At 29.9% G+C, this 72,089-nt stretch overlaps 3 protein-coding genes, 2 long non-coding RNA genes and 2 other non-coding genes across 7 annotated transcripts; 4 read left to right on the top strand and 3 right to left on the bottom strand.

The window, feature by feature from the left end:
• Window positions 1-1,526: 1,526 nt before the first annotated feature.
• LOC149518203 (uncharacterized) lies at window positions 1,527-2,994 on the bottom strand. Its single transcript, XM_089764362.1, has 2 exons — window positions 2,763-2,994; window positions 1,527-2,570 (listed from the first exon to the last, which is right to left on the bottom strand). Exons 1-2 carry the CDS (start codon window positions 2,811-2,813, stop codon window positions 2,322-2,324), a joined length of 300 nt encoding a protein of 99 aa, XP_089620488.1. The 5' UTR covers window positions 2,814-2,994; the 3' UTR covers window positions 1,527-2,321.
• A 5,610-nt stretch (window positions 2,995-8,604) lies between these two features.
• LOC149518202 (U2 spliceosomal RNA) lies at window positions 8,605-8,800 on the top strand. Its single transcript, XR_016343873.1, has one exon. It is a non-coding gene; the product is annotated as a U2 spliceosomal RNA (small nuclear RNA).
• Window positions 8,801-13,042: 4,242 nt separating this feature from the next.
• On the bottom strand, window positions 13,043-15,930 carry LOC111277825 (uncharacterized). The gene is made up of 4 exons (XM_089763938.1): window positions 15,476-15,930; window positions 14,939-15,096; window positions 13,818-14,091; window positions 13,043-13,677 (listed from the first exon to the last, which is right to left on the bottom strand). The coding sequence occupies exons 3-4, from the start codon at window positions 13,866-13,868 to the stop codon at window positions 13,345-13,347; spliced, it is 384 nt and encodes a 127-aa protein (XP_089620064.1). The 5' UTR covers window positions 13,869-14,091; window positions 14,939-15,096; window positions 15,476-15,930; the 3' UTR covers window positions 13,043-13,344.
• LOC149518201 (uncharacterized) lies at window positions 15,096-15,585 on the top strand. Its single transcript, XR_016343668.1, has 2 exons — window positions 15,096-15,296; window positions 15,448-15,585. It is a non-coding gene; the product is annotated as an uncharacterized LOC149518201 (long non-coding RNA).
• Window positions 15,931-32,690: 16,760 nt separating the features above from the next.
• On the top strand, window positions 32,691-33,971 carry LOC111277078 (uncharacterized). The gene is made up of 2 exons (XR_002688655.2): window positions 32,691-33,459; window positions 33,549-33,971. It is a non-coding gene; the product is annotated as an uncharacterized LOC111277078 (long non-coding RNA).
• Window positions 33,240-33,435, top strand: LOC149518200 (U2 spliceosomal RNA). Its single transcript, XR_016343871.1, has one exon. It is a non-coding gene; the product is annotated as a U2 spliceosomal RNA (small nuclear RNA).
• Window positions 33,972-34,649: 678 nt separating the features above from the next.
• Window positions 34,650-36,823, bottom strand: LOC149518199 (uncharacterized). The gene is made up of 4 exons (XM_022863227.2): window positions 36,689-36,823; window positions 36,492-36,562; window positions 35,499-35,554; window positions 34,650-35,154 (listed from the first exon to the last, which is right to left on the bottom strand). Exons 1-4 carry the CDS (start codon window positions 36,728-36,730, stop codon window positions 34,895-34,897), a joined length of 429 nt encoding a protein of 142 aa, XP_022718962.1. The 5' UTR covers window positions 36,731-36,823; the 3' UTR covers window positions 34,650-34,894.
• Window positions 36,824-72,089: the final 35,266 nt, after the last annotated feature.

Below are 72,089 nucleotides of genomic sequence, written 5' to 3'. Positions count from 1 at the left end.
AAGTCGTTGATTCCATTAATCAGTTCATTCCTTCTCACGTTCAGCAACCTAGATTCTGTGTCATTCTCTGCGACACCTCTTATGGTTGCCATTAGTAACTCAGCCATGACTCTTTTCTCATCTATCTTATTTGCCTATCCAGTTTCCATCATCTTAACCCGAAACGTTTCTTCTGCTTTCTGCAATTGGGCAGACAAAAGAATATTCAAAACCGTAAAATAAACATCTTATTTTATAAAGGTATATATATATATATATCATCTATCAATAATTAATCACATCATATATACATGGATGGTGGATTTGTACAGTTTTTTAAGAACAACTGATCTAGTGCTACGGTCAACAAGTGACAATTTTGGTGAGACAGAAGAAATAATATGATTTTTTTTAAGGAAAACATTCAGTTCGTAAGATGAGTCTAAATGATGATATTTTTTAACTGTTTGTTGTTGAAGCGCTCCAATGCATTGAGAAGCTGAAAGCCCCTACTTTCCATCCTGAGAATGTGAAAGAAGCTATTGCTCTTGCTTTGGAAAACAGTCCATGCACCTTACGTGGACGCATTCATAAAACTTCTCGAGTTGTTCACTGCTAGGGACATAGGAACTGATTCTGTTCTATACGGCTCATTATTGGATGATGATATTGGTCTACCAAAAGCACCAAATAGTTTTGGTGAAGTTCGGAACGTGGGTGTGGGCTGGAGGTTTGGACTTTTACAGTCGTCTTTAATTTATTTTATGTTTTCCAAAAAACTCTTTAATTTAATGTTGGAGACCTTTTGAAATTTCTGATCACTTAAGTCAATTCCAATCTTTGTATATTATTTTCTAGTTCAAGCTAGTAACAGGTCTCTAGTGATGACTAGGAGTTGGATTGGGACTTGGGATTGAGTTCAGCCATATGAAATTTTGCAACAAATTGCTTTCAGCTTGTTGCCCAAAAGAATCTCATCCCGTTTAAATTCACCAGGGATCAATTAAAATTGATGTTCCAGCTAGCTTATTACACAATCAAACATTATCCCATTGCCCACAAACAGCAACCTGCTATTACCGATAACTATTAATCCCTCTTGCACACACGACACAACAACAGTAAAACCCATTAGCAATTTTATATCCACATTTCATTGGTTTTTACCACAATCGGTTTAATTATATGTTTCCGACCACACACGGAACGATCACACTTTATTTTTGCTCCTTTTTGATGGTCCATAGGCAATCAGCTAGGCATTGGCGAGACTCCACAGCCACAACTATATTTCAACCAAAGAAAAGAGTATGTATGCTTGAAAACATTGTAAAGGACCTTTGACTAGGTCCATGACTCTGCTAAAGGAAACCATATGAGGGTAGGTGCGAAGATATATCCTCAATTTTTCCGGCAAAAGAAAAAATTGCAAAAAAGAAAAAAAGAAAAAATGCTTTTTTTTCGCCCTAACTTTTCCAGCAATCCAGCCCATTATCATCAACTCTATCAACTAATGATCAAGGATTGATAGGAGGTAAAAAACCAGATGCAATGAACCCAAAAGTTACATAAAGTGACAGACATAATTTTGGCACCATTATCCTCTTAATTTGCTAATCTCTTAGCATTAGAAACACTTATCCTCATGATTTGCCAACAAAACTAGAGTAATTAAAAAAGTTAATTAGGTATGCCCGGTGCCAACCCATGTGAAATCACTGCAAGAGAAAAGTTAAGTAGATTGCCAACTGACTAACATAATAATACATTTTATTTTTTTTGCAAGATTAACAATACATGAGGTAGCCCTATTCCATTATTACATAAGGAGCTCTTGATTATGATTTTCTTATCTATCAAAAACAAGAAAAATTTTCAAAATTAAATATAGCATTAATGCCACAAATGATATCTGAATTATAATAAAATGTTTAAAATGAGACCTAAACTTTAAAAATTTTAATGTTATATTTAAATTATGAATCTGTCAATTAATGTGGTAATTAATTTTAATATTGCTAGCTTCAAATATGATGAACAAATAATTTTTTAAATACCACATTAATTAATAAATTTATAATTTAATTCTTACATTAAAAATTTAAAGTTTAAGTTTTAAATTAAATATTTTATTATAATTCAATGATCATTTATGATACTATTATTATTTTTTTCCTGTGGAGTGAAAAAAAAAACCATCCATAAAACTTAATTGAGCTCCATGGCCACCTTCAGAGGAATGGAAATCACCATCACGTTATTCACGGCGGTCGTCGGCGTTGGCGCCACCTTCCCAGAAAGGTAGAGCTTGTTTGACTAGTAACATTCCTTCCATCAAGATCCTAATCGTTGATTCTTTCAAAAGCGTTCCTCATCAAAGGGTCGTTTTCAACCCCAACGAGACAATCGTAAACCCACTGATCGCTGAGGATATTGTCTACAAACAAGAGCTCGTTCTCAACCCTCATCTTCCAAATCTGCCGCTCGATCTCTGCAGCTGCACTTTGCATAGCTCTCAGTGATTGTCTCCGGCGCCTATTAACCCTTCGCTTCCTTCCCAATCTAAGTCTCATAGCTCTCAGGTAACGACCCTGTTTGAAAAACCAGCAAATTCAGCTTTTAGTATTTAATACAATTAGTTTCACTACCTCTCTAGGATTGAATCAATACTTTTTTATATTAAAAATTGAAGAAGAGATAGATTCTGATAAAAATCTATCACTCTAAAGACGGAACAAAAAAAAAAACTACTCAAACAGAAATTCAAGAGAGAGAAACCTAACCATGATTTGAGAGCTGAGCCGCGAAAAATGGCGAAAAAAGAATCCTGCCATGGATTCAGCGAAAAAACCAAAAAGAAAAATGGAATTTTGATGTTTTTTTTGGAGGATTAAAGCTAAAGGGGAAAAGGGTCACAGTTTTATCTTGTTTTCGAGATTGTCTTAAGGTACTCACAAAGTTTTCTTTTCGCCGGACGCTATACTTAAAAGGCCTTCCAATTTTTCTCCTTAGCGAAGAAGGATCAATTTCATTGGTTTAAAAAAATAATAATAAAAAATTATCAGAGCAAGTAGTAATTTCAATAAAAATAATAATAAAACCTATTGTTGATTTATTAAACTCAATATAAAAAAAATACTCCATGAAATATCAGTATAATAATATTCAGTATAATAATATTCAAATTGAACATCATTTAATATAAATATCTCGACTTAAAATTAGTTTAATCAGTTAGGTTCGTTCTCTTCGATGAAGAGATTTTGAGTTCGAGTCTTATCGATAATTACTTGTTTGGGTTATCTTGAATGTACGATCTACAGTTATTTATCTTAAATTATCATGTACGACACATCTTATCATCATATAAGAAATTTAGCAATCTATTTATTTTCAAATTTTTCCTAAAAAAAAAATCTTGACACATTAATATATGATATCAAAATAATATAAAAAATATGTAAAATATTATTATTTAAATTTAAAAAATAATATATAAATTTAATAAAAAAATCTTTCTTATTTAAAATATTAACATAAATTATAATAATAATTTTTTATTATATATATTTAATATAAAATAAATATAATAGAAAATAAAGATAACATTATATTTTATATATTCAATACAATATAAATACATAAATTTAAAAATTTTAATCCGTAAAAGTATCAATTATAAAAAAAAAAAAAAGAATTTAGAAGTGGAGTAGCAAAACAATGTATATGGATCAATGATATTTTGATCTCTTTCGAGAGACGTGCGAAAGTTAACAGAAGTCGAGCAACTATTTGCGATGATCGGTCTATCAGATAATGTTGCAACATAAGAAAAGTAAGCAAATTAATTGTGATGTGGGCTTAGGAGTACAATCCTAATGGACCACACTCTTACGTTGCCAAACCCATTTATATATTAAAAAAAAAAAAAGGACCTTGAAACCCAAAGTCAATTCAAAAAAACTTAGTCAATTTAATTATACTTTATTTTAATTTATTAAAATAAAATTTCTAAAGTGAATCTGAATCAAACTTGAAATTAAAAGAGTAAAAGTTCAAATAACATGTGAAAAACGTAATTATAAATTATAAATATAGAGGTAATTAATATTAAAAAATGGGAAATGTTAATGGTGCCTAATAAAACTAGTTAATATTTAAAGAAAGAAAAAATACGTAACTAATGCGTTATTTTTTTTAATTTAATGAGAATAGTGTATTAAATGCAAAAATAGTTTTTTAAATAATATCTTAATTATCCTTAACAAATGCTTATAGGTAATTTTAATGGACAATACTTATATAAAATTTTTTAAGTAAAGTTTTTAAAATTTTTTATAAAAAATGTGCCAATAAAAACGTGCATAAAAAATTTAAATCAACAAATTAATAAAATTTAATTAGAAAATTAATAATATCTAAAACAATTATTAAAAATATCATTTATAATTCAAATTTGATTACTATTTATTTAAAAGTAAAAATTTTATTAAAATTTTTAATAAAATAGTTATGTACAAATATATAAAAAAAATTTAAATTTTACATATTTGATATATGTCATAAAAATTTTTTAATACATCAATTTTGATTTCTTTTATTTTAATAATTTTTAATAAAAATTTTAACAAATTTCAATAAAAAAACTTTATATAAATCTTTTTCTTTAATCGAAACTTTAAAAATTAAAAAATAAAATTAAATATGCTTATTGTTAGAGTCGAAGATAAATTTAGCTTTGACTAAAAAGTCAAGCAAATTTTAGATTCAATTAAATAATTAGAGATATTTATAGGTCAAGTTGGGTCAAATTTTTCATGTTTAATGTTAATAGTTTATATGCTTACCGAACTTCAATATTGTTCAAAGTTTTGAATCTTAAAATTTTCATAAATTCAATTTAAATTAAAAAAATAAATTTTAAATCTACTCATTAAATTTAATTTATATAATAAAAAAATTAAAAAATTATTTAAAAAATATAAAAATAAAAATTTACATATATATATATTTATATAATTATAATATTTTAATTATATATAATTTATTTGGATTGGACTGATTTCAATCTTTAATTTTTGTGTAAAGCTTGATTCAAAATTAAAATTAACCTAAAAATTATATATAAATTAATTTAACAGATTTTAATTTTTATCTAAATTTTCTTAAAATTTAAACCAATCTTTAAATTTAAAAAAATAATATGATCTTTGAGCGGATCTGTCAACAATGAATAAACCTCCTTTGGGAGCGGTTGTAGAGGCAGAGAAGTTTCGTGGCTAGACTCCTAAAGGAACCTAAGTTGAACTTGAAAAAGTCCAAATCAAATAAATCAAGAATAAATTAATTCATTTAAATTATAGCACACCTCGATGTGAGTGAAGATATTTTATTATTAAAAAAATAAAAAGAAAAAAAATGCAATTATCTAAATATTAAAGAAGAAAAAAAGATTGAAGTGCACAAACACTTGTTAAACATTGTAAAAAAAAAAAGGCACCTTACTGGTAGTTTAAAAACATTTAAAATTAATTCATACTTTTATAAAAAAAAAATTTTTAAATAGCTTAAAAATTAATTCATAATTTTGAAGTAGAATTGACTTATTATTGAGTGGTGACAATTGACAAACACACCCATCATTCCCGGGCCACTTTTTCAATCGCTCGCTCATCGCACGATTGCCAACGCAAATCCACCGAAAACGTGCGAGTCTGCCAGACCTCGTGACGACGCAGTGCGATTTTGCCAATCATCAACAACTATTTGATAAATGATCAATTCATTAAAAGCTGTAAACAATATTTCACAAAAAAAAAAAAGCTAAAATAAAATCTTTCAATCCTCTAAAAATCATAAAGTAGAGGAAACTCCAAACAAAATTTTTTTACTGGTCAAGCTATTTGGTGCAAATGATGATTTTACAATCCTTTCAAAAGCACAAACTATAGGATACATAGTCATAGCAGATTTTGTTAATTACTAGGCAGGGGAGCTAACCTGATTCCAGACGGTGCTGTAATTCAGGTAAACTTGCCTGCCCAGATATTTACAATATATATTTTTTTAGGTTTGATAAATAGATCAAAAAGTTCAGAAACGATTGGTTTAATTTTTCTGAAAGAAATTTCAGATTTTTGCCATTTTCGTCCAATTCCTGCCATCAAATCCTGTGAACTTACAGGTAAGATCAAATTATTCTACATACTTGAAACCGGAAAAAGCCTCCGGGCAACCAGCAACAATCCGAATAGTAACGGTAACAAAATTGGAATCAGCTTTGCCATATTGATATATATATATATATATATATATATATATATATATAACCTGCAAAACAACAATTTATTGACATATTGACAATACTAAGTTGGCCTTCAGCTATTGATAAAATTAAAAGAGATAGTCAAACTAAAAGTTATAGAGAGAAATCCCACCACTTCTTTTTTATTTTCTCGTTTGATACCTAAATATATCAATTTCTTTCTCACTTGGATCAAAGTGAGAAAGAAATTGAAACAATTAAGTGTCAAAATTGAAAGCAGGATATAACGAAAATAAAGAAGCAAGAGGGAGGTAGCGAGGAGGAAGGCGTTAGGAAGGAGAAGTGGGATATGTGAAACTATCAGGGAAATGTGCATTTATAGAGTAATTGATTTAGTTGAGCGTTCTTCTGGACTAAGCAAGAACATATGGTTTGATACCCCTGACAATAAGTTATCAAGTTGGGTCTTGACTTTTGATCTTTTAAGTTTTAACATAGGATTCTTTTATCCAACAAAAAAGTTTTTTGTACTAGGCCCTTTCTATTTGGGCTGATCCACAACAGTTGTTCTAGGTTCCAATCCCTAAATCATTTCAAAATTTAAAATTATAACAATCACTAAATAATATTCGGGTCCTCAGCTTAATTGTGGGGAAGAATGAACTGTTCTGCACAGGTATTCCAGGGGCATTGCAGGAGATAGTGCAGGTGACAGGATTCAAGCTTGAAACATTCCCTGTAAGATACCTTGGGGTTCCATTAGTTACATGTAAGATCTCCATGAAGGATTGTACTCCACTGATAGTGAAGATAACAGCAAGGATACGCAGTTGGTCAGCAAAAAATTTATCATGTGCAGGTAGACTACAGATGATACAATCGGTCATATTCCGTATACAAAACTACTAGTGCAGACATTTTATGTTGCCACGTAGGGTGATTCAAAAGGTAATTCAGCTATGTTCAAGGTACTTTTGGAAAGGGCAGCGAGACTCAACTAAGGGGGAAGGGTTAAATGGCAGACCCTATCCAGGCCTAAGTCAGAAGGACTCGGGCTACAGGATTTGTTCATTTGGAATCAAGCTTGTCTGATTAAGCGTTGACAATGTAAATAAAGATTTATGTGAGAAACAGGGTTTAAGAAGGGATACATTTGTATGGAAGCAAGAGTGGTTGATTGGAATTATGAGTGTACGTTGATAGCAGTGAATTACGGCTCATTGGGTAATAAAATTACAAATTATCCAATAAAAAAAATTTTGTTTGGTTGTTTCCCATATTTGATTAATTCGATGGATGTCAATTTTCTTTATTTGTTCTCATTTTTTTCTCTTTCTTATTATAATGATCATCACTTGAAACTAAATTTTCTTGCCAAGGCGATTCCTATACTGACAAAACCATGTGCATTGTACAAGTTAAGAGTTGTACTGGCATCTATTTTTGCACACTCTGTTAAAGTGTCTGAATCGATGAAGCTTGAAAGGAGATTGATATCTCCCATCCTCAAATGCTAAAAATGGTTGTTTCAAAAACAAGGCCTGGAGAGCCAATTTTCCAGCCGCTCTCTTGATGCACTTGAAGTCGTGTATTAATTTGCACATCATGAAAAGTTTTGGCGAACTGGATTTTAATGTCTGGATTCCGGAATATTGCGATTCTGCTCAGCTTTGGTGCACCATTCTGCCACTCCTAGGCATATTCCAGTGCATAAAATAATGATTTTTATCTGATCTTTTACAACCGGCAGACCTTGTATATCCTATGCAAACATGAATTCTCCTAAACCCGAAATATATTTCCTGTTTGTTGTTCCAAACAAGTCAACCATGTCAAGCCTATTACAATGTGTAAGAAAAGAACATGTTCAAGTTTCAAAGCAGTTACAGGTTACCTGTTTCTCCCACCCATTTAAAAATGGAATTTGAATCTTTAACTCTGTTTTGCACCAACTATATTGAATCTGCACCGAAGACAGTTCTCTTACATGACCACTATTTCTTTATTACTATCATGATTGAGAATGGAGTTTCCATGCTAAAAGAAAACGCTCAAACTTCATAGTGGAGCATACATACTAACCCCAGATGTAACTATTGAAAGAAAACGCTCAAACTTCATAGTGGAGCATACATACTAACCACAGATGCAACTATGGCACTTAATTTGATTCATAACAAGTCATAAGTGGTCCTGAAATAGCCTATTTAGGAAGGGTTCTCTCTTTATCCGAGAGCAGTGCCAAGTACTGCATAATCAGGGCATTATAGACGGCTTACCTAAATCCCACATTATAAAGTGGAAAGTGAGAAGGGGTGAGAATCTGCTCATAAAAGAAGCGGATTTGAAAGTGTTAAAACATACCTTTCTCGGCCTTTTGGCTAAGATCAAGTGTAGTAACTGTTCCTATCAGTTTAATATCTGATACGTCTGCTATTGGCTCACATGATATTAAGTTAATTTTTTGTAGGGGAGAGTTCATCACAGTAGCTTGCTACTGGGGCTCATAAGCGTCGCCCAAGCGTTGCACTATAGCTTGGGTCTGGCACACCCAACCAATTCAAGTCTAATTATTTTGAAGCCTGAATTTATTTGAAGAACTAGATTTGAGATTCGATCTCAGATTTCTATCATTCATGCAGTGTTGTTACAGGAAGTTCTGATCATAACTGCTGGGTGTTTGGATCAAAACTAACCATAAATCCTGATGTTTTTGCCTAGGCTTCTTTTCAGCTGGATAAGAATGTGGTTACCAATCTACAGTCCCTGTTCTGGTGGAAAAGCAATGAGAGCGTTGTTTCAACAGACTTGATGTCATCGGTGGTAATTTGTTTCATATAATGGCCTGAAAGGTTTTATCTTTATAGCATATTAGTTCTGGTTGAAGTGTGATGTAGAGGTTCTATATGTACGTCTTCTTTTTAAGACTGTATACTGTTTTTGAGTTTGATTATGACTGCAGTTGTGAAAATGTACGTCTGTTTTTCAGTCACCAGGATGCTATGCAACATTTATGATAAAGAGCTCCTAATTGATGTGTGAACATTTTTTATCAATAGACACAAAATTAGTTATCCAATTTCACTAAAACATCAAAAAAAAAAAAAATGATTCCAACAATTCCAGTACTTGTGGCAAGAACAAACAGTAACACTTCCAATATGTTGGGAAGACAGACTGGAGAGTATATGTAGGTGATGAAAGATATTTATAGCAATTGACAAAGTTAATGAGAAAGTAGCAAAATCATATGCCAGGAACAAAGATTTACACAGCCAAAGCTTGTTCTCCCAGCACTAAAACATGTTTTTCCCTTTGTTGTTTCCTCTTGAACTTGCTCATATTTTCATTTGACATGATTGGACAGAGAATCTTTGGATGGCTATAGTCTATAGAAATAATGAAGGCATAAGATCACCATATTGAAAATGAGTAAAGATAATCCAAATTATGCATTGAAAATCAATAGAAGGATATCAGAGAAAGCTGATGTCTGAGATGTCAACAGGTTCCTTGCATGTCTAAATTGTGATGGCTTGTGATTAAAATGTTCCTTCCTCATTGGAAAATGTTAGACAAGGTTAAGATTTTGTCTTAAGGTAGTGAAACTCAAAAGTGTTTCCTTTAATTTTACTTTATATACGAATATGCTGCAAGAACAGTTTTCTACATTTTCATTATTTCTTGACTAACAACGATGGTCTAAAAGGGAGATTTCAGGACATAAAAGAAAAGCTTAAACTCAAGAATGGATCGTTGAGACCAACCCCAGATGAAATTATCAGAGCCAATTCCCAGCTCTTATATATGGCCATTCTTTCATGTGCAATCGAGTTTATTCGGTAGTCTTAAACCTTTTCTTGTGTCATGCAGCTATTTGAATTGATTGGTTTCTAGTTTCTTCTGAAAAAATTAATATATTTATTCTAACGAGAGAAAAAAAAATCATACATAATTGAATGAGATTCTTGACTTTTTCTACCTATCTGCAATATTCTTGATCTCTTCTGAGATAATTATAAACACAAAATTAAAAATAATAATCCGCATATAAAAGTAATTAAGGATGAAAATAACCAGGAAAACAAAGCTAATTCTGAATAAATTTTCCTAATTAAGCAAGCACCATTTGCTTCATCCGCGATTTAGCTTTGAACGACTTCTGAATATATCTTCAATGCATAAGTTTTCCTAATTACCAAACATCATTATATTGCTTTTTATAATAAATTTGGACTCAATGGATCTTAACACTTAATTTTGAAGGATCCAATTGATATATTTTATTTTATTTTTTAATACAACTGATTATATCACATATATACATGCAAATAATATACTAATATATGCAAACAACTTTAATTTTGAATGGACTAATTTAAATTTATTTAATATATACACTAAGAGTTGCTTAAAGTTTGGGAGGGAGCCTTAAGAGTTGTGAAAACTTTGGGGCCAAGGTCCCCTCATGCTTGCATGATGGTCGGCCCTTGATTCCGGACAGATTAAAAGTATATAAAAAGATGTTCATGTATTAAATTTTGGCATAATTGATTTTTTTATTATATTCAAAATTCTAATACAAAAGAAATTTGGAAAGGCAAACTTATTTTTTTATATTATCTTCTTTTTGACTTTTTGGAATAATTATTGCATTTTTTGGCTGTGTAAATCAAGTAGGTTTATGTCATGGGGACCCATTATCAGACGTTGAATGCTGAATGCAGGAACAATCTGGAACCTTATTAAACAATTAGGGCCTTAGAAGTTACAAATAAGACATTTCAAACAGAAGCTAGATCAGAAGGAAGATTTTTAATAGATTTCCAACGTGATTGTCATCAATTTCTACTCGGCTTTCATCCCTGTAGTTTTATATATTGCTGAGAAAACATTCAGATCTACATGTTTTTCATCCCTGGCTTGATATATTTGATTTAACTATAAAGCAATACTAGTAGTTTTATTTATTCGAATTCTATCGGGCCAAAAGATAGGTTGGCATCCCTGGCTTGGCCTTAAGTTTGACCAAAGCTAGCAAAGCTCCTAGTGAAAGTGTCACGAATTAAAAAGGGAGTCTTGAATCTCTCATCGAACATAATAGGAAGGTCACTGAAATATATAAGTGTCCACACCACTTTTACCTTGTGAGGTACCTTTTGTAGGATAAAACCGTGAGGTCGGAGGGTCAGAGTGGATAATACCTCACAGGGGTGTAAACAGTGACGGTTAGGCTAATCTGGGATGTCGGAAGGGTGAATGCTCGGGTTTCGGAGTCGCGCAGGTTCGGAGCTTAAGTCTCGATCCGTGACAAGTGGTATCAGAGCCAGCTCTAAACCGTTCGATCCACGCCAAGCACATCAAAGGAGGTAGGCAAGGTGATCAGCCTCCGTGACGAGGACGTCACAAGGTTGGGTGAGGGAGAATATCACGGACCTAAGGGGGAGTCCTGAATCCCACATCGAACATAATAAGAAGGTCACTGAAATATATAAGGGTTCACACCACTTCCGCCTATTGAGACGTTTTTTGTAGGATAAAATCGTGAGGTCGGAGTCCAAAGCGGACAATACCTCACAAAAGTGTGAACCGTGACGATTAAACTGATCTGAAATATAAAAAAAATGAATGTTCAGATCTTAAAATCGCACGAATTTAAAACTTAAGTTTCGATCCCGACAAAAAAACCAGGGTCACAGCTAGTACCAGCACAGCACCAACCCCGAAAATTTTTCTTGGCGGACAAAGCTTAGTTTATCCACCTGCAGAAAATAAAACAAAATACTAATTTTCACTTACTTTTTCATTTAGTAAGTGAATAAAGATATGTGCCTAAACTCAACTAAATAACGAAGTCTGCTATGGTGAAACTAAACTACAATCGCTATCAAAACAAGGACAAGCCTAAACTACAACAAACAGAGAGAGAGAGAGAGAGAGAGAGAGAGAGAGTTCTTGCTTTATACTTCATTTAAGCAAAGACTTGATGCATTTGACTTATAGTTGGGGAAGTTATTTGGGCGCCTCTTTTAGACTAAGAGCAATCATTTGTTTTTACCCGTTTGGCAAGAGTGGTGTTTGGACCAGGAACAAAAAGTATCATAAAACTATCTGTATGCATTTTTTTTGGGTTTCATCAGGGTTGTAAACGTACTTCAAAGAAGTTTAATGAAACATAACTGATCCCTCTCTCTCTTTCTAAATGTTATTCTTATTTTTTTAAATATTTTTTAAGTGCTCCTGTAATTTGTATAGACCAAATTCTTCATTGAAAGCTCTAAAATTAATTTTTAAAAAATCATATATAAAAAATGTGTTCAAACTTTTCTATTGTTCACTTTTACCGATCAATTCGATATTTTCGCAACTAATTTGGTGACACAATTCCAGATTCCTCTTTCATTTTTCTCTGTTTCTATTATCCCTTGATGTCTGCTACTTTCTTTCTCTTCTTATTCGGATTCCCTTTTTCTATTTTTCTTTTCTAATCTTTTTCTTTCTTCCTTTCCAAATCTCTTTAAACAAAATGGAAGACTTGCTTTTTTTTCCCCCCTCTCTTTTTTTTTGGAATCTTTGACTAAATTCGACACACACAAAAACTTATTATTCAAAACCATTTAAAATTATTCAAAACCAATCATATCCATTTAACACTCAGACACATGTCAAGGACAATTTCATTAATTCGATAAATTATTTTAAAATTCAGTATTATTTTGTCCAAATTTCATCAATCATAAAAATAATTAATAAATATATCTAATTAAATAATATCAAGTGTCATAAATATGAAAATAGTTATAAACCAAAAAACGAGGCTACCATTTTATAATAATTAAAATAAGAAAATACAGAAAAAAAAAGTAGCGGAAAGAGGAAAGGAAAAAAAAACTTTAAATACCCAAAACAAATCAAAACATACCGTTTATTTAAGCTTAAAAAAATCTTAAAAGGACAACGTGGCACACTTGAGGGAGGGGCAGCGACAACTTTATATGGTCGTCGGATAGATTGTTTGAACAGAACTGAAACTTGAAGTGGTAGTTTGTTTCATATGATGTCTGACAACCACCTCTAGAGGAATGGAAACCACCGTCACGCTATTCACGGCGGTCGGCGTTGGCCCCGCCGTCCCGGAGAGGTTGAGTTTGGTCACGATTAGTAATGTTCCTTCCATCAAGATCCTGAGCATTGATTCTTTCAAAAGCGTTCCTCATCAAAGGGTCGTTTTCAACCTCAACGAGACAATCGTAAACCCATTGATCGCTGAGGATATTGGCTTCAAACAAGAGCTCGTTCTCACCCCTGATCCTCCAATTCTGCTGCTCGATCTCTGCAGCTGCACGTTGCATAGCTCTCAGTGACCGTCTCAGACGCTTATTAACCCTTCGCTTCCTTGCCAATCTAGCTCTCAGAGCTCTCAGGTAACGACCCTGTTTGAACAAGCAGCAAATTCAGCTTTTAGTATTTAATACAATTGAAAAAGGGGTCGCAATCGCAGCAATTCTGATAAAAACCCACCACTCTAAAGGGAAAAAGAAACTAATCGAACACCAAGAGACAGAAACCTAACCATGATTTGAGAGCTCCTCGGCGAAAAATGGCGAAAAAAGAATCCCGTCATTTTAGGGATTGTGAACTCTTTTTGGAGAATTACTTGATTAGATTAAAGCTAAAAGGGGAAAGCGTCACAGAGTTTTATCTTTTTTTGCAGCTTGGCTTCAGAGAAAGTGTACGCCCTTTTGTATATCCACCTTTCTTTTTGCCGCACGTTGAATCGCGCGGAATTTCGAACGATGAACCAGACTACTAGAAGTCTTATTATTTTTCTCCTTAGCCAAGAAGGACTGCAATTTCATTGGTTTAAAAAATAAAAAATAATAAATAATAAATAATCGTATATGAATTTAAAATATATATATAAGTCTTGTATAATTTATCCATAAAAGTTATGATACAATAATTTTTTATTTTATAAATATTTAATATAAAAAGAATAAAATATAAATACAAAATTTTAACAAATTTAAAACCATGTCCGTGTCAATTATAGTTAAAAATTAATTGAATTTGGAAACAGGGTAACAAAACAATGCAGGTAGATCAATAATTATTGGTCTATTTCCAGAGACGTGCGAAAGTTAGTAGAAGTTGAGCAACTATTTGCGATATAATTGTGATGTAGGCTATCAGTCAATGTTGAAACATAAGAAGAGTCAGCGATTAATTGTAATGTGGGCTTTGGAGTACAATCCTGATGGACCACACTAATCCATTGCCAAGCTTTACTCATCTAGATTAAAATAACTCAAATCCCAAAGTTGAAAAAAAAAATTTAATTATACTTTATTTTAATTTATTAAAATAAAATTTTTAAATTGTACCTGAATCAAACTTAAAATTAAAATAAAGTAAAAATTCAAATAACATTTGAAAAACGTAATTATAAACTATATTTATGTGTAGTTAATGATGAAAAAATGGTAAATGTCAATGGTGCTTCATTTTAGAGAAGAAAAGAAGTGGACATACAGTTACTAAACATTGAGAAAAACAAAAAAGCACGCTACTGGTAGTTTAATACCATTTAAAATTAATTCATACTTTAATAATAAAAAATTAAATACCTTTAAAAAGTAATTCATAATTTTTAAAATAGTATGGATTTATTATTGAGTGGTGACAAACACATACAACCATGATTCATATGCCACTTTTTCAATCGTTCACTCATCGCGCGGTTGCTGACTCAGATCCACCAAAAACGTGCGAGATCTCTCGACGATGCCGTGCGATTTGCCCAATCATCAACAACCATTCAATTCATTATAAAGCTATAAACAACATTTCACCTAAAAAAAAAAAAACAACTTCAGAAGAAAAAAAAAGCTAAAATAAAATCTTCCAATCCTCTAAAGATCACAAAGTAGAGAAAACTCCAAACAAAATTTTTCTACCAGTGAAGCTATTTGGTGCAAATGATGATTTCACAATCCTTTCAAAAGCACAAATTATAGGATAGTCAGAGCAGATTTTGTTAATTACTAGTTAGGTGAGCTTGCCTTGATATATACAATATTCTTGTTTAGATTTGATCCTTAATTTTCCATCTTAAATTAAATATTTGGTATGTATTAACACTTTCATTTTTTTTTATTGAACAAAACCGATATACACAAGCTTTTTATTTTTTATTTTTTAAGTTTCAGGATTAGCAGCATAGAATCATACCCACATCGTGGAATGAATATAAAGGTGCCGGTTACATAGATCAAAAAGTACAGAAACGATCGGTGTAATTTTTCTGAAAGAAATTTCAAGCTTTTGCCTTTTTCGTCCAATCCCTGCCATCGATTCCTGTGAACTTATAGGTAAGAACAAATTATTCTACATACTTGAAACTGGAAATAGCCTCTGGGTAACAAGCAACAATCCGAATAGTATTAATAACAAATTACAATCGGAATCAGCATTGCCATATTGATATAGATAACCTGCAAACACCAAAACTTTTATTGACATTGTAATATTGATAAATGAAAAGAAAAGAAAATTTAAAATAGATACTGAAAATAAAGATTATAGGGAAATCCCATCAGTTCTAATTTTTTTCTTTTCTCCTTTGACACCCAACGATGTCAATTTTTTTCTCACTTGGCTTGGAGCCAAGTGAGAAAAAAATTGAAAGAATTGGGCGACAACAGTGGAGAGCATGATATAAAGAAAATAAAGAAGAAAGAGGGAGGTATTGAGGAGGAAGATGCCGAGGAAAGTGGGCCTGAAATTACTTGGGAATGGGTGGTTGTATTTATAGATGCGAAACTTACGAACTCCTTCCTATTTGTGACGTGTGGTGTTGGTTTGAAACACTTGACGAATACTTAATCATAAAGTTTGGTTTTTGAGCAGAAGTCTACAATCTATGCAATTTAAGTTTAGATCTCGCCGTAATTTTATCGTGATACGGTTAAATTTATCGTATTATAATTAAATTTAAAATTTAATTTTAATAAAAATTTTTAATTATAATTATAATAATTTTTTAATAATTATTATAATAATTTTTATTAATCATAATTATAATAATAATAATAATAATAATTTTTTGTCCCACTAATATCAATTTATTGTTTATTCAAATGAAATTGCAATCTCGATTAAGCTGTTTGACACTGCCATGGATTTGTTTTTTCAAGGTTTATTAACATTCCATCCGATTTATGTTTATAAATATTCTAAATTTTTTAATATTTAAATTATTAATATAAAATTAAATTTTAATTTAATTAATTTATATAATTATTTTTAGAAAATAACAATCAACTCTGAGTTTTGAATATAAACATTTACAATTTTTTTTTTTAGATTAAAATTTTTTATACAAAAATATTGTTAACATATGAAAAGTTATTATTATATTAAATATTAAAATATAATAAAGTGGATCGAAGTCAGTGGAACCGGGGCAGGTTTGAATTTGAAAATTGTTGTTCACCACCGCTCAGTACGAGTGGGGCCATCCGTCCCATTCACGAACCTAGTATTGGCCACCTCAAACCAAAACAAAGAAAAAAGGTTTTGGGTCTTGACTTCGACTGTTTAACAAGGGAATCTTTATCCAACAGAAAAATAATATTTATTCTAGCCAGGCCTGTTTTCAATTGGGCTAAACAGCTCTAAATCGAAGTACCAATCACTAAAACGAGGGAATTCGAATTTCCATTCTTATCAAAATAATAACAATCACAAAATTAACTCTTAGTTGTTTTTTTACTATGCTTCATATAGATAGAATTTAAACCTTCATCATTAAAAATTAAGAATTTAATATTCTTTTAACATATTATAGGACTGTTGATAAATCTTAGTTATTTAAATAATCATTTTATTTGAAACAAAAATTTTAAAAATTTCTTAAATAACTTTGTAGGGACTATCTCAATTGAAAAAAACTAAATTTAACCATCTGCTAATAAGTTTAATCTTAATTTTGATGGGGTTTAACGACTAATTTGAACAGCAATATAGTCAGATTAATCTTCAAATCATATTAGATCATTTTTTTCAAAACATATATAAGTAAAAGCTAATGTTCATTTATCAACTATAACAAAAAAAAAATTAATCATTTATCAACTAAATAATAAGGTTTGATTTTTGTTTTCATTTTTCTCTATACTCTAAATATTTTGACCCCATTTGATTTGCATTTTTACTTTTTGTTTTCTAATACAAAGTGAAAAAGTAAAAAAAGAAAAAAGAACTAAAATTAAAATATAAAAAACAAAGAGAAACAATAAAAGTATCCACCAGAAGGTGCCTAAATGATCATTGTCATTCTTTTTTGAGGCTCTTCAAGAGTATTTAGTTCATTTTTTAAATTAATTATCTCTTAAATATATAATTATGTACTATGTTATTTTTAATACTACCTTTTTTTTATCCATCATATTTAATTTAATAACCCAAACTTTGTTCCGTGATTGATTGCACCTCATCGAAAAAACCACACATCACTCTGATTAACAAACATTTCAAAAAAAACCAGGAATCAAAACACCTCTCAAGAAGTGATAAAACTTCATGATATTATTGCTTACTAAAACTAGCTATCGTTTTATTCTCTCTCCCTTCCTTGTAGATGTAAAATTATATGATCAAACAAGCTGATCCTCAGCTTCAATGATAGCTAGCATACGAGTAATAAATTGTTCCATGCATTCATTCTTAGCAAAAGATATCTCTTTCTTTCTCTTCATCCGAGCAAGTTTTGTTTCCATATCTTGAATTCCACCTTCCATGGCTGTTGCTTCTACCATTATAAACTGTTTCAAGCACATTGTGCATCCTCTTTTTTCTGCCACTTCAACTTCTAGCCTCTTAATGGTCTTCTTTGCTTTCTGTTTTGGCAAGGCAATTTCAAGATTATTAATTCAAAATTAACCATATATAAATAATTTATCCAAATTTAAAGAATCCTAAAGATCGACTAGGGTAGCCAGCAATACTGAATCATAAATGTACCTAAAGTACTCTTGAGTTGTGTAGCTTTTTCTTTAAAACTCATGGGGCTTCTTTTTTCTTCATCATTCCAATCCACTCTCCTTCTGACTTATCCATATATGTATCGGTAATATATGAAGAGTCGAGATGTATGTTTATTGTTTACTTAAAGGTAAAATAGGTAAAAAAAAAAAAAGCCTCTGAATTAAAATTTAATAATTTTTCAAATTTCTATCATTTTTTGTAATTAATTAAACCATCAAATATTTATCTTCACCAATTGAGCCCTTAATAGAGAGAAAAAAGGTTAATTATTTTTATTTAATCGATGGTGGCTTAATTAAGCGAAAATAAATATTTAAAGTTTCAAGGGAATGAAATTAAATATTTAAGAGTTTAACTGATTCTAAATAAAAAATTTATAATTTAATTGATTGTAATAAACATCAAAATTTAGATAATTATTGAATTTTTATCAGAGGTTTTTTTTTTCTTTTTTACTTTTACTTAATTCTTTGGTTTAAATCAATATATTTGAAAGTTCGAAAATTTTCAGCCAACCAATTTTGTAATTGAAATGACGAAAGAGAGATTTGGACCAAAATCTCACTAATTTTTGTAGCATTAAGTATTAGAAAACTCTCATTTACACTGTCCGTAACGCCCTCATAAGATGAAAAATTCTTACCGTAAAAAAAAAAAAATAGTTGAATAAGCTCATTGAAAATATTTAGGAAAGTAAACATATAAATAATAAATGATTGGTTCAATTGATTAAAATTTTTTTTAATGAAAAAATTTTAAATTTGAATTCTATCGGTGATTGTTTATTAAATTATTTTGAATATATTATTTATAATTATTTATTTTTAATTATCAAATATGATATGTCTTATTTTAATTTAAAAAATTTAATAATTTATCTATTTAAAAATTTTTTTTTATTAAAAACAAAGTAGATATGTGGCCCTGGTTTGTTGGATTTTGATTCATAAGGAGATAGTAGACGGATCAAATTTAAGTAGAAAAAGTGCATTTATATTCCTTCACGTGAATAAGGGAAAAAAATGGAGAACGTGAGGGTAAGTAAGACTTGCAATTCAGGCTCGGCCCAAGCCCATTTAATATTCCCTAAATAAAAATAAATCGGATATAGGGCTTATTCTGTTGAGGTACATGAAATAAGTTGCATATTATTTTTTTTGAAAAAAAGAGGGAGGTTTGTGTCCTTTTATAATTTATCTAAAGATTTATTTTCGTTACCCGAGAAATATAGTGATTAGATTTGGGTTATCTATGTAAAAAAAAAAAGAAAAAAGAACAACAATGTTCTGGATTTGACGTTTGGATCAAATGGTGAATACTTCAGTGACTTGCAACCACTACTTGATCTAACCTTTGCTCTTGTTCTTGTTCTTGTTCACGTTGTTGTTCCTCGCTAATCACCTCCACTGCTTGATCTGCCTTCAAAGTTTTTCTGCCTATCTGCAATATTTTTGATCTCTTCTGAAATAATTACAAACACAAAATTAACAATAATGATCCGCATATAAAAGTCATTAGGGATGACAATAACCAGAAAATCAAATTTAAATCTGAATAAAATTTTCTAATTAAGGAAGCACCATTTTGTTTCATCTGCAATTTAGTTTTAAACTACTTTTGAATATTTTTTCAATGCATAAATTTTCTTAATTATAAAATATCACTTTTTATAATAAACTTGGTTCATCTAGAGATTTTTTTTTTTACATCACTTTTAAAAATTGAATTTTTTATATTTAAAAATCTAATACAAAAGAAATTTGGAAAGTCAAAAGATTCGCTTGACACTAGCATTTTCGGTTGAATAATAATACAGAAGAGATGATGGCTCGTTGGAGTGAAAGTCTTCTAATGGAGCGATTATCTGCACGAAATCGTTCGATGACTCGCGATAATAGAAAAATAATAAACGTCCAATGAAGATAGGTTCTCTATTCATTTTTCTTCTTATCTTCTTGTAGACTTGTTGGAATAATTGTTGCATTTTTTAGCTGTCTAAATCAAGTTGGCTTTTTTTCTTGTTTTGCCTTGCATGGGTTGCATCGGTTGAAAGTCACAGAAACTCTACTTTTAAAAAAGTCTCATACAATGGCATAGATGAATGAGCATCTTGATCTGGCTTCCTTTTTATTTCTCTTTTTTTTTATAAAAAAAAATTTGATATAGATAAATTTTTCAAATTTTCAAATTAAGATAAAATCTATTATATATGAAAATCTAAGACAAATGACTGTAGGTCATGTATTTGAGATTATTCCCAACAAATGATCATTGATAGGATTTAAATTTAAAATTTTTTCGTTGAATAGAATAATCTTAACCGATTGAATCAATTATTTGTTAGTTATTCGTTTTTTCTTTTTTCTGTTGATGGGTAATACATTAAATTAAAATTAAGAACACATTTAAATTGTACAAAAAATATTCTAAGTGGTCCTTGTCCAAGCTCTATGACAATCTAAGAATGAACCAGAGTATCGGATTTTGGGGCCGGAATCAAACTTAACCGTTCATGAGTTTAAATTCCATTCCGATTAGGTCTAAAGCATGCATTCGCCAAACCCAATGTTACCCCACCAAGATTTTTTTTTTCTTTTCAAAGGGAAAGAAACATGAATTCCACGGCACCAGATTGCTTTCATGTTCATATCTCCTTCTAAGGGAATTTCGTTGGTTTTCTAAACCCTCTATTCTTCTCCAATGCACAAAATAATTCTTGAAGATACTAAAACAAAAGATCTTATATATATATATATATATATCAATAAAAGAATGGATCCAAAGTTTTATGTCATGGGGGGTTCATTTTTGTTTTAAAGGTGAAAGGTCTTATTTAATGTTGTCAAATTATTTGTACAATTTTTAAAATGAATATGTTTGCTTTGCATTAAATAAATTTTGGAAAAGTTATTAGGTTAAGTAAAGAATTTACTGAACCTATATGGTTAAGCAAAACAAAATTTCGGAGTTAAAACAGGGTTCCTCCCTCCAATATGATTATATTGTCTAGGTCAAGACTGGGGCTAGATCGAAATAATCCACTACTAAGAAACACATAATTAAAGCATAAGTAAATGTTAATATCTTTGAATTCCATTGAGCCAAAGGTGTAGGTTTCTACCCAATGGCTTGGCCTTAAATTTGAACAAAGCATATCTCTCGCTTTAGCCTATTGGTCTGATCAGCTCACCCAACCCATTTATCAGACGTTGGTTCGGTACAAAGGTCGGGGTGAAAGTTGAATGCTGAATGCAACAACAACCTGGAACCTTATTAAACAATTAAGGCCGTAGAAGTTACAAATAAGACATTTCAAACAGAAGCTAGATGAGAAGGAAGATTTTTAATAGATTTCCAACATGATTGTTATCAATTTCTACACGGCTTTCATCCCTGTAGTTTTTTATATTGCTGAGAAAACTGGCTTGATATATTCGATTTAACCATAAAGTAATACTATATATATATATATATATATATATATTCAATTTCTATCCTGCCACCGGGCAAAGATAGGTTGGCATCCGCACAGCACAACCCGGAGCGTTATTCTTGGTGGACAAAGCTTAGTCTATCCACGTGCAGACTCTAAAGATAACAAATAACACAAAATACTAATTTTCAATTACATTTTTCCTTTAGTAAGTGAAGAAAGATACGTGCCTAAAGTATACTAAATAACTACTGCGATGAAACTAAACTACAATTGCCAACAAAACAAGTTAGAACACAAAGAAAGAGACGGAGAAAAAGAGAGAGAGGAGATTTCTTTGCTTTAGTTAAGCAAAGCTTCAGCTATTTATAAACTAGGCTCGAGCAAGCATTTCTGCATTTGTTTTTGACCTTTTGGCAAGAAGGGCGTGGGACCAAGATGTGAGCTCATGACAAAAAATTGGATGAAAATAACAATGCTAAAATGGTTTTGACTTCTAGGTTTTTAACAAGGGCGTTGGTTCAAGATGACATTGGATTTTTTTTTTTTAAGGGGATGGATCGCCCATACGCACGCCACGGTGGCTGGCTACTGGCCATTGATTGAGGTTCTCAACCCTCAAAGTCAAGGGTCCCCAAGCGTTTAATACGATCCTTCCATGGCGTAGCCCAAGCAAACTGAAGCTTTAAAATGTTTGTTAACTGGGTTGGGGCCTAAGGAAATAAGCAACAATTCAATCCCTTGACGACAAGCAGACCTTGCATGTTGATAGTGAACCCAGTAGTATTACAAATACTTATTATTGGGCCGTTGCTGGGTTTATTTAGTGATTGATTTTTCTATAGCCCATTCTTCGAAGCTCACACTATTTGCTAGTATGAAGCCTCAAAGTCTTGACTTTCCCTCCCGAATTCTTGGAACGTCAATACTCCAATTCTTGTGCCATCTATTTTTGTACTAACTGAATTCCACTATCATCTTTTTCACGCCAAATGCAAAAGTAAGTCGTCAGACTCACAGGAACAGAGCCGATCAAAATACAAATTTTAGATAAGCAGACTTTTTTCATTCTTTCAAGTAGTTAAAGATTATAAATCAACAATTAGGGTTATCATCCATTTCAAAAGACAACCAGTATATGATCAACAAATTGTCGGAAGCATTCATCTTTCTGGAGCATAAGCTCATTTACCCTCTTCATTCTCTCAATAGCAGTTTGAATGTACATTTGCCATTGCTGTTGCTTCATCCTTTAGCAACTCCTCCATTAACCTTGTTTCCCCTCTCCTTTCTGCCACTTTACCTTCCAATCCCTTCAGTCTTCCTTGCTTTGTGCTTGGTCTGGGCAGGCAAACTAAAGATTCAAAAACCATAATAAAACAAAATATTCTAACAACTACTAGGGAGGACCAGAAATAATTATAAGTAATCATACAATACTGAATGTCGGATTTCCATAAGGAGAAGAACAAAAAGTCTGCTATATATTTAAATCTCCAATCGTTTCACTGCCAGTAGTTAGCTTTCCAGTACCTGTAGGGCTCCTGCACAATAAGCTTGCCCCAGGATACGAGTGGTATATAAAACAAAAGTGCCATTTCCACCAAAGTACCGTTTCTTTTTTAGGTGAAGTTTATGCTGAGCTAATTTTTCAAGAGAATATAAATAATCAAGAAAATGAAGAAAATCATCCATATCTAGGTTAGATATTTTTGATGCTTTTCTTTTTCCTCTATACTCTAGTTGAGGAATAAGGTTTTGAGGTTATGGATTTGATTGATCTTTAAAACTAGAAGAGTCATCTGATGTGGTTTCATATGATGAAACTAGCTCATTCTTTACTATTGGGTTAGTAGGAAGAATTTCAAAATTGTCTTCTACTATACTATTATCTGCTTCTTTACTACTAACACCGATTGTGTCATAGTTAAACATATAATGATAATTATATTTTTGAAAATGTCTTTTATGTTTTTCATAAAAGGTTTCAATAGCTTGAAGATATTCGACCTGTTGTTTCGGATCTTTAGTTTTCTTCATTTTATACTTAAAGTTTTCAATTAAATATTTATAAGAATCAAAATCAAGTTTTTCTTGTTTCGCCTTTACTGAGGAAGATGAAAAATTATCATCAGCCATCATAATATTGTCATAATAAAGAGGTTTAAAGTCTGTAGATGTATCTGGAGGAACATGTCTTTGGTCCATCTTTTTTGCAAGCAAATCTATTTTATCTTCTATATTATCCATTTTTACAAATAACTGAGTGAAAAAAGAAGAAGAAAGATCAATTAAACCATTTATAGCTCTACTAATAGTTAGATTCAAACTTAGGATCTATATGTAAACTATGATTATAAACTTGATTTTTACAAATACAATTATTTTTTAAAGTTGATTCCATATTTTCGGTGCTTAAGATCAATGTGATTTTATATGAGTTACCAAAGGCTAGTCAATAATAAGGCATACAAAGCCCAACAAATCCAACAAATAACCAAAGATTCACGATATGAGCTTTAAAACATAAAATAACAACAAAAAATAAGAGTAGATATAAAGACTTTGTTTATAAAAATAAGATTACAAGATAGATCTGTAAGCTAAACTTAAAAAATATTACAAACCTTTTTACAAAACCTAGGGCTCTGATACTATTTACAGGGGGTGCGAAAAGAATCTATGTATAAAAGTTTTCAAAGAGAAAAGAAATATCTATTTTGGGTTATTTTACATTAAGTGGAGGAAAATAGGTAAGAGAAGATGGAGATGAAGAAAAAAAAGAAAGAGAGAAAGAAAGAGTAAATGGGAATGATTGAAAGGTCTCATCGAGCTAATTACAATGCAGGCTTAAATAAACAAAAATATGAATAGTAATATATACAGTTGTTGCTATAGTGTATAGTAGAATTTTTATCTACAGTACCGCTACAGTGACTTGCTACAGTAGTTTTAGTGACAGGTCTCTGTTTTCTATCTGCTATAAGACTTTTTGTTGGGAACAGTAACTACTATAGTACAACTGATTTTTGACTTCGAATATCTTTTTCTTTTTGTGTCGACAGTTAAGATTAACTTAGATTTGACTTATTCTTGTTGGAATATCTGCAGAGTAGTTTATCCTTCCATTGCATTATCTAGTTTTTGGAGTTTGACACCTTCTTTATCCAGAGTTTGGTGAGAATGTGAAGAAATGGATACTTGTTTTTTCTTCTACATTAGATGAGCACAGGAAACACCTAAATATTATTGCTCAAGAATTTATATTACATGGTATTATTTTAAGTTTAAAAAAGGTTGAACTTGAAAAAACAGAAATTGAATTTCTTGGTCTTAATCTATTTGTTAATGAGTTAACATTGTAGGATCATATCATCTCGAAGATCAAGGAGTTTCCAAAAAAATTGGATAATATTAAACAACTTTAATAATTTCTAGGTATATTAAATTATGGTAGACAGTTTTTCAAAAATCTTTCTAAAAAAAAAGTTTTCTTTTGCATAAACTACACAAAAATAATGATTTTGTCTGGACAACTACAGACTCAGATATTATTAAATAAATCAAATAAGAGCTAACTTATATTCTTAAAGTTTATCTACCTAAATAGGAAGATCTATTAATTTTAGAGACAGATGCCAGTGACGAACATTGGGGATGTGTCCTTAAAGTAAAAAATCTTCATCAAAAGGATGAATTGATATGTGGATATAATTTCGGTAAATTTAAACCAAATGAAATAAATTATATTATTTATGAAAAATAATTGCTAGCCATAAAAAATGGTGTACATCGATTTTATATCTATTTAGCCCCTGAGATCTTTGTTATCATAACAGATAACCAAGGAGTACGAGACTTCTTAAAAAACAAAAAGCTCTCTGAAAATCTCAAGCGAATTAGGTAATACAATTTTCTTTGTTAATATAATTTTCAGGTAGAATTCATTAACAGAGACAAAAACCTCATTGCAGACTATCTAAGCAGACTTTATAGATCGAGAAAAATAACCTATCCATAATCCTAAAAAATGTAGAATTGTAAAAAAGAAAACAGGTAAAAAATCTTTTTCTTCTTTTTCTTCTACTCTATCTTCTCCAAGATCCCCTGCTTTCCTTGCAAATCCTAACCCAAGATTTGATTTTTACAATAATCATATCCAAAGATTATTTTTCTATCAACCCCAAAACTTTATACCATCATTTATGTCATCTCCTTTGAGGATTCAACTAAAATTCTCTCAATTTGCTCAAGATCCAAATGAATGGACCCTTATGAGTTACTCTCAAATAGTTTCTTCAGCAAAACAACTGCTAGAAAAAATAAAACTCTCTAATTTGATATTAAAGATTTTTGTAACCCTGGACTTAAACCACGAGTCTATAATTTGCTGAGCAATATTTCAAAATCTCATCTCTCAGAAAACAAATCTAGCTTTGCAAAAGGATGACCAAATTAGCTAAATTTTTGGTCAAACAGGCTGATGAAATTTAGAAGTTTAAAGAAACAACTTTCCAAAGCCTTCTTTCTACTAATCTGCTAAAATAGTAAGATATTAATTTTTTTGCTTTGAAAGAAAATCAGTACAGTGTTCAAGAAATAAATAATTTCTTGAATTTATATAAATATTTTGAAAATCATAATTCTCCACAGCTAAACAAGCTCAAAAAAATTATTTTGTTTGAAAAAGCTACAGTTTTCCTAAGCAAGGAACTATTTCAACAAATAAAATTTTCAATTACTCAGACAACAAAAAAACTATTAATCAAAATTTTTTTTGAACATTATTATTCCTTATATTCATATTACTACCACTGGGGATCATATTCTGAAAATTAAATTTCGTTTAAATCATGAACCTTTTGATGTAATTAGTATCGACCTTGGAATAGTTAGTCAAATCCTTGTACAAATCCTTTGATTTGATTAAAGATTTTTTAGCTTTTATAAAACATCATTTTCATAAAGCTATAAACAACAGTCATTATTTCTTTTATATACATTTTACCATTACCAGTCTTCTTGGTTGTTATCAACGAGAGAGATTTTTTCAAACCTATTAAATTTAGGAAATGAAAAAAGTCCTTTTTGGCTCAATGTTAAACCCAACAATAGAAGCTTTAGAAATTTCTGAAACACTAAACAAGATTGTTTCAAAATATTCAAATCCAACACAATATCAATTCCAAATAGGAATTGAAATAATGGAAAAAGCCTCATATCTCCTTCAGTTGGCCATTAGAGATAGTTTCCCAAAAGCTATCATACAAACGGATGGAAGAAGGATTTTTGCAATAATTTATTATGCTACCTTTCAAGCACCCTTCCAAACTCAACCAGAGGCAATCCAACTTCTAGAAAGACTTTTCAAAATAGAAGATATTGATTATCCTATAGAAACACTATATCAGTATCAAGAAAGATGAAAAATATGAAATCAATTTAGATCCGCTTCTCCACATTATCACCAAACTCTAGATGAAAAAGGTGTAGAACTCCAAAATCTAGATAATGTAATGCAATGGAAGGATAAACTATTCTATCGATATTCCAACCAAGAATAAGCCAAATCTAAGCTGATCTTAACTGTTGACATAAAAAGATAAAGATATTCGAAACCAAAGACTAGCTTTACTGTAGCAGTTACTGTTCTTGATAAAAAGTTCAGTAGCAGTCACTGTAATAGATAAAAGACAGAGACCTGTCACCGAAACTACTATAGCAAGTCACTATAATAGTACTGTAGATAAAATTTTACTGTACACTGTAGCGAAAACTATACATAATTACTATTCATGTTTTTGTTTATTTAAGCCTATATTGTAATTAGCTCGGGGAGGCCTTGTTTTGTTCTCTCTTCTTGGAAATGCCCCAACTGAGCTATCGACAAATTGAGATTACAAACATATACTTTTGATCATCAGTCAATATGAAAAAAATACTCATGTTCTTTTCTATAGTATATAATTCATCATATTCATATAAAAAAAGATGGGTTCCTTTTCTTAATTAAACTTTTAAGAGAAATTAATTAAAGAAATTAAATAAAAAAATATATAATAACTAAAAGGCATTTTGAATTAGTGAGTTTTTATTCTTTATCATCCAGCTAGGAATGGATGGTTCTTGTTTCATGATTGATGTCATGTCATGTCATGTATAGGCCACCATATGGAGCTATAATTTAGAGGTGTAAAATGGGTTAAATTAATCATGACTTTGGTCTACTTAAACTCGAGCTAGTAATATCTAGTTGATGGAAAGTTATTATGATAAATAGAGTCAGATTGGATTAACATTTTTGAAACTTACTCAAAGTTTAATTTGACTCATTTTTTAGATCATTTATTTTAAAGTTATTAATAAAATATTTAAAAAGATAATATTTTAAGTATATTTTAATACTTAAATATAAATAAAATTAATTACTTAATAATAAAATATTTTCACAATTTAAATTGATCAAAACTTGAGTTTTGAAAAATTTTATGAAAGCCTAATCTGAGTAGTGTCAAGTTCAATGGATAGGGTTAGGATTTATTTGAATAGGCGATAAGATTGATTTCGATGATATTAAAAAAATAGTAATTATGAAATTAATTACGGTAAATGTGAGATTGAATGCAATAATGGTGAGATTAAAATCAGTAACAAGATATGTGTTTGAATACAAACGTAGTGATAATAGTGACATGAAGTGTAGTGAAAAAAGAAAATGACCATTAAAAACATTAAATTAGAACATGCATATAATAAAATTTATAATATATTTGATATTTTTTAAATTAATAAATTATTAAAAATTATTAAAATTAATTTATATCAAATCTTAGGGTTGAAAATTTTGAGTAGTGATAGAAAAGGAGAAGAAAACAAAAAAAATTTAAGTTTTCCTATAAACAACAACTCATTTAAGCATATGATAGAAATGAAAAAAAAGATTAATGTTAAAAGTCAAACTCTTAAAATAGTATTTGGTATTATTTTTAAGATCACCATAGTAATTTAATTACTATGACGATAAGATCACCAAGGTGATTTGGTCACCAGTGATCTTAAATTACCATGTTTAATACTAATATTATAAATCATTGTATTTGATATTATATAAAATAATAAATTATACAATATAAAATATCCAAAATAATTTTCTAAAAAAGTAAAATATTTAATACTTATTGAATAAAAAATTTATAAAATAGTTAAATGTTATTCTATAAAAAAATTACAAAGTATAAATCAATTTTGATAAAAAAGTTTCTAAAAAAATTATTAAATAAATACATTATCTTTTCTCTAATCAATATAAATTTAAAATATAAAATCCTTTTTGAATAAGTGATTAAAAAAAATAAACTTTGTAAAATTTTTAGTGACTAGATTTTTGACATAATGCTAAATATATTTTTCATGAGAGTAAATTAATTAGTTAAAAAATAATATTAAAATTTATTTTTTCATACTGATAAAACTTTCTCATTATTTAGATTAGGAATCAAATTACTTATCAAGACAATAATTTTATCAACCAAATGATTTAAGATTACTTTTACATAAAAATTTTAAATTAATACTAAATAAAATAATATAATTACTGAATACAAATTAAACGAATAATCTAATACCAAATACTCTCCCAAGCTCCAATCTTCGATTGGTGTGTTAGTATGATTCAGAGACCTCAACACAGCGCAACTGATGTTGTCCAAACACGATTAATAATGAGATTGGAAAGAAAATGGCCTAAGGCCCTAAACGCACCAGGCAGGGTCCAGTCAAAAACCAAATGAGAATGGCGACTGCTTGCCCCTTCCTCCCTACCTCTCCCCTAATGACTGAGAAGCGGAAACTTAACAATAAAAATGTAGTAATGATTCCTTTCTTCATAGATCATAAGATTTCTACTATTTCCCCTTTACGAATATATGTTTTAACGTGACACACACATAAAATATTTTCCTTCCTATTACACTTAACTCTAAGTTTCCCAAAAAAATTTTTTAACTTGACTTTATGGCAGTCTTTTCAATTATAGAGGGAGACAGATCACCACCGCGCGACATTTCAACGAGTCGATCGAGAATCGTTCGACTGCTCGTGACAGTTAAGAAATCATAAATGTCCATTAAATTTAAATTGTTAATGTTGAAAGTTACATGATTTGTAATCTTCATAAAATTTTATTACAATTTAAAAGCATTCAACTTTGGACCTATTATCCATTCCCAACAACGTGCTTTTTTAAAAAAAAAGAAAAAAAAAGTTTAGTTCTTGTCTTTCATGTGTTGTGGGGAAATGCATAAAACTAAACCGAATTGGAAGTAAAAAGAGTTTTTTTTCCCACACTTAGATGCTTTCTAATCTTAATTACTTAAATGAAACATTTTTAAACTTTATTAAAAAATACAGATATTTGTACCCTCAATTAAATTCCAGATCAGCATTTTTCTCCTCATCAGCTTCTCCTTCCTTTCACTTCTCTATCCTTCTCCTCGCAAGGTTGTGCCTGCAAGCCTACAACTTAAATCCACATCTCCATTCCAAATTGCAATCCAAAATTTTTCAATGAAAGCCCCAGTAGCTCGAAAAATGGGGACTTCTCTGTAAATGTAATTAGTACAGACATGCAGATAAGTTTTTTCTGAGAGAGAATTCTTCTTTACCCCTTTAGGTGTTCTTGAGTCGAATATTGCTAAGCTTTTGGCTATCAATGTTGCTTTGGAGACTTTTGTGAATTCTGGGCGGTTTGTTGGTGTTCATTTGATAATCGAATCTAATTCGTTGATTGCCTTGAACAGGTGTACAAGAAAAGAAACTAGACTATGGAAATTATGGTCGGTTTTTCTTACAGATCTATCATCCTTGTAAAAGTGCAAAGTCAAATTCCAGAAAATTTATAGAAAGGCAAACGGATTGGCTGATGCATTAGCTAAAGGAGGGGTACTTGACAAAGTTGAGAACTTCATTCTCGGATGACAATGTTAGCTACAGGGTCTGCGAGGTGAAGTTCCTCATTTTCTTGTTTACTACTAGGGGCGCTTTTCCACTTGTTATTTAGTTGTGAGTTAATATTTATCTCTCCCGTATTTTCTTGTTTTGTTTTGGTGTGTATACCAGGCTTGGTTGCTGATGCTGGGTTTGTTTCGGTCTTAAATTATGGTATGTAACAGGCTTGTTCCCAGATATTGGGTATTGCGGTAATCGTTGTAACATAGACAAGAAAAAACCTATACAGAACGGAAGTGATTCCATGATGGGAGATACTTGTCCAAATTATATGAGGTGGACATCTATGAGAGTTCCCATTATGATGCAATATTGCTAAAAGAGGACTTGAAGAATAGAAATTGAAAAAAGGAACACTGCTAAAAATACAAGCTTTCTAAATTTTTTTCACTTATAGATAGATTTTGATTTAAAAAAAAAAGTAATAGTCTGATGAATGTTGTAATATTTGTTGTAACTCTAATTACAAAAAAATCAAATACTATTGATTTTTGACAAAAAAATTATAAAGATAAGAAACAATTGAAGTGAAGAGGAAAAAAAAACAAAAATGATGACATGGTATGAAGTTTTCCATTTAGAAAAATAAGATTAAAAATATCCTTATTAAGGAATAAAAATTTTATTTTATCTTAATGCAGGAAAAACCCATGTAAAAAGCCTTATGAATTTGTAATAGAGAAATTATTTGATAAATTAATAATAGGGTTTTTTAACTTTATAAATGAGGTTGAGATAGTGATATATATCTCATTTTTTTTAAAATAATTTTTTATTTTTTAAATATTCACTAAGTAACATATATCTCCATTTTAATCTCACTTATAAATTTAAAAAAATTTTACTATGAATATATTTGATAATTTTTCTTTATAAAATAAAGCAAAGACCATAAGTCAAAATAAATTGAGTGATTCCATACATGATCATGCATGTACCCAAACAAGAAAAAGACACCCAGATAATCATGTATCAATATCGATGGAGAGTGACTCTCATTGCTAACAATATTTCTTGACACAAAATATGGAGTATAAATTATAAATTTAGGGCTTCAGCTCTATTATTTCATATAATTATTTACAAAAAATGACTTTTGATAAATTTAGATTTTAAATCTTAATATATGTAATCATTTCTCTTATCCCGCTCTTCTTTATAAAAAAGGAAAATACTATTTACCTTTTAAAATTTTTTTCCATTTCTTCTCATCTCTTTCTCTTTCTTATTATAATGATCATCACTTGAAAATAAATCTTCTGTGTTTGTATCAAACCTACTCGCTAATCCTGATATACTTGCCAAGGCGATTTCAGCTGGACAACAATGCGGTGAAACATCTTCAGTCACACGAGTCTGGTAGAATAACAATTATACCATTGTTTCAACTTCAACATCTGTCAAGTAGAATTTTTTGGGATTGTATGTTTTTTGAGGCTTGCTTATTATAGTGACGAACCCATGTGCATTTTATTCGCGGAAACAAACAAAGTGAAGAAAGAGTTATTATAGCAAACACTAGAAGATACAAATGGAATTTAACTTATGGATGGGCATCCCTTGGATGTCTGCATTTTTCTGCACATTCAGTTCAAGTGTGTCTGAATCGATGAAGCATTTATAATTTACTTAAAAAAAATGTTTTAAACTTAATAAAAACAGTCTTGATAAAGAAAGGAGATGGATATCTTGCATTCTCAAATGCTAAAAATGGTTGTTTCAAAAACAAGGCACTGGAAAGCCAATTTTCCAACCTTTTCTTTGATGCACTTGAAGTAGTGAATTAATCTGCACATTGTGAAAAGTTTTGGTAAACTGGGTTTTAATGTCAGGAATATTGCAATTTTGCTCAGCTTTGGTGCACCATTCTGCCACTCCTAGTCCAGTGCATTAAATCTAAGATTTTTAGCTGGTCTTTTACAACCAGCACAACTTGTATGTCCTATGCAAATACTAGAATTTGCCAAAACCCAAAATCTATTTCTTCTTTATTGTTCCAAATAAGGCAAACCTGTTAAGCCTATTATAACGATGATTAACGAAAGAACATATTCAAGTTTCTAAGTGGTTATAGATCATCTGTTTATCCCAACTATTTAAAAATGAAATTTGAATCTTTTACCATCTTTTGCACCAGCTATGTTGAATCTGCACCGAAAACAGTTCTCATACATGACTATTATTTCTTGATTACTCTGAAATTTGAGAATGGAATTTCCATGCCACAAGAAAACGCTCAAACCTTATAATGGAGCACACAAACTAACCCCAGATGGAACTATGGCACGTAATCCACAATTTCTACATTTCTAATTTGGCTGTGCTTTAATTTGATTCACAACAAGTCGTAAGTGGCCCTGCAATAGCCTATTCAGGAAGGGTTCTCTCTTTATGTGAGAGCACTCACTGTGTTGTTAGCACGTTTAAATAAATCCCACATCACAGAGAAGAAAATGAGAAGGGGCAAGAATCTGCTCATAAAAGAAGCGGACTTTGATGAGTTTAAGCATACCTTTCTCGGCCTTTTGGCTAAGATCAAGTGTAGTATCTGTTCTTATCAGTTTAATATCTGATACGTGAGCCATTGGCTCACATGATATTAAATTTATTTTTCAAGGGGGGGAGTCCACCACAATAGCTTGCTATTGGGGCTCTCAAGCGTCGCCTGAGCGTTGCACTACAGCTTGGGCCTGGCGCGCCTCGCCAAATCAAGTCTAATTATTTTCGGGTCTGTATTCATATTACCAGAATCTGTGAGCTAAGTCTCTATTAGAATTTTGATTTTTTGCCATAAGATGTCCCTAACATTCATGCCAGATGTTCTGCAAGGATGGTTGGATCAAAGCTACCCATTAATCTTGATGTAATGCTAAGGCTTTTCGTCTGGATAAGAATGCGGTTACCTACCTTCAGTCACTATTCTGATGGAAAAACAATTATTGTTTTGCGTTACACTTTTTTCAGTCAGTATTTTGGTGGAAAAACAATTAAACCGTTGTTTCAACAAACTTGAAGTCTTGAAATGGTAACTTGTTTCATATAATGCTCGACAGATTTTGTCTTTATAGCAAGTTAGTTGTTGTTGAAGTGTGATGTAGAGGTTCTATATGTACGTCTTCTATTGTATGGCCCTGTATGCAGATTTTAAGTTTGATTATGACTGCAGTTGTGAAAGTGTAAGTCTGTTTTTCAGCAACCAGGATGCTATGCAACATTTATGATAAAGAGGTCTTTAATTAATATTACCAGGCACAAAGATTTACTAGCCAAAGCTTGTTTTTCTCCCAGCAATAAAATATGTTTTTCCCTTTGTTGTTTCCTCTTTAACTTGCTCATACTTTTATTGACAGAATTGGTCAGAAAATCACTGGATAGCTACAGAAATACTTAACCTATAAGATCACCATATTGAAGGTGAGAAAAGATAATCCAATTTATGCAATCGAGATCAATAGAGGGATGAGACAAAGCTATGTCTGAGATCTCAACATGTTCCTTACATGTCTAACTTGTGATGGATTGTGGCCAAAATGTTCCTCATTGGAAAATATTAGACAAGGTTAAGATTTTGTCTTAAGGTAGTGAAACTCAAAGCATGTTTCCTTTTATTTTTCTTTGTGTACCAATATGCTACAAGGTCATTATTTCTTGATTAAAAACCATGGTCCAAAAGGGAATTTCAGGACATAAAGAAAGGCTTAAATTCAAGAATGGGTTGTTGAGATACCCCAGGTGAAATTACCAGAGCTAATTCAAAGCTCTTATTGCCATTCTTTCATGTGCAATCGAGTTTATTCAGTAGTCTTAAACCTTTTCTTGTGTCATGCAGCTATTTGAATAGATTGATTTCCAGGTTCTTTTAAAAAAACTTGATATAGTTATTCCAACAAGGGAAAAAAAATCGTACATAAGCAAATAAGATTCAAAATTCTAACTAAGAAATCATGCCATAAGATAATGCTATTGAGTTTTATACATAGTAATAAAGAAACTCACATCAATTAAATTGAGATTATTTCGGATATATAAATATTTGTATATCCAAAATAATTCCAATTTAACTGTGAGATATCATTTTTCACAATTCTAATTATAAAAACTTACTCAAGTTTCAAGCACACCATAATTATCAATTTATACATTCTAAAAAGTTATTTACCAATTCAAAGGAAACCCTGCTTAAGCATCAGAAAAGCTTCAGCTTCCTTCATTTCCAGAAAGTTGTCCATCAACTCATTCCTTCTTGTAATCAGCAGTTCAAATTTAATCTCGGCCTGAGTAGCTTCTATTTTTGCTGCCATTAGCGACTCTGCCGACTCACTCATCTCTACTTTCATCCTTGCCAATTCGGTTTGCATCAGCACAACCTGGAGCCTGGATTGGCACCGATGCAACTTCTTTCCAACAACTTTGGCCCTCCTCCCTTGTTTGCAAACGGCCGACATATAAATTAAAGTGAGACACAGAAGAAATTATTGCTTGAATAAGGAATCTTGACATATATGAAAGAAGACAAAGACATCAAAATCTTGGGTCCCAAGGCCATGCTTTTGTCCCATCAAGGATGGGACCACGTTGTTTGTTTCTTAACAAAGTGCTCTTGTATTCAATCATAAAAACTCAATAGATATTTTATTAAAATAAGCCTGACTACGAAAATATATATAATTAAAGAATTTTGTAATTGCTCTTTTTGAAAATTAAAGATAAATTGGAAAATATCAACAATTTTCATAGTGTTAATTGGAGGGAAAAAATTAATCTTACCGGGGCTGGTGCTTTCCCTGCTCGGAAAATTCTTCCTGCCTTGTTTCCTGTATGACCTGAAAGTATATGGATTGGAGTTATAAATATGAAAATCAATGTATGGAAAAGCACATGTATTTTAATTTCTTCTCTTGGTCTGAGAAAATTAATGTTAAAAAAAGGAAGTACATCCTTGATTTTATTTATTTTTTTGTTCAAAGGGTATAATTTACAATTTTATGTAGTTCGAAAAATGTTTTAAATAACCGCAATTAAATAATATTCAAGATGTCTCATGATAAAACACACACGCAGCAGTTAAAACTTGATTAATTTTAAGTTTGAAATCTGAATTTGAATCTTAAAGAGGAAAGAGATTTCTAAGATAAGAGAAAATTACTTCTTATTATATAATTTTAAAAAAACATATATTAAAAAATTCTTCAAAAAAAATTCCATGACATAATCATTACATTAAGTTCGGAGAAATAAATTAAGAAAAACCAAATAAATAAATCAACATAAGGTTAAATCAATCCTACGCACGGAAGACCTAAGCTTAAGATTTAAAATTCTTCCTCTTTCTTTTTTTCAATTGATCAAGTTATCAGAATCCGATATTTGATCATTGAAATTAAAAATATTATTTTATGATAAAAAAAATTTTTGAATGGCTTAGGACCAGGAGCTAGCATTCCTTTGCTATTCATATTTGGAATTTGGCGACAACGATCGCCATCTATTTTTTATTCCATCTGGCAGGCAGGAATCGATCAAAGTTCTCCAGGGGGACAAAGACAAGTAATATACAATGTTCTAATGTTAGTTCTAAGTTTGAACTGAATTTGACCTGGAGGGTCTTGAACAGTTCAAAACAACAAAAACGTAACCTATCCAATCTAAGCCAGAGCTCTAAGGATTTGGTATCAGCCCAAATAATGAAAAAATGGAACCAAAACGAACACATTAATTAGGTTGCTGTGTGTTTTGGCAGTTTTTCTCAGTCAGACTAACCTTTTACCAGCTATTTTTTCTTTGCTTATCCATTCCATGTTTAATTTCAGCTTTTTCATATCTTCTCCTTTCTGGGGGATGAAATAAACGGAGATGTGATCAGCTCATGACGATTATATGAAAACAAAATATACAAGAATTGAACAGAAACAAAGCATACAGCAATTAAAGTAATGGAAATTGAAGAAATTTGATACCCTTTGCTTGCCGTAGGGTGATCTTGCAGCCCCTTTTGTCATTTCACGGATCAGTGATAGAACTGAAGCCTGCCAATTCTAATGTGTGCTGATTTGGTTTCCAGCTTCGGTGGGGTTTGCCTAATATATTATATAGATAGACAAGGAGGGCTATAAGAAGCATCTAGACTGCTTGAGCTCTGGTCAAATTCCACGTGCGCTGGTTTGAACTTTTTCGCTGAAAATATGTCAGTGTATCTAGCATCCGTCCGTACGAAAAAATTGAGAAGAAGGTTTTAGATGAATTTCGTAAAATTTTAAATTAAAAATGATTAAATTAAAAGATTTTATTACGTGTGTAAAATTTTTAATAAATTTAATAAATTTTGATAATATTTTTAGAAAAATATTTTTAATAATAATATTAATAAAATTTTTATTATTAAATAAATTTAAATTATAAATAATATTTTATATATTATTTATTTTCATATTAAATTTTATTACTCTATTGATTTAAATTTTTTCATTAAAATTTTTATTAAATTAATTTTTTTTAAATTTGCAAACTTCACTTAAAAAAGTTTTCTCCTTCCAAGATATTATATTATCTTTTTTTATTTTTCGATATTGATAATTTTTTCCTTAATTATAAAGTTATTTAAAACTTTAGACATTATTAATTGGAAACTAATAAAAAGTTGTGAAATAAAGTTAGACATATATATATTTATGTACAAATAAATATTAATTAATTATTTCAAGGTCAATTGAAAAGATTCAACTATAACCATGCATCTAGGTACATTTTAATGTCATGCATCACATGTAATTTAATTCTTGCAGTGAAGCTAGAGGCTTAGAGCTCACAAAACCCTTTTATATATTTATCAAAAAAAGTAAAGCCTAGTACTAAAATTTACTTCACATAAACAATCTACCGCCATTTCGATAATGACTCTGACACAGAGGGATTCAATTTCACCGCACCAAAGTCGATTTTGGGTTCAAAATGTCATTGTATATCACATGCTAGTGCCATTTTGGCCCCCAAACATAGTTCTGGTGTAATAAAATGAATCTTCATCATGCTGTTGACCTACTATTAGATATAAATTAAGGGAGTTGTCACCAATATTTTTTGTTTAGGTGTGATTAATTACTTGATCAAATTTATCCTATTAAAAAAGAAGTCTCAATATTAATTTAAATATCTTTAAATAGTAGATTCTGATCCACAAAATCATATTTTAAGTTAGAGAGTACGGTTATGTGTGAGGAAGGTTATAACACCCTCACAATGTCCATCAAAAGATGATACCGGTTTAATTTTAAATTATCCAAGCTTTAAATATATTTGTAATTTACCAACATATTTAATATTGAAAATTAATTATAAAATTATCTCAATAGTTTAGTAGTAATTTAAGATAATTTTTTCACCTTAAGAGTATTCATGGAGACTAGTATCCCACCCTGGAGAGGTTCTGTCGTCGAATTTATTATAGTATTTTATTAAAAAAATTAGTAAAATTTCTTAATAGTTTGGTAGGATTTACTTTGAGACAGATCTTTTAATAGTTTGGTGATATCTTATTGTAAAAGTGTTTATAAAATTTTATTTTATTTTTTTTTAAAAAATTCATTAAATCTCTTAATAGTTTGGTAAGACTTAATTTAAGAAATAATCTTCCAACAGTTTGGTAGGAGAAAAATATTTTTTTTTGGAAACTAATTTATGAAGTTTTTCAATAGTTTGATGAATTCCATAAAATTTAAATATATGAAAATTCTCCAATAATTTGGCAGAATTCATGAATTTATTTGAACAAGATTTTTATTTTATTTTATCTTTTTCTCATTGTTTTTTGTAGAAAGGAAATTTTTTATTTTGCAAAATATTTAACAAATGATAAATTACTTAAGGGAAATAAATAAATAAATAAACTAGTAAAATAAAAAACTAAAAATCAAAATCAAAATCAAAATATAAGATAAATATATGAAAAGAAAATGAAATCTAAAAATAAAATAAAATTAGAAAAGGGAAAACTTACGATTAAAATCAGATCAGCACTCTAGTAAGCACGCGGGTTAGTGGGTTATTCGTAGGTCTGAAGGCCTCCCAAATGTTGTCGTTTTGGGTTGCTATATAAGTCACTTTTCAGTATTTTACCTCGAAAGATATCTGTTCTCTCTCTACCTAGAAAACGCTCTGACCTCTCTCTAAGACCCAGCAAAAAACATTATTGAAAACTATAAAAGTTTGTTGATTTTTGAAAAAATCACTGAAATCCCACTAGAAAATTCAAACTTTCATAAAAAAATTTAAATGTTCATCCAAAAACGCATATTTCCTAAAAAAAAACCCAAAAGTTTCCTAGATTTTCCAGATTTACTCAAAATCTTTCTAGAAAGTTAGTCCTAATCCCAGAAACTTAAATCTAAACCCAAAAGCTTCGAACCTAACCCAAAATCAAAATCTCAAAAACTTCTTGCTACCCAGAAACTGTTTCCAGAGTAACAACCAAGCTTTTTCACCAATTTTTTTGTATCTCCTATTATCTAGAATCTTAGTTCAATGTATAGGCATTTATAGGATAGATTTTAGAAAATAGACAAAACCAATCTCAAGCTTGAATCTTGGGATTGGATTCTACCCGAACCTCAATTTAGGTCTACGTTCCTTGTTGATTTCCTAGATTGATTAAAAATCCTTTGATTTGGGTTTTGATTCACCTTTTAACCGAATTCAATTCCAAGTTTCAATTTCTTTAGTCATTAGTTAGGAAAGAAAATAAAAAAGAAATAAATAATAATAATAATAATAATAATAATAAAATTGTAGTAATAATAACATATAATATAATACTATACTATAATAATAATCTATACTATAATCAAATAGCATACTATGCTATGGTAATAATACTAATAATAATGAAAATAATAATAATAACAAAAATTGACCCTGGATACAAATAGGTGTTTATAGTTGTTCCTCTTTATATATTTTTGTTAAACAAGGATGATGCAAAGATCTAGATGCCCACTTTGTTCTAAAAGTCGAATCAATAAGCAAAAATTATAGAGGCTAAACCACAATTTTGAAAAATAATCTAAATTGAGATAATATCAAATGACTGGGATTGAGCCACAAGTCTAAAAGATAAAGTGACTAAGGATCGAGTTAAGGTTAAAGATAAATGATCGAGACTGAACCTCAAGTCAAGAAAGTGATCTGGACTAAGCCAAGATTGAATGACCAAGATGAAATAGCAAGTCTGAAAACTGATTTGGATTGAGCCGAAATCGAATGACCAAGACAAAAATTGCAAGTCTAGAAAATGAAGCGACCAGGACCGAGTCGAGGCTGAAAATGAATTACTGAAACAAAATCGCAAGTCAAAAAATAAAGCAACCAAGATCGAATCGAGGTAAAAAATTAATGACTGGGATGAATTAGAAAAATGATCTAGACTAAGCCGAGATTGGATGACTGGGACAAAATCATGAGTCTAGAAAATAATCTGGACTAAGCTGAAATTAGATGATTGAGACGAAACCATGAGTATGGAGTCGAGGTCGAAAATAAATGACCAGGATGAAATCGTAAATTAGAAAATAAAACGACTAGGATCAAGTCGAGATTGAAAATGAATGATCAAAATGAAACTGCAAGTTAAAAAAATAATCTGGATTAAATCAAGATTAAATGACTGAGACAAAATCGTGGTCTAAAAAATGATCTACATTAAGCTGAGATTAGATGATCAGGATAAAATAGCGAGTCTAAAAGATAAAGGACCAAGATCGAGTCAAGGTAAAAATTAAATAGCCGAGATGAAATCACGAGTTAGGAAATGAAGCAGCCATGACCAAGTTGAGGTAGAAAATGAATGACCAAGATGAAATCGTGAGTAAAAAAAAAATCTAAACTAAGCTAAGATCGAATGACTGAGATGAAATCATGAATCTAAAAAGTGATCTAGATTGAGTCGAGATCGGATGATTGAGATGAAATCATAAATCTAAAAGATAAAGCAACCAAGACTAAGTCGAGATTGAAAATGAATAACCGGGATGAAATCGCAAGTCAAAAAAATAATCTAGAATGAGCCACGATCAAAATGAGTGAAAAGTGACAGTGTAATGATGTAAACGTATGTCCTATCTAGGATGCAAATGTAAACACAATATATGTAGTACCGATGTCATGAAATTTTGATTACGGTGATAGGTTCCTAAAACTCCACTAGTCTTTCTTGGCTTATCAGTATTAATAATCTCAAGATAAATTTTGTTAGCTAATTCATATCCTTCTTCTCATTTGGTCATGATTCACTGGTTATGTTGACAATCTATCACTAAATTCATCATTGGGTCACTTGTGTCACTTTTTTTTAGGTTTCTTTCAATTGTTTCATTATAGATTTCTTTTAAAAGAATGGAAAAATTTTTACAAATATTATCATTCATTTATTTTCTATCATTCAAATTAGTGACAAATACGATACATTTTCTTGATTTATTTAAGGGATGTTCATTTTGTAAAGAGAAATAGGTCTTAAAAAGAAATATGGTCAAAAGTGAACAAAGGCAGAATATCTTGACTATTCAAATGGGATATCAATATCCAAAATAATATTGTTCAGACAATTTTGAACTTCAACTCAGAATTCTCTTTTAAAAATACATTCCATCAATATTTTTAGTTTTTGAACAAATCATCATCCTCATTCTTGGGATTTTCACATGAAGTTATTTTTTTGAGTTTTTATCTTTACTTAAACTGCTCTTTCGGGTTTTTAGTTTAAGTCTTTTTTTTTTTTACTTCATTTTCTCATCTTTTTCTTTCATTCCTCTTGCCCTTTTATCCATGAATGACACTTTGATCAAAGTCTCAAACAATCCAATGGCAAATCTACCTTAATTCAATTCAAGTATTCATATCTGATCAAAATAGATTTTTAAGGGATGTAATGTAGGCTGGGTGAGGGGTTATCAATGAAATAGATAAAACAAGTTCAAATTGTATCTAGAGGGTTATCAAACTAAGATTTATTTTTTTCATGTAGGGTATATTGGCATTTTGCCCCATCAATTTTTTTTCTCATTTTTCATTTTTTTCTTTTCATCATTTTTCACAAAAAAAGGCTTTACAAACTTTGCCTCCCAATGTGGGGGTGATCCTTGATTAAAGTTTTTCAAAAAATTTTTTAATAGGCTCAAATAGAGTAGCAAAGGATAATTTTATTTTTTTTTGAAAGATAGAAGAAATATGACCATTCTCATCTTAAACATGAATACTCTTAATGAAGAACATTCATTAACTAAGAATAAACTTGTGAAAAATTGCAAAAATCATATATTGCATCACTTTTGAAATTCTTCCCTAGATTTGTCTTTTTATTTAGCAATCTTACTAAATCAATAATTTTTATTTATCAATCAAATCATAAATGATGTTTTTAAAATCAAATCTTGAATTATCATCATGATTGTCTGAAATTCATTATTTGAAATCAAAGAATGGATATGAAAAAAAGATATGAGAAAGTAAAAGTAAATAATGAGGATTCACACAAAAAAAAATATCATGAAAATACATCAAACATGTCACTTTATTAAAATGATGAAAAATAAGATAAAATTCAAGTACATAAAAAAATGCCTATTATCAAGAAATCTTAAGAGGGTAAGTAGTTCCAATTAGCCTTCCCAAAATCATGTCCTTGGATGATTGGGCAATGGGCTACTACTGACATTAGATGTCATGTTTCCACCGGTGTCAAAATTTATTAGCCCTTTTTTAATGACACTTTGTACCATATGTTTCAAAGAGATACAATTTTTAGTAGAATGGCTAGTAGTCACATAATGATAGTCACAATGAGTAGTGGGATTATACTATTTGGGATAAAAAGGTTCAAGTTATTTTGTAGAAATAAGAGTAATCAAGTGATTTTTGTAAAGCTTTTGGTACAATTATATGTATCTCATGGGAATAGGGTCAAATGTGGGCTTTTTTCTATTTTGTGATTCTTGCACACCACTTGTTGGAATAGTTGGACAAATAGAGAGCCTAGTTGTAGGTGGATAAGAAGGTTGTGTAGTTGATTGGTAGATTACAATAGAAGTATGACTCATAATAGGATGATATATGGGATAGATCGATTGAAGGTAATTTTTGAATTGCTACCTTTCGAAACTCATAGCTTAAGTCTCACTTTTTTTTTTTTAAACAACTGTTTAATAGCAAAATACTCATATTCTTCCAATTTATCACTCTTGATTGCATTTTCAATGATCTCCCTTGAAATTACTATATCAGTAAAATTCTTAGTCACATTTCCTATCATCTTCTCATAGTATGGTGACTTTAGAGTGCTTACAAATAATACTATTATTTTTTTCTATTAGGAGAGATTGTACCTAAGCAACGACATATCGTCACCTTTAGGTATACTTTTTAAAAGATTCAGATGCTTTTTTTTTTCATTCATTGCAATGAAAGGCAATCAAAAGCCATATTTATGATGTGATAGTATTGGTTGATGAAGGATCGAGTCAAATTTTTTCATGATTTAATGCGAGTCCTATCCAACTGAATGTACCATTTTACAGTAAACTTAGTCAAGCTATTTTAAAACACATGTATGAGCAGTTTCTTATTGCTGACGTATGCTGTCATCTTACGATAATATATTATGATGTGTGTAATAGGGCACTTAGTACCATCGTACTTATTAAATTTTGGTATTTTGAATTTTGGAGGAATTACAACATTTGGCACAAAACAAAGGTTGATAGCATCCATGGATCTATAAAAATCAATGCCTTTTATAGCCCGTAATCTTTTCTCAATCATTCTCATAGCTTGATCGATCTTAAAGTCTTTTAAGGGGGCAACTGTTTGCAACTTCACTTTTTCTTTTATCTTGTCCATTTTGGGCATTTGGATAAGCTCAATGTCTTTTCAGCGAAGGCAGTATTGGTATAACTCTGAATATTTCTTTTATTGTAATTTAAGAACGTGATTTGTTGCGGCTGAAAATTTAGAGTGATTTGAGTTTGATGTAGACCAAAGCCTAGAGGGTATAGTGATTCAGTAGCTTCATGTGAGGTATCTTTTTCTACCTCTTTTCCTTTGTTCATCTTTTCTAGACTTTTAAGGATCTTACTTAACTTTTCCTCCATTATCTCTTAAACTTTTTACAATTTTTTGAAGCGGTTTGTATTATCTTGCTCCATCTTTCTTGCTTTAGCCTGAGTATAATATTGGTGTTAAGCTATCCTTGAACCTTGATTTTCATAATGTGTAAGTTTAAGATGATGTTTATGAAATTCTCAAATTATGCATGAGAATGAATGTAAAAACATAATGCATGAATACAATAAGTAGAATTTACCACATAAACAATTATTATAAAAAAAAAATCTTTATTAGATTAAAAGTCACTTTTAACCAAATCTAACATTTCATCTATGAAAAGTCTAAAACTACTGAGAAAAGAAATCCATAGCTTATCGATATTGGCTTTACACTTCATTAAGGAAATCTATCAATTTTTGACCATATGCTCCCACTAATGGCACTTTTGCCTTCCATTTTTTAATCATTTCTAGCATATCTTTGATGTTGTAAACAACCATAATGATTTGATCAAGCAAAGACTTCAATTGGTTATATTTCTTCACATATGCTTATTTCATTTGCTGACATTATTTAGTCATGGCCCTCATTTGTGCTTTGATTCCTACCACTACACCATTTAGCATTTGGATGTGTCTTTGCTCTTCAAAGAGTATTGCATCCCTTTCTTGTAGTTTTGCTTGCAACTATCCGTTTTCTTACAAAAGTTGAGCCAATTCTTGATTAGTGGATGATCAAGTTGTATTAAGATCAATGCATAAACTCCTCCATCCATCTTTTTCTTGTTTTAATGTCTAGACTTTCTTTTTCAGCTTTTTGTTTGCAAGCTTCAACTTTTCAGACTTCCTTTTCAGGCTAATAGAGAACTTTGCTAGGCTTTCCATAGATATAATTGAGATTTTCCTTGTTAAAAATTATTTTATGACATATTCCTTATGATAAATCTAATAATGTGAATGCATGATAAAGGAGAAGGGTTAGTAAAAGAAAAATATATACAAAGGCCAACATATAGGGTTAGTATACAATATACTAAAACGACAACAAATAGTCTTATAAGGAAAAACAAATATCCAATCATGTGTCTTATTTAGGATTTTCTAACATAGAGAAAGGTATGGCTCTATCTAGGTTTGGACCCTTAGGGTTAACTATATGTGGCTTGGATTACTTCTAGAAGGTTTCCAAATTGTTCCTTACATTATTGTCCTTCACAAACTAGTAAGGTACCTCGATTCTTGCTCATCATAGGCTACAAGCAAAAAGGGTTCAATTTGAGTGAAAGTGTTTCGTAAGCCCATGCAGAAATATGAAATTTCACAAACGCATAAGTACTTCACTCCTTCCTATAGGTAGAGCTTGGGTGCAGAGCTTATGTTATGCAAATACAAATGAATAACATATATATAAAATAATTAAATGAATAACTAACAAATATAAGCAATGAAAAAAAGTAAATAGGAAATAGAGGAAATAATCCCAAATTTATTAGGCAAGGCTTGGATAATAAAAAATCGTTTACTGGCCTATCTCTCGATATTTTTAGCAGGTCACCAAACTATCATAACATATAGATTCGTGAACCTACCGCTAGACATGTATTAAAGGAGTCGTCACCAATCTTTTTTGTTTAAGTTTGATTGGCCACCTGATCAAATCTATCTTATTAAAAGAGAAGTTTCAAGATTCACTTATGTATCTTTAAATAGTAGATTCTGATCCATGAAACTAGATATTAGGTTTGGGGTATGATTACGTGTGAGAAAAGTTATAATGCCCCTACAGCACACATCAAAAAAGAATACCAGTTTGATTTCAAATTATCCAAGCCTTAAATATATTTGTAATTTACCAACATATTTAATATTAAAAATTAATTTTAAAATTATCCTAATAGTTTGATAGTAATTTAAGATAATTTTTTCACATCGAGAGTATTCATGAAGATTAGTGTCCCACCTTGAAAAGGTACTATTGTCGGATTTATTATAGTATTTTATTCAAAAAAATTAGTAAAGTCTCTCAATAGTTTGGTAAGACTTACTTTGAGGTGGATCTTTCAATAGTTTGATGAGATTTTATTATAAAAGTGTTTATAATTTTTTTAAAAAAATATTATTAAATCTTTCAATAGTTTGGTAATACTTAATTTAAAAACAATCCTCCAATAGTTTGGTAGGATAAAAATATTTCTTTTTGAAAATTAATTTATAAAATTTCTCAATAGTTTGGTGAATTCTATAAATTTTAAATCTATGAAAATTCTTCAATAATTTGGCAGAATTCATACATTTATTTGAAAAAAATTATTTTATTTTATTTTATTTTATTTTTTTCTTATCTTTTTTTTTTTAGAAAGGAAATTTTTTAGTTTGCAAAATATTTAACAAATAATAAATTACTTAAGGAAAATAAATAAATAAATAAATAATAAAACCAGTAAAATAAAAAACTAGAAATAAAAATAAAAATATTAGATAAATATATGAAAAGAAAATGAAATAAAAAAAATAAAATTAGAAAAGGAAAAACATGCGATTTGGGTCGGGTCAGTGCGTGGGTCAACAGGTTACGAGTAGGTCTGAAGGCCTCCAAAACTTTGCTATTTTGGGTTGTTATAAAAGCCACCTTTCAGCATTTTGCCTCAAAAGATATTTACTCTCTCTCTTTCTACCCAGAAAACACTCTGACTCTCTCTAAAATCCAGCCAAAGACACTATCGAAAACTAGAAAAGTTCATCGATTTTTGAAAAAATTATCAGAATCCCATAAAAAAATTCAAACTTTCATCGAAAAATTTATTGAAAAATTCAAGTGATTGTCTAAAAACCAAGATTTCCCAGAAAAAACCCAAAAATTTCCCAGAATTTTCATATTTCCTCAGAACCCTTCCAGAAACTTAGCCCTAATCCTAGAAACTTAAATCTAAACTCAAAAACTTAAATCTAAACGCAGAAGCTTCGAACCAACCCAGAATCAAAATCCCAAAAGCTTCTTACTACACAGAAACTATTTCCAGAATAACAACCAAGCTTTTTCATTAATTTTTTGATATCTTCTATTATCTGGAATCGTAATTCAATTTATAAGCATCCATATGATAGATTTTAGGAAACGAACAGAGCCAATCCTAGAATTGAATCTTGGGATTGGATTCTGCCCAAACCTTAATTTAGATCTAAATTCCTTGCTAATTTTCTGAATTGATTAAAAATCTTTTGATTTGAGTTTTGACTGACCCTTTGATCGAATTCAATTCCAAGTTTCAATTTCTTTGGTATCGGTTAAGAAAGAAAATAATAATAATAATAATAATAATAATAATAATAATAATAAAAATAATAAAAATAAAAAAAAATAAAAGTTATAATACTAATAAACTATAATAATAATAACGTATAATATAATACTATACTATAATAAAATAACATACTGTACTATGATAATAAAACTAATAATAATAACGAAAATTAACTTCGGACATAGATGGGTGTCTACAACAATTAATATTTATCGGCTAAAATAAAAATTGATTAAATAGAATCATATTAATTGAATTGAAATTGATTTGAATTGATTTTTGCTCACTCCTAAATTTCTTTGTCCTGTAATTGCATAAAAGTTACCCGGTGTTTAAGATAAATATCACTTCAAAACATTTTCAACTTGGTTAGTTAAGATTAATTAAATTCTTATTTGGTGAAAGATCTATCAAACTTGAATTCGGCTTAAAATTGTTGTTTTTCTTCTAAAGGTTCATATATAGCTTGTACAGACCCACTTTCTCTTCTTTTTTTTTTTCTCCCTTAATCATGTGAAATTATTAACAAAATAGAAGGAAAAAAATCATGTATTTTTTGCTTTGAAAAGAATCATGTTAATATGCCTTTTTTGGGGGGGAGGGGTTCAGAAAAGGAGCAAATTATAAATTTAGAAAAGAATTATATTAGCATTCAATGATGTGGACTTCAGCTTAGAAAAGTGCTTCATTTCGTTTTCGGATTGAAGATTGAAAGAACAAACTAATGTTTTCAATCTATATATCGTGTGAAAACTTGCATAAGGTCTATGAAAATCGAACAAAAGGTCGATATATCGTGCGAGCAACGGGGGAATCGAACGATCACTTGCTTTAAGTCTGTAGAAATTGAACGTTTACGAATTTAATCGGAAAATTTGTCTTCAACGGTGGAAAATAGTACTAATTATAGAGAGTGGCTTCATTTTTTTAAAGAAAAAGCACCGTTCATGCATGGATAATGAAGTGAGCGATTTTTAAAGTCTGAAAGTCCTTCACATCTACTCAAATGATGGATTGAAAAGAGCCTGTTAGACATCTATCACTTCATTAAAAAATGAAACAGCAATTTACATCATCGATACCGCTCGAACCCTTGCAAAAGTCCACAAAAATCGAGCGATAGCTGATGATAATGATAAATTAACATTGAAACCATCCGGATTAATGTTGATTGAAAATGACCATATGACAGTGATCAATGAAAGTTTTGATGGAAAAGAAGGTGACATCTTGCATTATATACATGCATCCTTATCTCTATACTAAAGAAACGTGCAATCCAGCTAAAAAATGAATATTCTTGCAGTCCATCTTATAATTCAAACAAAACATAAAGAATAGGATGATGAATTATTATGTTTTCTAGCATTTGATTTAACAATAAATGTGTAGATTTTAAAAAATAAGTTAAATTGGAATCTTCAATTCATCGGATTCGATAAAAAAAAAAAAACAAGGGAAAAAGAGAATCATTACAGATTTTGCTGTTACATGAGAAATAAGAACCTATTTGGTTCCTTTTAATTTCCTCGTGTCAACTTGCCTGCTTGAAAATATATGCTTGTTTGCGGTTAGCTTTTCTTCTTTATGTTATCTATTTCAAAACTTTCATTTGAAAAGAAAAAAATACTAACAAGAATTAGTCAAAAAATTTAAGCCTAGCTACCATCAAGGCCAGATTCATCAAAAGCCAAGTATTTATAAGTTAGAAAATATTAAAACTAGAGCCCAAGCCAAGAAATCAGCCTTTTCTCATATTACACGAGGAAGAACTTACTCATTTTAGTATCAAATTTGATCTAAGCATAAACTTTTTTCTTTGAAAATAATGTAAAATATAATCAATTTTTTAGTCTCAAGATCAAGATGAAATAGATAATGATGTCCCATAAGGGTAAGATATTATTTCAAGATTTAGGTTAATGAAATCTCGAATTTAAGATTGATGGTCCAAGCTGCCTTTCCATCGGTCAAGCTTAAAGACCATGATGGGTTAGAGGAACCGATCGTGTTGCCCAAACTATTCGAAGGGAAGAAACAACAACCCGAAATATTAATTAATGGCAAAAGAAAAAGCTTTGCCATATTTTAGTTGAAACACTAAATTTTCAAAACCAATTTTATTTTGGTTATTGATAAATGAATGAAATAACAAATAAAAGAAAAAAGATACAGTGAAACTAAATCTGTAGGAGAAAGTAATTAACCTTACCATGTGTGAAAAGAAGGGTTGAAATATTTAAGCGTCAAAATCATCGTTGAGAGAGAGAGAGAGAGAGGAGGAAGGTGCCAGGAAAGAGAGCAGGTGGTTTCCAGGAAGCTGCTAGGAAAGGGGGTTACTTATAAGCAGCGAGGGATGGCAGTGACATTTGTCGTTTTCTTTTTTAGTCAAGAGCGGAGCCTGCAATTATACCTGCTAAGAGGTTTTAATTTTTATCAAGTAGGTATGGACTTTGATTTTTTAATTTTAATGATTAAAATTTAAATTATAATAATTTTAAATAAAAAATTAAGGAGGAAAAATGAAGGGATGAAGCTAATATAAGAAAGCAATAGAGAGAAGCAAAATGAATTTCCCCTACTTAATTTTGGTTGAAGAGATAAAAAAACTGAAAGAAAGAAATTACTATTAGAGGATAAAACAATATATTAAGTACGTACCAAAAGCCTATAAATAAATTAAATAGTAATTAATTTTATTTGAACATAAGTAAATGGGATTCGACTTTAATTAAAAAGATTTAAAAGTTGTAAATTATTTTATTTTCCTTTTAATCAAATGATGAAAAAATACTTTTTTACAAAAGAGATTATAATTTTAAAATAAAAAAATTATAAATATTGAAATTTAATCTCAAAATATGATTTTTCAGGATCGAAAAGAATAATTATTTCATGTACGTTTTCCTTCATATTTGTGCTTATAATTTGTTGTAACATATTCTTTAAATAGGAAGAAATATTGTTGAGTTCATTATTGTTTCATCCCTACTCCCTCAAAAGTCTCCCTATTTACTCGAATTAATAATTGAAGTCAGCTTGCCGACATTTTGAAACTTGCAAGTTGCAAATTGCAATAACTTATCACATAATGCTCTTCCATAGGCTTCCACCATTAGAAGGTCACTGAACCAGAAAACAATGAAATGGAATACATGATAACACAGAATTAAAGCATATTAGAATATGTTAACTCATGTAGCGATTCATAGCTAAATTAGATTGGAACTGCATCATCATTCTCTTATTTTATTTTCTCTATTTTTCTCATTGATTTTTTAATCTATTTAATTATTATTTTTCAAAAACCCTAATTTATTTATTAAATTAAAGCGATAGATCAACAGCAAAGGACGGACATATTTCTAGTTGCAATGATAATTGTTGGAAAATTGAAAGAGCGGATGTTAGTTATAGATGCAACCTTAAATAAAGATTGTCTCGATGAAACGCAATCTCCAAAATTCCATGGCTTTTCTTTGTTTAAAAAACACTTCTTTTTTGGAGTAATAAATTAAAGCGCTAACATGCAAAGCAGGGATTGTTTCATGATTACAATAGCAAAAGCAGTGTTTGTGTCGAATCCACCCATTAATCTTGCTCAGCTTGGTTCACCATTTTGCCACTGCTAGTATTTCCAATGCATTAAATTAAAGCTGTTTAGCTGCCCTTTTATACCCAGCAAACCTTGTCTCTCCTTTGCAAACCTTAAAATTCTCATTAAACCTCACTACAAGAAATCAGACATATAGTGACACTAAAAAAAATGTTGATAAAACCTTAAAATTCATTAGTGTAGCACCATAAATCATATACCAACGATCAAAATATGTATTTGGATGAATTTTTAACCATCAGTATATCTTTTGTCAGTATAAACCTATATTGACGGTTTTTAAAGTGTTGGAATAGCTTACAAAGATATATCTACAGTTCAAGATTATCAATAAATGTATATCTATTGGTATAGCATATATTGTATGTTAAACCGTTATACTTTTTACTGATGGTTAACACCTATCAATATAGACTTGTATATTTTAATTTTTCTTGCCTATACCGATGGTTAATGCCTGTCAGTATAGACTGTCAATATAGCTTGAAATATTTCAATAGTAAAATGCATCGGTATAAATTTTAAGGTGCTGATAAAATTTTTTTTGAATTATTAATATTAATTTATTTATAATCATAATATGATATGATTTCATATAAAGTAAAAGTACACAAAAAAGTAAAAATATTTAATAACATTTGAAATAAAACAATAACCAAATTGTTTTATAATCCAAAAATTTAAAATAAGTCAAGAACTAATATCATTGTACCAAATCTAGAAAAAAAATTAATATATATGAGTGAATGTCTACAAACATGATACTCGAAGTTTGCATAAAAAAATCCTCTCGGTGCTATTGTCATGGGCTGAGACTCAACCTCTGGGCCCGTGTGACTCCAAGACCCGAGCATGCACTCATTCAATGTCCCAGATTAGCCTAGGGTCCATACTTTTGTGAGGTATTATCTATTCTAACCTTTCTGGCCTCAGAGTTTTGTCCCATAAAAGGCACCTTACAAAAAAAGGGCAATGTGAACCCATATATCTCAAGACCAACTCTAGTATACAGTCGATGTGAAATTTATGGCTCTTCTCTAGGACCGTGATATTCTCCTTCATTCTAATAGAGGCCCACCGTCCTTAGTAGCACATTGCTTGTACCTTCAAAGCTAGCTCTGATGTCACTTGTCACGAGTCGAAACTCAACCTCCAAACTCGCACGACTCTAGGATTCGAGCATGCACTTATTCAGTGTCTTAGATTAGCCTAGGGTCCACAATCTTGTGAGGTATTATCCGCTTTGGCCCCTCTAGCCTCACGATTTTGTCTCACAAAACATGCCTTACAAGGAGAGGGTGGTGTGAACCCATATATCTCAGGACCAACTCTAACACACAGTCAATATGGGATTCATGGCTCATTTCTAAGACTGTGACACTATTACTAATGGTTGAACCTTAAATCTTCTATATATATATATATATTCTGAACAATGTTTTAAAGATTGTTCATGTCAGATGCATATTAATCTGCTACAACTTTTATTCCAATGCTGAAGCTACATAATTCATTTCTTGATTAGCCAAATTGTTATTTAAGAAATTCTTGTAAAAGCAAAGCAAACATTAAAATTTTAGAAAAAAACATTTTTTCTATGATGTTTTTATCCGATAAGCCTAAAGATAAACTACTTACTAGATTCAAAAGAGAAGCTCTTCTTCAGCTACATGTTCCATAGTCACATTTATCAATAGGTCATCAATCCACAGTAGAACAGATGAAGTTTTTATCTATTTTTCTTATTGAAGCTATTCCATTAACAAAAATAGTACCACTAATAACATTTCCAAGCCCTTCTCTATTTTTTGAGATGACAAAGATTGAGCCTAGATTCATTCAATACAACCAAAATAAGCATGCTCAATGACACAGAATTAAAATGTAGAAAATGAAAAATACCTTTGAAAAATGACAAGAGTCTTGATACTTCAACTTTGATTCAACTCTAAAATAAAATGGGTGCCAATGGGTTTAAGTTTGTAGAGTCAGTGAGAGGTAGAGAAAGTTGGTGAGAGGTAAAGAATAAGTATGTAGAGTCGGTGGGAAGTGAAGGTAAAAAAAAAGATTTAAATTCACAAGCTCGTTGTTTTTTTTTATTATTATTATTGAAGGTATTTGGCAAAAAATGCCTCAAATAATCCTTTACAAAAAAATTTTATGAAGTTATTCAAAGCATTTCTAACAAAAAATGTCTTAAATAATCCCTTCAATAAATTTTTATGAAGGATTATTGAAGGCATTTTTAGTCAAAAACATCCCTAATAATTCTTTCCAAAATTTGTTGAAGGAATTATTAAAGGCGTTTTCTTTGTCAAAAACGCTTTCAACAATTCCTTACAAAAAATTCAATAAGTTATTCAATAATCCCTCAAAATGCCTTTAATAATCTCCTATCATTTTTTTTTAATTATTCAAGGTATTTTTGACAAAAAACACTTTGAATAATCTCTTCATAAAAATTAAATAAGGTTATTCAAGGCATTTCTAGCCAAAAATACCTTAAACAATCCTCTGTCATTTTTTTTTGGATTATCCAAGGCTTTTTTGGCCAAAATGCCTTGAATAATCGTTTACAAAAAATTGAATAGAATTATTGAAGGCGTTTTTAGCCAAAAACACCTTGAATAATCTATTAACAAAAATATTAGAGCAACTTAGTCGGTTAGAGTATACGGCTGTTAACCATAAGGTTATAGGTTCGATATCTCTTTTTAGCATTTTAAGGATTTTTTATCTCTCTTAAAAATACATTCAATAATCCCTTGAAAAACCATCATGCTAGAGGGAGAGATTGAACCTACAACCTTATAGTTAATAGCAGTATGCTCTAATTGACTAAGCTGCTCCAGTGTTTTTATTAATAGATTATTCAAGGTATTTTTGGCCAAAAATGCCTTGAATAATCCTATTCAATTTTTGTAAAGGATTGTTCAAGGTGTTTTTGGCTAAAAATACCTTTAATAATCCCTTGAAAAACCCTCAAAATACTAGAAAGAATGATCGAACCTACGACCTTATGATTAATAGTCATATTTTCTAACCAACTGAGTTGTTCTGATATTTTTGTTAACAGATTATTCAAGGTATTTTTTTGCCAAAAATACCTTGAATAATCCTATTCAATTTTTTATAAGAGATTATTCAAAGCATTTCTGGCCAAAAAAATACCTTAAATAATCCCATTCAATTTTTTTGTAAGCCAATAGTTTTTTTTTTTGTTTTGAGCCTACACTACTGGTTACCTTAATCACCGTCAGTATAATAACATATTTATACTGACGGACAATCATATACCATCAAAAAAAGTTTATTTATACCGACGATTAAATAAAGTGTTAGTATAAGTATAGTATATTATGATGGTATTAAAAATCTCTCACTAAAAATCTCTTTTACTGACAAAATTTGACCATTAGTAAATAATCTATACATAATTTTTTTTATATGGATTATTGAAAGCATTTTTGGCTGAAAACACATTCAATAATCCCTTTTCAAAATTTTTTTAATGGATTATTGAAGGTATTTTTAGCTAAAAATGGCTTCAATAATCCTATTCAATTTTTTGCAAGCCAATAAATTTTTTGTTTTGAGCCTATATTGACAGTTACATTAATAACCGTCAGTATATAACATATTTATACTGATGAATAGTCATATATTATCAGAAAAAAATTATTTATACCTATGGTTAAATAAAGTGTTGATAAAAGCATGGTATATTTTGACAGTGTTAAAATCTGTCAGTAAAAATCTCTTTTACTGATGAAATTTAACTGTTAATATAAGCAAGCGTCAGTATATGAAAAAAATTTTGTATTGCCTCAAATCTATTTCTTGTGTATTGTTCCAAATAAGGCAACCATGTTAAGCCTATTACACCAAAGACAGTTATTTTACATCCTCATTATCTCTCAACTACTCTTATGATTGAGAATAAAGTTTTCATGCCGAAATAAAATGCTTAAACTTTACAATACTAACCCCAGAGGCAACCAGGGCAATTAATCCACAGTTTCTATGCTTCTTTGGTTGTGGTTTGATTTATAACATAGTCAAAAGTGACCCAACAATAGCCTTCTCAGGAAAGGTTCTTTTTTTATTCTAACTTTTATTTTTTTATATACTTTATATATGTTATTTTAGTTATTTTTCTCATTAAAAATTATCAACAACCAAATGTATTTTTGACTTTTGAATTAACTTGATATGTCAAATCAATATAAGATTACAGTGTCACATCAACTCAGTTATCTCATCAATTTATCTAATGGGCCCCTTTTGATGCTCACTTGTTGCCCCTCTGAGTGGATAGTTAGTGTCCTAATAAGCTGGGCTTCATATCACCCATGATCATGATACTAATTCCAAGTAGTTTAAGCTATTTGAAATTCCTCAGCTTTTAATTATAAATAAAGACATCTAAGTACCGTTCAATCTATCTAATACTCTCATACTTTTCCATTTTCTTTATTCTTTTTCCTATTTTCATCTCTTATCAATGATTTTTGTCTTGATTGCTCTCTTTCTCTTTCTTATTGATTTCAGAGTCTTACTTAATAATGAGGTTTGATTTTTGTTTTCATTTTTCTTTATACTCTAAACACTTAAATCCTATTTGATTCACAATTTAACTTTTTGTTTTTCTAATATAAAGTGTAAAAAAAAAACCTAAAAATCAAAGATAAAGAACACAGAAAAATAATAAAATTATCCACCAAATAAAGCCTAAATGATCATTGTTATTCTTTTTTTCAGGCTCCTCGAGAGTACTTTGTTTATTTTTTTAATTAATTATCTCTTAAATATATAATTATGTAGTATGTTATTTTAATACTACTTTTTTTTATTTGGTTTATACTAATTTAATAACCCAAACTTTGTTCTATCATTGATTACAGCTCATATAAAAAGTCAAGTTTCAAGATTCAAATTGTTCCCTCATTTAGTTTGAGTCGTATGTTCTCAAAGTAATATTAAATCTCCAAAGAATGGTCCTTGGTTGATAATATTACCATGATTTTGCATGCAGATATTGAAAGTTACAAATTTCAATTGAGCCACACATCATTCTAATTAACACAAGTTTCAAAAAACCAAGAACCAAAACACCTCTCAAGAAGTGATAAAACTTTAAGATATTATTGCTTTCTAAAACTGGCTTTCTTTTTATTCTTTTTCCCTTCCTTGCTAATGTAAAATTACATAATCAAACAAGCTGAACCTTTAATTCAAAGATAGTTAGCATATGAGTAATAAATTGTTCCATCCATTCATTCTTAGCAAAATGTATCTCTTTTTTTCTCTTCATCTGAGCAAGTTTTATTTCCATATCTTGAATTCCACCTTCTATGGTTGTTGCTTCAACTTTTAGCCTCTTAATGGTCTTCTTTGCTTTCTATTTTGGCAATGCAATTTCAAGATTATTAATTCAAAATTAACTATATGTAAATAATTTATCTAAATTTTAGGAATCCTAAAGATTGAGTAGGGTTACCAACAATACAGACTCATAAATGTACCTGAAGTATTATTGAGTTGTGTAGCTTTTACTTTAAACATCTGGGGCTTCTTTTTTCTTTTTTCTTCATCATCCAAATCTATTCTCCTTTTGAATTATCTATATATATAATATATGTAGAGTCAAGATGTATGTTTATTGTTTACTTAGAGGTAAAATAGTTATAAAAAAAAGCTTCTAAAGTAAAATTCAGTAATCATTCAAGTTTCTATCATTTTTTGTAATTAATTAAACTATCAAATATTTATTTTTATCAATTAAACCCTTAATAGAAAAAAAAAAGTTTAACTGTTTCTATCCAATCAATGACTTAATTGAGTGAAAATAAAGGTTTAAGCTTTCACTAAAACGAAAATAGATATTTAAGAGTTTAACCGATTCTAAATAAAAAAATTTAAAATTTAATTGATTGTAATAAATCGTCAAAACTTAAATGATTATTGTATCTTTCTTTGAAGGGTTTTTTTTTTTTATCTTTTTGCTTTTACTTAATTATTTGGTTTAAATCAATATATTTGGAAGTTTGAAAATTTTCAGCCAACCAATTTTGTAATTGAAATGATGACAGAGAGATTTGGAGCAAAATCTCACCAATTTTTGTGGCGTTAGTTATTAAAGACCTTTCATTTACACTATTCGTAATGTTTCCATAAGATAGAGAATTCTTACTGTAAAAAAAGAAAGAATTAGTTACAGATATTTGAATAAGTTCTTTGGAAATATGTAGAAAAATAGGCATATAAAAGTCATTAATAATGACAATAACTAGAAAAACAAATCTAATTCTGAATAAATTTTCCTAATTTAGGAAGCACCATTTGCTTCATCTGCGATTTAGCTCTGAACTATTTTTGAATATTTTTTCAATCATAAATTTTCCTAATTACCAAACACCATTATATAAATTTTTATAATAAACTTGGATTCACCGACATAAACTTGGATTCACCGACATATTATATTTTTTATATCACTTTCAAATTTTTTATACCACTTTCAAATTTAAAATTATAATACAAAAGAATTTGGAAAGTCAAAAAATTCACTTCACATTAGCATTTTCAGTTGAATAATAATATAGAAGAGATGATAAGTCATTTGAGTGAAAGTCTTCTAATTGAGTGATTATCTGCACAAAATCATTCGATGACTAGCGATAATTGAAAAATAATAAACGTCTAACAAAAATAGGTTCTCTCTTAATTTTTCTTCTTATCTTCTTGTAAACTTGTTGGAATAATTATTGTATTTTTTAGTTGTCCAAATCAAGTAGCTTTTTTCTTGTTTTGCCTTGCATTGATTGAAAGTCGCAAAATCTCTACTCTTAAGAAAAGTATCACATAATGGCATAGATTTATGAGCATCTTGATCTATGTGGTAAAATTGATGTGACAAAAGAGAGATTAGATCAAAATATAGTAAAATATGAGATCAAAAGAGGAAAAAAGTTGAGAGAAAATTCAATGATAATTTTGATTCATAACCTTGAAATGATCATTTGCAGGTTTACAAGTCATTCTCAGTATCCCTACTATTGCATGACTATCGCACACCTATTCTCACTATTTCCAGTATTCCCACAACTATTCTCACTATTTCTAGTATTTCATTATCACTATTCCCACTATCACATAACTAATTGATAACCAAAGTTGTTATACTTTACGTGATAGCTTATCAACATCCTTTGCTTCTTTCTATGATTTCATTTCTATTATGCTGGCAGATTCTTTCATAACCCAAGTCCTTTTATCTTTTAACCAACTATTATCATTCCTACAACTAGATGATAACATCACATTACCCTTCCCTTAAAGGGAGCCTTATCCCTAAGGATCTAAGGAAATTGGGACTTAATCACTATATAATCTTCCCATGTAGTTTTTTCAAGACCTAAATTACACCATTTAATTAATAACTGAGTAACTACCTTATTATTTCTCTTTATTATTCTTTTATCAAGTGTTCTAGCATGATAGACTAGTGGTTGACCTTCTTCACCCACCTCAAGAGGAGTTATGCTTCATACGACCTTATTCCCAATATTTTTCTTCAAAAGACTAACATGAAACATAAGGTGTAATTTTGAAGAAGGGGGTAACTGTAATCTATAAACCACTTTACCAATATTTGCAATAATTGAATAAGGTCCATAATACCTCGAAGTAAGCTTCAAATTCTTCTTTAATGCAAATGAAGTTTGTCTATATGCTTAAATTTTTAACTTCATCAACAATTTGAAATTTCCTTTACATTCTATTATTATCAGCATAATACTTCATTCTTTGTTAAGCCTTATCAAGTTGGTCAACCAATAACTTGTTCATTTTCTCCCTTTTTTTTAGTAACACCTCGACAATAGAAACTTTTGCACAATTGCTAGTATTCCATGAAAATACTGGACGTTTATAACCATAAAGAGCTTGGAGGGTGTCATTTTTAAGGTAGTATGGGGAATGGTATTATACCACTATTTAGCTAAGGACAAGCACTATGACAATGACTTTGGTTTTAAAAAACACTTGCATCTCAAATACTGTTCAAGACATTGGTTTAACCTCTCTGTTTGTCATCAATTTCAAGGTGATAGGTTGTGCTACGTTATACATTGGTTCCCAGTAGCTTTATTACCTCTTGTCATACTGAGTTGGTGAAAACCCTGTCCTTGTTCGATATGATTGTTTTTGGTGCACCATGAAGTTTGTAGATATGGCCTAAATATAACTTTACTACCTCTAATGTAAAGAAAGGATGAGATAGAGCTAAGAAATGTCTATACTTAGTAAACTTATCAATGACTACGATAACACAATTAAACCTTTTGGATTAGGGAAAACCTTTAATAAAATCCATGGTTATCACCTCTTAGGTTTGGCTGGGGAAGGGAATAGGTTGCAATAAGCCTAGGTAAGTAATGTGTTCATCTTTATTTCTTTGACATCAATCATGCTACTATATGTAATCTTACATATCTTTTATCATTCTAGGCCAGTAAAAGTAGAGCTTAAGTCTACAGTAAATTGCTTGAATTCTAAAGTGTCTCCTTTATAGAAAGTCATGTAGTAACTGTAACACTTATGTTTTTAGACTTTCATGACTTTCCACGTAAACTTTTCCCTTAAATCTCAATATTTCATTAGTAAATGAATAATGAGAATCATTATTAGAGCATACTAAGAGCATTGTAATTTTTTCTTGAGCCACTTCATCTTCCTATAACTTTGTTTAATATCAATCACCCATTTAGAAACCAAGGTCGTTAAAGTGAGAACCTACAATCTACCTTCCTCTTCTTGCTGCCTTGACATAATGTATATTACTATATTAAACCTGTCTTCCTATACTAGATTGAGTAATTCAATCCCAATAGCTTAGTCAACCTTTTTGAATAGCTATAGTAAGCTTTTGTTCCAACAAATATTTCAAAACCTCATGATCAATTTTAATAACAAATGGTCCCTCTTTAAAATAGTGCCTCCATTTTGTAATAGTCATCAAAATGGTAAATTATTCCTTGTCATATATGGATAAATCAACATGCCTTAATCCTAAGGCTTTGTTTAAGTAAACCATCGGTCTTCTTTCTTGAGATAAGACTACTTCTATACTAGTTGCACAAGCATCAATCTCCAAACAAAAGGTTTAAAAAAATTGGGTAACTCTAGGATAAGAGCTGTCCTCATGGCTTCTTTGAGTTGTTAGAATGCTATAGTTGCTTGTAAAGTTCAAAAAAAGTTGTCGTTTTTAAGCATGTCAGTCAATGGCTTGCTTATCACTCTATATCCTTTTATGAACTTTTTGTAATAACTAGTAAGTCCCAAGAACCCCCTCAATGACTTCAAATTTTTTGGAAATGGCCATACCATCATTGCTTCTACTTTCGATTGGTCAGTTGATACTCTATTTGTTGATATTATAAGCCCATGATATTCCACTTGCTTTTGACCAAAAAAATACTTGCTTTTCTTAGCAAATAACTAGTTAACTCTCAACACCTTAAACACAAGTTGTAAGAGTACAACATGATTATCTAGGGTGAAACTATAAATGAGAATATCATAAAAAAAAAATAAAATAACCTGTTTCAAGTAGGAAGAAAACACCTCATTCATCAATGATTAAAATGTTGCAGGTGCATTGGTTAACTCGGATGGTGTCACATTGAATTCATAGTGGCCATGGTGTGTTTTGAAAGCTGTCTTATGAATGTCCTCATCCTTGACTCTGATTTGCTATTAACCAAACCTGAAATCAATTTTGAAAAAGTAATTGGCACCCTTGAGCTCATTTAAAAAGTTTTCAACCACAGTGATTGGAAATTTATCCTTGATGGTCATAACATTGAGTTGCTTATAGTCAATACACATTCTCCAAGATTTATCTTTTTTCTTTACTAACAAACAAGGTGATGTAAAAGGGCTCTTACTAGTCTAAATGATAGAAAATGATAATATCTCAACAACTTATTTTTTCACTTCAGCTTTTTAGTAATGTTGAAACTTGTAAAGCTTAAGATTAATTGGTTGAGAACCAAGCTTGAATGGTATCCCATGGTCATGTGATCTTAATGGTGGTAACCCTGATGATTTTTTAAAGACATCCGAGTATGCTTCAATCAATATTTGTAGCTGTAATGAAATTTTATTCCTTGTATAATCCACATTGATCATATACAACTCACCTATCACATCTAGATCCTTACCTACCATATTTTGTAACTTTTTACTAGAAATGAGTTTAACATTTATTGAATTCTGTTTGCCTTTAAAAATGACCCATTGACCATCCTTCTGAAATTTAATTATAAGCTCATTGAAGTTAAATAGTAGAGGACTACAAGCTTTCATCCAATCTACACCCAAAACCATATCACTAGCTCTTATAGGTAAAACTCTCAAATCATGAAAAAATACATTTCCTTGCATTACCTAAGTCAACTCCTTACATTTAACAGTGCTATACAGTTTCTCTCAATTAGCCACTATGATAGCTAAATGATTGGTCTACTCAAACTCAACACCATCTTTAGCCCACTTTAGTGTAACAAAACTGTGAGTACTACCACTATCAATAAAAATGTTAAGTGGTTTTCCTTTAATAGTGTTTTTAATCCTTATAGTGCTATGCCTTACATTACCAGTAAGGGCATTGATTAATATTTATAGGTCTACCAATTCATACTGCTATTTACTAAGTTCCTATCTATCATTATTGTCTCCATCATTATCAAGCTTATCCTTAACCTCATCATCAGTAATAAGGGCATTGAGTTATTTGGCTTTACAAACATGTCTTGGAACAAACTTCTCACCACACTTGAAACATAAGTGGTGAGCACTCTTTTCATTAAATAGTTACCTATTAAAAATGGGTAGTGGGGGTTATGTTGGCTTGCTTGGTGTATGTGGTTGAATGTTTACTGGTTTTTGGATAGGGTCCTACATTTGAGGATATAACTATTTTCACTACAAGAAAATGAAAGATTAGTGACAATTTTATAGCAACATTTTACTTAAAAACGTTGCTGGCTTTTGTATTTTAATAAAATTTAAGGTTTTTTTTATCAAAACACCACTAACTATTCAAATAGTAGCATTTGTACTTATAAATACCACTAAAGACAAAAATTAATGATGTTTATCAACTAAAACGTCTTAAATAATCTTCTCTAAAAAATAAAAAAGATTATTAAAGGCCTTTTTTTACAAAAAAAATACTTTGAATAATTCACTCATAAAAAATGAATAAAAAATTATTGAAGGCATTTTTGGTAGATAAAGCCTTGAACGATCCTTTTACAAAAAAAAAAAGGTGATTATTGAAGGTGTTTTCTATCAAAAATACCTTCAATAACCTCATTGTCAAAATTGAAAAGGATTATTGAATGCGTTTTTTATCAAAAATACCTTGAATAAGCCCCTTATAAAAATGGATAGGGGATTGTTAAATGCATTTTTAGCAAACAATGCTTTAAATAATCCCTTCATAAAAATGGAGGCGATTGTTGAAGGTGTTTTATGCTAAAAATACCTTTAATATTTCTCTAAAATATTCAAGGGGATTATTGAAGGTATTTTTTTGTCAAAAACGCCTTTAATAATCTCCTAGTCAAAATTTAAAGGGATTATTGAAGGTGTTTTTGACAGACGATGCCTTGAATCATCCCTTCATAAAAAATGGAGCAATTATTAAATGCGTTTTCTGTCAAAAATGCATTCAATAATTCTCTTAAAAAATTAAATGAGATTATTAAAGGATTTTTTTGGTAAAAAAAATACCTTCAATAATCTCTTCATCAAAATTTAATAGGATTATTAAAGGCGTTTATGCCCAGAAAACATTTGGTTTATACATGTGTCATAATGTTTGGATTCATGAACCGATCGCTAAACATTGATTTGAGGAGTTGCCACCAAGTTTTTTGTTTAGATGTGATTGACCACCTAACTGAATCTGTCCCTTTTAAAAATGATTCCTAAGTTCGACTTAAGTATCTCTAAAAGGTAAATTCAATGTCTACAAACCAAAACTAGGTTCAGGAGTACGGTTACGTGTAAAGAAGGTTATAGCATTCTCACAACGCCCATCAAAAGATGGTACTAGCTTGATTTCATGTTATCCATTAAGCCTAAAAAATTTACCGAGTAATTAATTATTGAAAATTATTCTTAATTGACTCCAATATTTTTGACAGAAAATTAAAAAAATTCTATCACCTCAAGAATATGTAAGAAAACTACTGTTTCATTTGCAGAGGCTCTATCATCACATTATTTAACATTAAAAAATTTTTCATGAAAAAAAAGGAAAAAAGAAATAAAATGAAATAAAATAAATGAATAATGATCCGACTTTTGATATAAATCTTTTTCTTTTCATTTTATAAAAAAAATCATTGCTTTTATACAATAAAAATTGATACTTTTAACTTTTTCTTTAAAATATTTTTCTTGATAATTTTTATTTTTCAGAAAATTGATACTTCCAACTTTTCCTTAATAATATTTTTTTTGAAATTTTAATTTCAAGAAAAATTTATACTTTCAACTTTTTCAAAAAATATTTTTAAAAAAATTTTTGTTGTTAAGGAAAATTGATACTTTTAATTTTTCCTTTAAAAATAATTTTCTTCAAGTTTTATTTTTAAGAAAAATTGGTACTTCCAACTTTTTCTCAAGAAATGTTTTTTTGAAAATTTTATTTTTAAGAAAATTGATACTTTTAACTTTTCCTTTAAAAATATATATTTTTTAATTTTTATATTTAAAGAAAATTAATACATTCAACTTTTCTTTAAAAAATATTTATTTTTAAAATTTTTATTTTAAAGAGATCATTAAAAATTAAAGGATGTTTAATTAAATAAATGACTTATTTTAATTTAGTCATTAAATAAATAAGGGAAAAAATCAATAAATAAATAATAAAACTAATGAAAAAAAACTTTGGCGCGGCTCGACTCAGCGACTCAAACGGCTCAACTTGAGGCAAAAAGACTAGCTCAGAAGTACGACTTGGCAGCTCAGCTCTGTTGGAGCCTAGGTGAGGACACGAGTTCCTGGTTCGGGTCGTGCTACGGGACATGTCACCCGCTTAAAAATGAGCGGATCTCTTGGGATTAATAAGGCTAAAACGACGTTATTTTCAATGGGTATATAAGACTAATTCTCAGCCTTTTTAGCAGAATTCTTTCTTGGTCTCTCTCTCTTGTCTTCTGTTCCTCTTTCTAGGTGATTTTTTATCTTCGTTGACCATTGAATGTAACAAGAAAAATCATCAATTTCTAGGTTTTATCACTGAAATTTGGGTTTTTTGTCGAAAAGTCATCGAAAAACTTGAATTTCACTGCAAAATTCACTGAATTCAGGAAATTTTCTAAAAAATTTCCCAAAGAAAACCAAAAAATTCAAAAAATTCCTAAGAATTTTAAGACCACCTTTGCACCTTTTAAACATCTTTTTTTTTTTTTACTTTTATTCTCTCTATTTGCTTTCTGTTTGTGATTTTTTATTTCTGTTTCTGTGTCTCTGGCTTCTATGTATATCTCATGCATTTATAGGGCCAAACTAAAAAGTCCCTAATTAATCAAAAATTCACTTAAAACTTATCTCACCATACAAATTAAATCCAACTAGAATTCATTCATAGCAGAATATTCCTTTTTCCTTTTTTTTTTTTAGCCCTTACAAAAAAAACTAATGAATAAAAATAAAAAATAGATAAATCAACAAAGCACTAAAGAAAACATAGATTAATAATTAGCCTAAAAATAAAACCAAAAAATTAAAAATTAAAAAATAAATACATAAAAAAGGCTAATTGGGCCTAATAGCTTAGGGCCTATTGAGTTAGGCCCAATGGGCTTGGGCCCGAACCAATTAAGGTGTCTATAGCTACCCCTCTTTGCACATTTTTTATGAAACAAGAATTATGCAAAGACATAGACACCCAATCAAGACTCAACTTAATATTTTTTATTTTTATTTATTTTTATTTTTTTTTAAATCAACCACTCAAAACATCTTTAAGCAGAGGTTTACAATATTTGAAAAATGAATAAAACTCATCTACACAGAGGCTAGACGATTTTTTTTTTAAATAAACAAAGCTTCTTTAATCAGAGGCTCAAAGACTTTTTTTTAAAAAATAAATAAACAAAGCTCTTCGACAATCATGTCCAACGGAGTCGTAGATTAGACCTGATAAAATTTGTAATAGAAACTCAAAATTCAAAGGTTCAGCTTCGCAAGAACTCATTGAAATTTGATTTTCAAATTTTCAAATATGCAAGAATTCAATTTTATAGGATCTTAAGATTCGTATTTACAAGACTCACATCCAACATTTAAAGATTCTCATTCAAATTTTAGGGATTCTCATCCAAAAGTTCAAAACTTATCATTTGAATTCAAAGGTTCACATTCAAGAAATCTTAGAGTTTCACATCTAAGTTCAAAGGTTCTCACTCAAAAATTTAGAGATATACATCCAAAAGTTGAGTTCAAAGCTTTTAGTTTGAATTTTGAAGATTCACATCCAAAAGTTCAAAACTTTTCATTAGTTTGAAGATTCACACCCAACAAACTTTAGGGTTTCACATCTCAAAGATTCTTATTTGAAATTCAAATATTCTCATTTGAATTTGAATATTCATATTCGACAAATTTTGAGTTTCACAACTCAAAGATTTTTAATTGAGGATTCAAAGATTCTCATTTGAGTTCAAAAATTCACATTCAACAAATTTTGGGTCTCACACCTCAAAGATTTTCATTTAAAATTCAAAGATTTTCGTTTAAGGATTCAAAGATTCTCATTTGAATTTAAAGACTCTCATTTGACACTAAAATATTCTCATTTGAAGATTCCTTAAAGATTTTTATTTAAGAAATTAGGATTCTTATATAAAAAAAATTAATTTCTTCTTTGAGTGACTAAAAATTTTATATGTCATGATCAAGGATGCAAGTGCAATAATCTGGATTCACATAATAATTTGATGCCATATCCTAAATCATAATTCCAATGTTTGCTGGCTCAAAACTTTAAATATCCACCGAATCATGTATATGTATTATTCAAATGATGAAGCAAACATAATGCATGTAATGCAGATAAATGTCATGAAATTGTGGTAATATGGTTCTTAAGATCCCATCATCTCACATTTCATGAGTTTCATCAACTGATCTTTATTATTTTCATCACTTGATCATCATTTATAAGCTTCTCAATAGTAACTATTTCAAAATAAATTATGTTAGGTTTCTCAGCACTAGCCATTCTAGAATGAATTTCATCTATTGATTCCCATCATTTGATCATAATACACAGATTATGTCGACCAATCTATCATCATATTCATCTCTTGATCACATTATCTTTTTAGATCTTATTGAGCAATCCATCACCATGTTCAACATTTGGCCATCCCATATGCCTTTTTTCAAGTTTCTACCATCTCTTCATCATTTTTGCCTTCGATCATTCTAGATTTCTCTTCGAAGAAATGCAAGAACCTCTTAAACACATATTTGTTCATTCATTATCATTTTAATTCTTGACAAACATAATGCAATCATACATTTCTTCGATTCATTATAAGGATGTGTGAATAAAAGAGCACAAGGTACATTAAGAAAAAGGCAATCAATAGGGAGTAAGTCTGATACAAAAACAAATGAAAAAAAGAAACAATTTGGATGCGTGCCATTGGGACGAATGGTATATCCAAACAGTGAATATTCGGACAATTCTAAACATTAATCCAAGATTTTTTTAAAAAAAAACTCATTCCATTAACTATCGAAATATTTTGAGCTCATCAAACTTTGCCCTAGCTTTAAAGGATCTTTAGATACCTTGATCTTTTATATATTTGAACTATTCATCCAACTTTCAGCTCCTAGATTTGTCTACCCAAATCGTCCTTTCAGGTTTTCAATTTGAGTCTTTCTTTTTATCTTTATCTTTTTTATTTTTATCTTTTTTTCATTTATCCTTTTTTTCATTTTTTTTCTTTCCCTTTTCATTTTTTTTTTCATCCTCTTTTTTTTCATTTGCCATCCATTGTTAATATTTCTCACACATTAATCTCTGAAGCAATATAGCATGATTTCATTATTCCATCATGAGCACATCTTTGCCCAACATATGATCATTCAAGTTGAGCATTCACACTTGATCCAAATAAACTTTTCAAAGTTGTAATGTAGGCCATGGTGAGGGATCATAAAAAAAGATAAAATAGGCTCAAAACATGTGTTTAAAGGTTTCAAAACCAAATGATCATTTATTATTTGATGTAACTTACCATTTTACCCCATTTCATATTATTTCACTATTTTCCCTTTTTATCGATCCCATTCTTCACAAAAAGATTCTCCTTATTTTACCTCAAATCATGTATGGCATTCATTTCTTTTTTTTCTCTTTTTTCTTTATTTTACTTTTCTTTCTTTATTTTCTTTCTATTTTTAAGACCTTTTACGATTATTTTTTTTATCTTTTTTTTTTTGAAAAAAATGTCCTCTAGTGTAGAAGGTGATCCTTGATCAGAGTTTTTTAGAAAAAAAATCATAATAGGCTCAAAGGGGTAGCAATGAATGATTTTTCAAATGATAAAAGAAATATGGCCATTTTTCATCTCAAATATGAATGTTTTCTTTAAAGATCATCTATTGAACAAGCTTATAGATCTTTATAAAAGGTTACATCTTCAAGACATATCCATCTCATATTTATCAGTAACTTTTTTAAAATAATCTCCTCAAATCAATGTGAATTAGTTCTCAAAATTAAATCCCAAAATTATTGTTAGCATATTATCTAAACATTCACTATTTGGAGTTCAAAAATGGGAATGAAAAGTTATGAAAGGTGATAAAAAATGGAACAGTGATTGAATAAAAGAAAAAATGTAATGAAATGCATTAACCTTGCATTTTATTAAAATGATAACAAATGAAATCCTATTGCATAAAAGAAATCCTAACATTACTTTAAAAGAAATTCTAGAATGACAAGTAGCTTCCAACCAGCTTTAACATCCTTCTTTAAAATCATGCCCTTATGCAATCAAGTGAAGGATTTTTATTGACATGTTACTCCCTTGATTCATCAAAACTCACTAAGCTTTTTTGGATCAAATTTTGCACTTTATGTTTAAAAGCATGGCAAGTTTCAATAGAATGACCCACATTTTCATTATGATAATCGTACATCACATTAGCATCATACCACTTTGGATAAGGTGGCTTTAATGGTTCTAGCATAACTGAAGATACCAAATTGTTCTTGACCAATTCTAAACATAACTCAGTGTAAGTCATGGGGATGAGGTCAATATATGCCCTTTATTGATTATCCCAAAATCTCTTTAAACCATTCGTTTGGTTATTAGGCTTTGAAACTGTTGTAGTGATATGATTAGAATCATATGCAGGTATTTGAAAGGCTTATTGGTAAGTTGATAAGTAAGATGGTTATGGATATAGTTGGTAATGGTAAGATAAAATATTGTTTACAGCAGGATAGTATGGGGCATAACCTTATGGTGGATAGGATTGATATCTCTTAAATTATCTATCAAGACTCGTGGCTTGAGCTTCAGTCTCTTTCTTTTTTGGCACCTTTTTGGTTTTTCCTTTTTTCAACTTACCATTTTTAATGTCATTCTCAATGATTTCACCTGAGATCACCATGTTAGCAAAATTTGTTATGATATTTTCTATCATTTTTTCATAATAGGGAGATTTTAGAGTACTAAAAAACAATATTGTGATCTCTTTTTCAGTTAATGGAGGCTACACCTGAGAGGCTATATCCCTCCTTCTTTGGACATATTCCTTAAATGATTCAGTCACTTTCTTTTTTATATTTTGCAAAGACAGGTAATCAAGGCATGGACCATATCACTCTAAAAATAAATGTGGGTCTTGTCCAATTGGACATACCACCTAGTAGTAGAGCCTGTGAGGTTGTCTTGAAACACATGCATTCATAGTTTTTTATTATTAGCATAGGCAACCATTTTTGATAATACATGGTAATGTGGGTCTTCGAACGTTTTATACCATCATATTTTTTTAATTTTTGATACTTTAAACTTTGAAGGAATAACAACATCTGGGACTAAATAGAGTCTAGCAGCATCTATTGAACCATAAAAACCAATACCCTTTACGGCTTGTAACTTTTCCTCTAACAAGTTTATCTTTTGTTCAGCTTATGAGGCTTCTAAAATCTCATTCTCTTTGGGCCTCAGCTTCTTTTTTTCTTTTAGATCATCTAAATTAAGGACTAGTATTACTTTTATTACCTTTTCAGTAAATATAGGATTTACATCATTTTGATACTACTTCGAATTTAAAGTTAATGGCATTCTAGGGTATGTGTATCCTACAAGATAGGTAAACTGCTATGGTGGTAAACCTTGTGTAGGTTGAGCTTGATGTGGCCTAAAACCAAGTCATCCTTCTCTTGTGAGGGATGATCTTGTTGGCTAGCATTCTTTTCTATTGCCTTTCCCTTGTTTAACTTGTTCAAGGCTCTAAAATTCTGTTTAATTCCCCTTTAAGCTTCTCTTGGACTTTCTCTATCCTTTTAAGACGATTGAAATTTTCTTGTTTCATCTGTCTACCTCGAACCCTTGTATATATTGGTGAGTGAGGTTGCTTGGTGGAGCCATCCTTGAACCTTTAGCACTACAATTATGATTAAAAATGCTATGTTATACTTTATGTATGATATGTTGATGCATGAATGAAATGTACATTTTCATGGATGAAATCTAATATGAAAATGATGCAGATGCACAATGTTACATATGACAATAAAAATGATGCATGACATGATAATGCAAATGCACAAAGTCATACAATCAAAATAGTTAGATAAACATAACTTGTTCCTTCTTGTGTCCTAGTTTTTGGGTATATCTATCACTGGATAGGAAATGCTATATCTTAGGATTAGGCACTTTTAAGGTTAACTATATATGGTTTAAGGTTAAAATCTAAAGGTTTCCAAATTGCTCTTTACATCATTATCCGTCACAAACTAGTAAGGCACCCCAATCCTCACCTATTATAGGTTACAAGCGAAAAAAGTTCAATTTGAGTAGGAGTATTTCGCTAGCCATTGCAGAAGCATTAAAATCTCACAAAAACATAGGTACTTTACTCCCTCCTAGAAGGACAGAGCTCGGGTATAGAGCCTATGTTATGCATATGCATATGAATGACATAGTTAGCAACATAAATAAATAAAATGAATGAAAAAAAAAGGAAAAAGAAAAAATCCTTATAAAGAATTCAATTTTATTAGGCTTTTTTGGATAACACAAACTTATTTGCTGGCCTGACTCTCAATTTTTCCTAGTAAAATCGCCAAACTGTCATAACATCTAGATCCGTAGACCTATCGCTAAACATTGATTTGAGGAGTTACCACCAATCTTTTTTGTTTAAGTGCAATTGGCTACGTAACTGAATCTGTCCCTTTTAAAGAGTATTCCTAAGTTCGACTTAGGTATCTCTAAAAGGTAAATTCAATGTCTGTGAAATCAGAACTAGGTCCAGGAGTACGGTTACGTGTGAAGAAAATTAAAGCACCCTCACAACGCCCATTGGAAGATGGTACTAGCTTGATTTCATGTTATCCATTAAGCCTAAAAAATTTATCAAGTAATTAATTATTAAAAATTATTCTTAATTAACTCCAATACTTTTGGTAGAAAATTAAAAAAATTCTCTTACCTCAAGAGTATGCAAAAAAACTATTATTTCACTTATAGAGGCTCCATCGTCAGATTATCTAACATTAAAAAAACTTTCATAGAAAGAAAGGAGAAAAGAAATAAAATGAAATAAAATAAAAGAATAATTATTTGATATAAATCCTTTTCTTTTTGTTTTATAAAAAAAAAAAAAACTCATTGCTTTTATACAAGAAAAATTTATATTTTCAACTTTTCTTTAAAGCATTTGGAGGTTTTTATTTTAAGAAACATTGATACTTTCAACTTTTCCTTAAAAATATTTTTCTTGATAATTTTTATTTTTAAGAAAAATTTATACTTCTAACTTTTTCTCAAAATGCTTTTGAAAATTTTTATTTTAGAAATTTTATTTTTAAAGCAAATTGATACTTTCAATTTTTCTTAAAAATTTTTTTAAAAAAATTTTTATTGTCAAGGAAAATTGATACTTTCAACTTTTCCTTTAAAAATATTTTTCTTCAAGTTTTATTTTTAAGGAAAATTGGTATTTCCAACTTTTCCTCAAGAAATATTTTTTTTTGACAATTTTATTTTCAATGAAAATTGATACTTTCAACTTTTCCTTTAAAAATATATTTTTTTAATTTTTATGTTCAAAGAAAATTGATACATTTAACTTTCTTTCAAAAAATATTTTTTAAAATTTTTTATTTTAAAGAAATCATTAAAAATTAAAGGATGTTTAATTAAATAATTGACTTATTTTAATTTAGTCATTAAATAAATAAAGAAAAAAAATAAATAATAAAACTAATAAAAAAAAAACATTTGGTGCGACTCAGCTCAACGGCTCAAACGACTCAGCTTGAGGCACAAAGACATGCTCATGAGTGCTGCTTGGTAGCTTAGTTTGCGGCTCAACTTGGTTGGAGCCTAGGCGGGGACGCAGGTTGTTGATTCAAGTTACGCTATGGGTCGGGTCACCGGCTTGAAAATGCACGGATCCTCTGGGATTAGTAAGGCCAAAACGACATTATTTTCAATGGGTATATAAGGTTAATTCTCAGCCTCTTCAGCAGAATTCTTCCTCACACACTCTCTCTCTCCTCTCTTTTATTCCTCTTTCTAGGCAATTTTTAATCATCGTTGATCATTGAATGTAATAGAAAAAATCGTCGGTTTCTTGGTTTTATCGTCGAAAATTGGGTTTTTTGCCGAAAAGTCATCGAAAAACTTGAATTTCACTAAAAATTTCACCGGATTCTGAAAAATTTTCAAAAAAAAAACCAAAAAATTCAAAAAATTCCTAAGAATTTTAAGACCACCTCTGCACCTTTTAAACACCTTTTTTTTTTGCTTCTCTTCTCTCTTTTTGCTTTCTGTTTATGATTTTTTATTTCTATTTCTACGTCTCTGACTTCTGTGTATGTCTCATGTATTTATAGGGCCAAACTGAAGAGTCCCTGATTAATTAGGAATTCACTTAAAACTTATCTCACAATACAGATTAAATCCAACTAGAATTCATTCACAGCAGAATATTCCTTTTTCCTTTTTTTTAACCCTTACAAAAAAACTAATGAATAAAAATAAAAAACAAATAA

The sequence above is a fragment of the Durio zibethinus genome, chromosome 7, assembly GCF_047325235.1.
Source record: "Durio zibethinus cultivar Kanyao isolate XHJ-2024 chromosome 7, ASM4732523v1, whole genome shotgun sequence".
Classification (NCBI taxonomy): domain Eukaryota; kingdom Viridiplantae; phylum Streptophyta; class Magnoliopsida; order Malvales; family Malvaceae; genus Durio; species Durio zibethinus.
Note: the sequence above shows the minus strand (reverse complement) of the source record. Positions and strands in the feature narration are given on the sequence as shown.

Coding starts and splice junctions, on each gene's coding strand:
- LOC149518203 (XM_089764362.1), bottom strand. CDS start 2,813: ATGGCAGGATTCTTTTTTCGCCATTTTTCGCGGCTCAGCTCTCAAATC. Junction 2,571..2,762: donor GGCTCAGCTCTCAAATCATG/GTTAGGTTTCTC, acceptor TTTTTCAAACAG/GGTCGTTACCTGAGAGCTAT.
- LOC111277825 (XM_089763938.1), bottom strand. CDS start 13,868: ATGACGGGATTCTTTTTTCGCCATTTTTCGCCGAGGAGCTCTCAAATC. Junction 13,678..13,817: donor CGAGGAGCTCTCAAATCATG/GTTAGGTTTCTG, acceptor TTGTTCAAACAG/GGTCGTTACCTGAGAGCTCT.
- LOC149518199 (XM_022863227.2), bottom strand. CDS start 36,730: ATGACAAAAGGGGCTGCAAGATCACCCTACGGCAAGCAAAGG. Junction 36,563..36,688: donor CACCCTACGGCAAGCAAAGG/GTATCAAATTTC, acceptor TTCATCCCCCAG/AAAGGAGAAGATATGAAAAA. Junction 35,555..36,491: donor GAAAAAATAGCTGGTAAAAG/GTTAGTCTGACT, acceptor ATATACTTTCAG/GTCATACAGGAAACAAGGCA.